Genomic DNA, 72,089 nt, shown 5'->3' with positions numbered 1-72,089 from the left:
GAAATCCCTATATACAAGAATATAACTACTATAATACTGCTCCCTATAATACTGCCCTCTATATACAAGAATATAACTACTATAATACTGCCCCTATATACAAGAATATAACTACTATAAGGGCATGACCACACGTGGCGGATTTCCTCCGCAACTGTCCGCATCAATGCCGCACAGAATCTGCGTTGCAGATTCTGCTGCGGATCTGCACAAAATGTGCAGTACATTGATGCGGACTAGCTGCTGCGGACTGCGGGAAAAGTGCTTCCCTTCTCCCTATCAGTGCAGGATAGAGAGAAGGGACAGCACTTTCCCTAGTGAAAGTAAACGATTTTCATACTTACCGGCCGTTGTCTTGGTGACGCGTCCCTCTTTCGGCATCCAGCCCGACCTCCCTGGATGACGCGCCAGTCCATGTGACCGCTGCAGCCTGTGCTTGGCCTGTGATTGGCTGCAGCCGTCACTTAGACTCAAACGTCATCCTGGGAGGCCGGACTGGAGAATAACGCAGGGAGTTCTCGGTAAGTATGAACTTATATATTTTTGTACAGATACATGTATATTGAGATCGGTAGTCACTGTCCCGGGTGCAGAAACAGTTACTGCCGATCGCTTAACTCTTCCAGCACCCTGGACAGTGACTATTTACAGACGTCTCCTAGCAACGCTCCCGTCATTACGGGAGCCCCATTGACTTCCTCAGTCTGGCTGTAGACCTAGAAATACATAGGTCCAGCCAGAATGAAGAAATGTCAAGTTACGCTCCGCACCACACATAACATCTGCGGACTTCATTGCGGAATTTCGATTCTCCATTGAAGTGAATGGAGAACTTCCGCAATGAGTCCGCAACCAGTCCGCCACTGCTCCGCAACAGACAGAGCATGCTGCGGACACCACATTCCGCTCCGCAGCCTATGCTCCGCAGCGGAATTGTACGCATCGTGTAAACGAACACTGCTAAATTAAAGTGAAAGTCAATGGAGAAACGGCTCCGCTGCGGATTAACGCTGCGGAGTGTCCGCAGCGGAATTTAAGTGAAATTCCGCCACGTGTGAACGTGCCCTAATACTGCCCCCATATACAAGAATATAACTACTATAATACTGCTCCTATATGCAAGAATATAACTACTATAATACTGCCCCTATATACAAGAATATAACTACTATAATACTTCCCCTATATACAAGAATATAACTACTATAATACTGCCCCTATATAAAAGAATATAACTACTATAATACTGCCCCTATATACAAGAATATAACTACTATAATACTGCCAGCTATATACAAGAATATAACTACTATAATACTGCTCCTATATACAAGAATATAACTACTATAATACTGCCCCTATATACAAGAATATAACTACTATAATACTGCTCCTATATACAAGAATATAACTACTATAATACTGCCCCCTGTATACAAGAATATAACTACTATAATACTGCTCCCTATATACAAGAATATATCTACTATAATACTGCCCCTATATACAAGAATATTACTACTATAATACTGCTCCTATATACAAGAATATAACTACTATAATACTTCCCCCTATATACAAGAATATAACTACTATAATACTGCCCCTATATACAAGAATATAACTACTATAATAATGCTCCTATATACAAGAATATAACTACTATAATACTGCCCCTATATACAAGAATATAACTACTATAATACTACCCCTATATACAAGAATATAACTACTATAATACGGCCCCCTATATACAAGACTATAACTACTATAATACTGCCCCCTATATACAAGAATATAACTACTATAATACTGCCGCCTATGTACAAGAATATAACTGCTATAATACTGCCCCTATATACAAGAATATAATTACTATAATACTGCCAGCTATATACAAGAATATAACTACTATAATACTGCTCCTATATACAAGAATATAACTACTATAATACTACCCCTATATTCAAGAATATAACTACTATAATACTGCTCCTATATACAAGAATATAACTACTATAATACTGCTCCTATATGCAAGAATATAACTACTATAATACTGCCCCTATATACAAGAATATAACTACTATAATACGGCTCCTATATGCAAGAATATAACTACTATAATACTGCCCCTATATACAAGAATATAACTACTATAATACTGCTCCCTATATACAAGAATATAACTACTATAATACTGCCCCCTATGTACAAGAATATAACTACTATAATACTGCCCCCTATATACAAGAATATAATTACTATAATACTGCTCCTATATACAAGAATATAACTACTATTATACTGCCCCTATATACAAGAATATAACTACTATAATACTGCTCCTATATACAAGAATATAACTATAATACTGCCCCCTATATACAAGAATATAACTACTATAATACTGCTCCATATACAAGAATATAACTACTATAATACCGCTCCTATATACAAGAATATAACTACTATAATACGGCCAGCTATATACAAGAATATAACTACTATAATACTGCCCCCTATATACAAGAATATAACTACTATAATACTGCCCCCTATATACAAGAATATAACTACTATAATACCGCTCCAATATACAGGAATATAACTACTATAATACTGCCCCCTATATACAAGAATATAACTACTATAATACTGTCCCCTATATACAAGAATATAACTACTATAATGCGGCCCCCTATATACAAGAATATAACTACTATAATACTGCTCCTATATTCAAGAATATAACTACTATAATACTGTCCCCTATATACAAGAATATAACTACTATAATACTGCCCCCTATATACAAGAATATAACGACTATAACACTGCCCTCTATATACAAGAATATAACTACTATAATACTGCTCCTATATACAAGAATATAACGACTATAACACTGCCCTCTATATACAAGAATATAACTACTATAATACTGCCCCTATATACAAGAATATAACTACTATAATACTGCCCCTATATACAAGAATATAACTACTATAATACTGCTCCTACATACAAGAATATAACTACTATAATACTGCCCCTATATACAAGAATATAACTACTATAATACTGCCTCCTATATACAAGAATATAACTACTATAATACTGCTCCCTATATACAAGAATATAACTACTATAATACTGCCCCCTATGTACAAGAATATAACTACTATAATACTGCCCCCTATATACAAGAATATAATTACTATAATACTGCTCCTATATACAAGAATATAACTACTATTATACTGCCCCTATATACAAGAATATAACTACTATAATACTGCTCCTATATACAAGAATATAACTATAATACTGCCCCCTATATACAAGAATATAACTACTATAATACTGCTCCATATACAAGAATATAACTACTATAATACCGCTCCTATATACAAGAATATAACTACTATAATACGGCCAGCTATATACAAGAATATAACTACTATAATACTGCCCCCTATATACAAGAATATAACTACTATAATACTGCCCCCTATATACAAGAATATAACTACTATAATACCGCTCCAATATACAGGAATATAACTACTATAATACTGCCCCCTATATACAAGAATATAACTACTATAATACTGTCCCCTATATACAAGAATATAACTACTATAATGCGGCCCCCTATATACAAGAATATAACTACTATAATACTGCTCCTATATTCAAGAATATAACTACTATAATACTGTCCCCTATATACAAGAATATAACTACTATAATACTGCCCCCTATATACAAGAATATAACGACTATAACACTGCCCTCTATATACAAGAATATAACTACTATAATACTGCTCCTATATACAAGAATATAACGACTATAACACTGCCCTCTATATACAAGAATATAACTACTATAATACTGCCCCTATATACAAGAATATAACTACTATAATACTGCCCCTATATACAAGAATATAACTACTATAATACTGCTCCTACATACAAGAATATAACTACTATAATACTGCCCCTATATACAAGAATATAACTACTATAATACTGCCTCCTATATACAAGAATGACACTGTAGACCACAAACTCCTACTTAACATGCTCCACTCTATTGGCCTCCAGGACGCGGCTCTCTCTTGGTTTTCCTCCTATCTCTCTGACCGCTCATTCAGTGTGTCATTTGCTGGTTCCACTTCTTCTCCTCTTCCCCTTGATATCGGGGTTCCTCAGGGATCAGTCCTAGGTCCACTCCTCTTTTCTCTCTACACAGCTCCTATTGGACAAACCATCAGCAGATTTGGCTTCCAGTACCATCTCTACGCTGATGACACCCAATTATATACCTCTTCCCGTGACATCACCCCTGCTCTAATACAGAACACCAGTGATTGTCTGTCCGCTGTCTCTAACATCATGTCCTCTCTCTATCTGAAACTGAATCTTTCTAAAACTGAGCTCCTTGTGTTCCCACCATCTACTAACCTCCCTAAACCTGATGTCTCTATCTCTGTGTGTGGCACTATCATAACTCCTAAGCAGCACGCCCGCTGTCTCGGGGTTATTTTTGACTCAGATCTTTCCTTTACTCCTCACATACAATCACTTTCACGCTCCTGTCATTTTCACCTCAAAAACATCTCCAGAATCCGCTCTTTTCTTACGGAGGAAACTGCCAAAACTCTCATTGTTGCTCTGATTCACTCTCGTCTTGACTACTGTAACTCATTACTAGTCGGTCTTCCCCTCACTAAACTCTCCCCTCTCCAATCTATCCTCAATGCAGCAGCCAGGCTCATCTTTATGACCAACCGCTACACCAACGCCTCTAATCTGTGCCAGTCACTGCACTGGTTGCCCATCCCCTTCCGAATAAAATTCAAACTTATTACTCTCACCCACAAAGCTCTCCACAGTGCTGCACCTCCTTACATCTCCTCCCTCATCTCTGTCTACCACCCTACTCGGGCTCTACGTTCTGCCAACGACCTTAGATTAAAATCCTCCATAATCCGAACCTCCCACTCCCGTCTCCAGGATTTCTCTCGTGCTGCACCCGTCCTCTGGAATGCGCTACCCCAGACAATCCGATTAATTCCCAATATCCACAGTTTTAAACGTGCCCTGAAAACACATCTATTTAGACAGGCCTATAAAATTCCCTAATCTGACTCCTTTTCATGGCCCTCCATTTAGATTAGTCATCAGAATAAGATTCCCTCACACTCCTTCTCTTCATGTCCGTCATACACGGATACTGGCTGGTGATCGGCTCATGCAGCTTTATGTCACCACCGCATGTGTATAAAAATGGCCGGACCATTGTACAGAACAAACACTATTACACTTTGTGTCTCCCTTATGTCCTCATAGATTGTAAGCTCTTGCGAGCAGGGTCCTCACTCCCCAGGTTTGAATTGTAAATGAACTTTGTCACTATGTAATGTCTGATATTGTTTTCATGTTCCCTCTAATTTGTAAAGTGCTGCGTAATATGTTGGCGCTATATAAATAAAGATTATTATTATTATTATTAATACTGCCCCTATATACAAGAATATAACTACTATAATACTGCCCCTATATACAAGAATATAACTACTATAATACTGCCCCTATATACAAGAATATAACCACTATAATACTGCCCCCTATATACAAGAATATAAATACTATAATACTGCCCCCTATATACAAGAATATAACTACTATAATACTGCTCCTATATACAAGAATATAACTACTATAATACTGCCCCTATATACAAGAATATAACTACTATAATACTGCCCCTATATATACAAGAATATAACTACTATAATACTGCCCCCTATATACAAGAATATAACTACTATAATACTGCCCGCTATATACCAGAATATAACTACTATAATACTGCCCCTATATACTAGAATATAACTACTATAATACTGCTCCTATATACAAGAATATAACTACTATAATACTGCCCCTATATACAAGAATATAACTACTATAATACTGCCCTATATACAAGAATATAACTACTATAATACTGCCCCTATATACAAGAATATAACTACTATAATACTGCCCCTATATACAAGAATATAACTACTGTAATACTGCTCCCTATATACAAGAATATAACTACTATAATACTGCTTCTATATACAAGAATATAACTACCATAATACTGCTCCCTATATACAAGACTATAACTACTATAATACTGCTCCTATATACAAGAATATAACTACTATAATACTGCCCCTATATACAAGAATATAACTACTGTAATACTGCTCCCTATATACAAGAATATAACTACTATAATACTGCCTCTATATACAAGAATATAACTACTATAATACTGCTCCCTATATACAAGAATATAACTACTATAATATTGCCCCTATATACAAGAATATAACTACTATAATACTGCCCCTATATACAAGAATATAACTACTATAATACTGCTCCTATATACAAGAATATAACTACTATAATACTGCCCCTATATACAAGAATATAACTACTATAATACTGCCCCTATATACAAGAATATAACTACTATAATACTGCTCCTATATACAAGAATATAACTACTATAATACTGCCTCCTATATATAAGAATATAACTACTATAATACTGCTCCTATATACAAGAATATAACTACTATAATACTGCCCCTATATACAAGAATATAACTACTATAATACTGCTCCTATATACAAGAACATAACTACTATAATACTGCCCCTATATACAAGAATATAACTACTATAATACTGCTCCTATATACAAGAATATAACTACTATAATACTGCCTCCTATATATAAGAATATAACTACTATAATACTGCTCCTATATACAAGAATATAACTACTATAATACTGCTCCTATATACAAGAATATAACTACTATAATACTGCTCCCTATATACAAGAATATAACTACTATAATACTGCCCCTATATACAAGAATATAACTACTATAATACTGCTCCTATATACAAGAATATCACTACTATAACACTGCCCCTATATACAAGAATATAACTACTATAATACTGCCCCTATATACAAGAATATAACTACTATAATACTGCCTCTATATACAAGAATATAACTACTATAATACTGCCCCCTATATACAAGAATATAACTACTATAATACTGCCCCTATATACAAGAATATAACTACTATAATACTGCCCCCTATATACAAGAATATAACTACTATAATACTGCCCCTATATACAAGAATATAACTACTATAATACTGCCCCTATATACAAGAATATAACTACTATAATACTGCCTCTATATACAAGAATATAACTACTATAATACTGCCCCCTATATACAAGAATATAACTACTATAATACTGCCCCTATATACAAGAATATAACTACTATAATACTGCCCCCTATATACAAGAATATAACTACTATAATACTGTCCCTATATACAATAATATAACTACTATAATACTGCCTCCTATATACAAGAATATAACTACTATAATACTGCCCCCTATGCATAATAATATGTATTTGAATGGGTAGGAAATATTTCCTATGTGACTGGATTCTAATAATACATATAGCCATAGTTTCTAGTGCTCCTGAGATAATAAGTTATAATATTATTAGTATTATGTATTAGTAGAAGAATATTTTTATTTTTCTAGTACTTCAGGTATTTCCGCACATGGACGCTGATATTACTGTAGGACTGTGCAGTTTTCTGTACGTGCTGATATATATGTGGGCACAGCTGTGGCAGATGGCCGGGTGCTGACCAGATTAATGTTGCTCCAGTTAGTGGTAAAACTGCTGGAGGAAGAGTGGATGGGGAGGAGGGGGGGGAGACGAGGATTACACAGTACAAGTAAATTCATACATTAGGAAACAGATTAGAATGATAAGATTATTACAAGTCTTATGTTCATATCTTTACCCAGATTCGAAAAATAAAGTTCCATCTTTTGAGCAATATTCTGTATATGTGAATTGCGTAAGAAGAAAATTCCCTATTGTAATATTATTGCTGGAATCTGCCCCATAAACGTAATGCCCGTCATTGAACATCATTAATATGTCCATATTGGATAGGTGCGGAGGCGTAGCTAGGGGTTTATCACAGGGGGCAAAACACATCTGAGTGGGCCCAAACCCATTGAGCGGTTGTGTGGCGCTCTCTACAGGGGGCTGTATGGCGCTCTCTAAGGGGGGATGTGTGTGGTGCTAGCTATAGGGGGGATGTGTAATATCTACAGGGGGGCTGTGTGTGGCACTATGTACAGGGGGCTGTGTGTGGCACTATGTACAGGGAGCTGTGTATATGTGGTGTTTTACAGTGTATGGTATTATTATATTCAGGGGCGCAGTGTTTGGTGCTATTATTTTTAGGGGTACAGTATGTGGTACCATGATAATTTTATTTTTGTTTATAGGTGTGGAAATGTTGGAAAAGTGAGGAGCCGAAGACATCTGAGAGGCAAATTCTGCAGAAATCAGTCATGGCCGAGAGAAATTAACTCTGGACCGGATGGAGAAGAAAAGAGGAAAAAAAACTACTAGAATCTGAGACGTCGTCACCTGTGAGTCACAAGATTTATAGAGAATCTGTCACCTGTCCTGACATGTTTATTATAGGAAATCCTATAATAAGAATATAACCTATAAGACAAAAAGTCTTTCTGCAGTCCAGGGGGAATCGTAACACCCATTTGTTAATGCTTGCCTTAAAAGGTAGTGTTAAAAATAGTTACGGCGCAGCAGGGCAGCGGTGCGGAAGGGGGCCTAAGTTTGGGTAACAGCCCAGGGCCTAATGGTCTACTTAATCCACCACTGGTCATAGCTGCCCCATACATTATAATGCCTCCATAGCTGCTCTCATACAGTATAATGCCCCCATAGCTGCTCCATACAGTATAATGCCCCCAAAGCTGCCCCATACAGTATACTTCCCTATTGCGGCCCCATGCCCAGTATAATTCCCCCTTAGCTGCCACCACACAGAATAATAACCCATAGTGCCTAAAAGAAAAGATATTTACCTATCCCCATTCCCACGACGAGTGGAGGAGAGCCCTCTGCTCCTCCTCTCTGTGCAGTCTGTGGCTTTGCGCAGACAGGCACGATTACGTCACTACATTGCGCCTGTCTGCGTCGAGCCGCTCACAGCTGGAGCTGGAATTACACAGTGAATGCTGGAGCAAGGAGCCGTCATCTCCCTTCTCCAGCATTGGATTAAACTGTATCTGCGTCCTGAGGATGCAGATACAGTTGAAACCGGGACACACCACCATTTCAGTAGGCCCGGGGTCACGGCCCCCCTGAGTCCCCTGCTAGCTACGGTACTGGATAGGTGATAGTTTTCTGATCACTGGGACCACCCACCTCTACTCCTCCTTACTGCTCTGCCACGGTGAGGAGGACATTGAATGGAGAAGTGGTCTATGGGATTCTGGGGGTTTGGGACTTTCTTGCGATCGGTGGGGCCCCCAGCGAACAGAAAATTATCTCCTATCCTGTGAATAGCCGACACCCTGAAGTAAAGAAAAGCATGGATTGAGGAGCATTAAGTATGTAGAGGTTTTTGGTTTGGGGTCTAAATAAAAATTTTTAGGTCTGGTCTGGGGTCTGTAATAATAATTTTTTTGGGGGTCTGGTCTCGGGAGACTGTATTCATTTTTAGGGATCTGGTCTGGGGTCTGAAATAATTTAGGGGTCTGGTCTGGGGTTTGATGCCCCCCATGTCCATGGTACCATTATTCCAGCATATTCTTGTGGCACTTAAAAGTTTCCTATAGGGGCCCAGCTCCTTCTAGTTGTGCCCCCAGGGTTCCCTGAAATGGTCTTTAAAGGGGTTTTACACTAGTTTTCCAATAATTGATATTACTACGTGGATTGCCGCAGTCCCTCCATTCTGGAAAGTAGAGGTGGTCCATGCTCCCCCATGTCTTTCACATCAGAAAATCACAGCTTGTCCCTTTAAGGCCCGGGCTACACTTTTTGTAGGGCTACTGATTGTTTTTAACTCTTGAGCTACAGCTGCCGTCCACATGAATACATTGAGTTGCATGTAATCTTGTGGACTGCAGCTGTCACTCAAGAGTTAAAATCAATCAGTAGCCCTACAAAAAGTTGAGGTGTAGCCCGGGCCCAAGGGCTTTTTGTCTTAATATCTCCCCCCCACCCTCAGTCTATGGGCAGCCGTAACCTGATATTCTTCTCTTCTCACTGGTTCTCACTGGTTTGGTTCCTTCTACCATTAGACAGATTATTGCTATGGGAATACGCTGGACCATTTGGTTTATGTCTCTGGAGCAGGTCGACCCCCGACAGAGCAAAATAATTACATCCGGCTCCTAAAAATCGACATGAACTCTTATCATTTGTGTTGAGGACGATAATGGACTTTTTTGAAAATTTTTGAAGCACAAAGTGGAGCCTCCTGCAATTGCCTGGTAAAGAGATATGAGGATTATTGGACTGGGACACCTTTGGTCCCGTCCCCCCCAAGAGGAAATTATGCTAAGAGTCTACACTCCGGATGTACACAACAAGGTCATGTCTACTGGTAACTTCAGATGGAGTTGTCCACTGCCGGCCCTCACGGGGCCCTGTTTTACGTTGGCCCTTTTATCACATCACACCGGGCCCATCGGAGGATCCTGTGGTGGGTTAATTCAACCTTGGACATCATTATGGGTTAGAAGTATGGAGTGTCTAGTGTCCAATGTAGTTATCAATCTTTATGTTCCTGATCTGCATCTTTAATACCCCATGACCGAGGGTGGAGTGGACTCCTGGATCCTTACCATGTATCTCCATTGAAATGAATATAGAGCCCACACGGTCTTATTCTGTCAGCACTGATTGGACAGTGTCAGTCTGTGTAGGGACACCCCCCCCCCCCAACTGTTGTGAATTTATTCATTAATTTCTCGGAGGAATAACAGAGGAACGCCACATTGTAGCGTTCTAAGAAAAGATGATCCAGAACGGTTATTTTATGGGGAATAAAAGTATTTACTAAATCAGACATGTCAGGAGAGGTGACTGGTCCTCTTTAAGGGATACAATTCTGTCTGTCCAGCACTAGGGGGAGCTCACTGCATACACAGCTAAACTGCTTCCATTGAGCTCAATGGTAAATTTGTCATTAGTGAGCTCCTAAGCTCCCCCTAGTGGTGGCTGTAGGCAGCTATAATGTTATCATTTGCATGCAATTAAAGGGGACATGCACTTGTATAACCGCAGAGTATGCCCTTAATGATTTTTTTCAGTATCCCAGTCCTAAGCTGGCGGCTAGTATGGGCAACCAGCTTAATGCCCTTACTTTGGTCTATAGTTGGCGTTCCTTTAAGAAACAGGAAAGAGGCGCAACAGATCTTTCTTTCACCTACTGGGTGGCAAATTTTTATTATACATAGTTATACATGTACCCCATGACTCTTGGGGTGATTGGACTATATTCATGCCTTTATTTTTGGGGATAGATGGAGGAGGTGATAGTAAAGGGTTAATTAGAGAAGTGCCTGCAGTGCACACAGGACGAGGGGCTCGCACATAGCAACGGAAACCTCTGAGGTTGTCATGCAGCAGAGACATCACGCCATAATCAATAACGATGTCATGTCAGCGGGGGTCAATGGCTGTCTTATAATTAGTTTGTGGAATCGGAAGTAGAAGGAGCGACCCACAAGCATCAGTCCTGACGCTCGCAAGACGAAACCAAAGATCAATATCTTATTGTATTCCATACGTCACTATGGAGAGATCCTACTATTACTTATCACAGGGGTGGGTTGCTTTACTGCTATGTTGTAAAAAGAGGGCCCGGTGCCCACCCACGCCTCTCCGATTCCCAAGGCTGTCATTGGCACTGGGGGAGGGGTGTTCCAGCTTTTGCCTCTTCTCCCTGTTTCCAGACCTGCTGTTCTTGGGAGGTCAGAGCATTTATGGGGTGGTCGGCTCTAGGGTAGGAATAGAGGTAAATGGAGGGGCCACATTTTAATTTTTCTGGGGAGCCCTTTCTCAGCCCTTGTTATGATGCATTCAGTTGTGACAGGCAAATACTACAAATAGACCCATACTGGCCATACACGCCCCGTCCTGTGGCCCGCAAATGGTTTGAACCATATATTGGAGAGATTATAAACACTTTATAATGGAACCCCCATTATTCTGGTCATTGCCTCGGTGGATAGGAGTTGTAGTTTACATCACAAATTATTTGTCAGGAGATTTCTGTCAAATCCATTAATAACGTCAGCTGCCGGGATTCTGCACTTTCTGCACGACTCCGACTCTCCATGGAAGTCCAGCAGATGGCGCCATAATCTGAACTAACCTCAAGGAGGATCAGAGGCCGGAAGGAACTCGACGTTACAAACTAGCGATATAGAGGAAGAGAAATAATAATCGTTATAATAAAAATAATGATAAAAATAATAATAGTAATAATAATACGGAACATAATCATAATAGTAAAAATAATAATGATAATAATAATAATAATAATAATAATAATAGTAATAAGAACGATAATAATAATAATGATAGTAATAATAAATACATGACTCCATGCACACACCTAATAACTGTTGTATAATGAAAAGTTCTGCACCTTTCTAATCGACTTGGCCGCATTTATCAACATATTTGTGCCTTTTACTCCAATATTTTATTTCATCTGGTGTGCAACATATTTATTAACCATTTGCCCCAGAATTAAGAGTTATTTGCGCCATGGACATCAGTTTGTAAAAGTGGAGTTAAAATCGTTCATGGAGTGTCATGCGCCAATCTGAAATAGAAGTCTGCTGGTATGTGTCACTTAAATTTATTAAGTGACGAATACCTCTTAGGGTATGTTCACACGGCCTATTTACGGACGTAAATCGGGCGTTTTTGCCCCGAATTACGCCCGAAAATAGCGCCTCAATAGCGCTGACAAACATCTGCCCATTGAAAGCAATGGGCAGACGTTTGTCTGTTCACACGAGGCGTATATTTACGCGCCGCTGTCAAATGACGGCGCGTAAATAGACGCTCGCGTCAAAGAAGTGACCTGTCACTTCTTTGGCCGTAATTGGAGCCGTTATTCATTGACTCCAATGAATAGCAGCGCCAATTACGGCCGTAATGGACGCGGCGTTCAAGCGCCTGCACATGCCGGTACGGCTGAAATTACGGGGATGTTTTCAGGCTGAAACATCCCCGTAATTTCAGCCGTAACGGACGCCCTCGTGTGAACATACCCTTAAGGGCTAGTTCACACAGTGTTTTTTTACATGTTTTTTGACGCGGAATCCGCATTGGAAAACGTGCCAAAAAAGAAGGGACATGCCCAATCTTCGAGCGTTCACACCTCTGACCTCCCATTGACATCAATGGGAGGCAGAGAAAGCGTATTTTGCGGCATTTTATGCCCGCAGCGCTCAATGGCCAAACTGAATTTTGAGGCAGATTTTCCTCCTGCAAAAAACTCAGTGTGAACCCAGCCTAATAAATTTGGGGCGTCCGTGCGCCACAAATTGAAATCTATGCCATCTCCGCTATAATTTATGCCAATCTCTGTAAATTTGTCGGTCTGTGCGTAAACCCCTTCGCCTCCCAATAAGCTCCACCCACTTTTACAAAAGTGGGAGGAGTGGCATAAAATCAGAAAAAGGTGCAAATATTTGCACAAAACAGAAATTCCAAAAATTTGTGAATTTGTCTCAAATGACATAATAAATTTCCCCCTTTGTGTTCTAATTTCTCACCATTTTCAAGATCTCTGCTTGCTGTTAGTGAATGAGAACATCTAAAGGCTGAAAGCCCATTCTAACCTAAGTCTTCTCACAGCTAAGGGGTTGTTACAATTGTATCCAATCTAGACAATCCTCTGTGAGCTAAACAGCCTGGACTCCAGACTGATACATTTTACCTGCACTGATACATTGTAACAAACTATCAGAACGGAAAGGTTTGTGCTGCTAATGTGACAGCAAGCAGAGATGTTCATAATGGTGAGGAAGTGAAATACAAAGTATATTAGAAAGTTACAGAACTTTATTAGCACACATAACACCGGACAGCTCCTTTATAGGGAATCTCCTTGTGGGTTTTCGTCCTTCAGACTCCTATAGGAATAATCTCTGTAATCCGGAGCAGGAAATGATTATGATTGATTATTGACTTTGGTGTGAGGAGATCTTGTTTGCTGTGTGTATATTTCATGCCGTATAATTTATTTCAGGACCACCGATGCTGGATAGCGGCACAGAAAAAAGTTACGACTGACTCGTGTAATGACGGGGTAGGGAGACAGACAGCTGAGCCCTAATCTACCCGCCACTCAGTCCCTGCCTACTTGCAACGGCCCGTCCTAGGCAACGGCGTACAACTGGGCGACGGTCCCTACACTCAATAAGTGCACGAGAGACAAGGGTACACAGAAGCTAGGGGAAATGGGGCAGTTGCCCACGGCAACACAGTGAGCAACAAGAGTAGTGAACGAGCCGAGTCAAACCAGGAGTGTACGAGGTACCAAACGCAGAGCAGGAGAGTAGTCAGTAAAGCCAGGGTCAAAAATGAAGCAAGGTCAATAATCATAGCAGGAGCAGCAGAGCCAGGAAATAGAAAAGAATCACAGGCAAAGGAGGAGCAGGAAATGCAGGTATAAATAGACAGAGGGCGGGAGCTAGCTCCGTCTGGCCAGGCTGTGATAGGCTCTCCCACTCCTCAGCCTCCCAGCCTGACTGGTAGAAGATCGTGTCACTCTCTCAGACTTAGGAGCAGGTGCAGACTGATTACCCAAGGGCATTCTGACACAGAAGCTGTGTCTGGCAGATCCTTTACAACTCGCCATTCTGATTCACAACTTAGACCATCATTGGAGGATAGAGTCATATAAACGTTGCTTATCTTTACTAAGAAGAGATATGACCGGGCAGGTGAAAATTAAATAATTTTATATTGGGCCTAACAGTGGCATGGGGTCGCCCACTAGTCCCGGTTAAAATTGCACCAAGTCCCACAAGTGACTTCAATGTTTCCCTATTGACCGGAAAAGTTACAGGCAACTTAAAACTATTGCACAAATTCTCCATGTTAGAATTCGTGCAACTTTTTTCCCCGTATGGAAACATTGAGGACGCGGTAGAGCCGCCAAACTAATTCTGTTTAAAGGAGAAGTGTGAGTCCACCCTATACCTTATGTGATAATTTATGTAATCCTCCTTCCTCTAAACCAGTGATCCCAAACCTTTTATTTTAACCAAGGGGGGGGGGGGGAACCCATTATGTTACCCCATAGAAGAATACTGTGATAACTTCCTTCCCTTCTCCCGTACCAAGCGACTTTGATCAGGCTGAGTCCATTTTTCCATCCCTATCGGTAAACAGAAACATTGCTGACGCGCCGTGAAGACGCATACAAGTCACGTGAGAAGAACCGGTGTGCGACTAGTCTACGACTTCATGTCACGTTGAAATCCCACAACTATATTAGGGTGCAATTTGGTTGTTAGTCGCATGCGATTTAGGATTTTCTACATGAATTGAAAAAAAACAAAAAACGCTGACATGTCGCAAATAAGATGAGTGTAGTACCGCAACCACATTCAAAAGCATTACTTGTGATGTCGCGATGTCAACTCCTTATCACGCGACCGAACCCCAATAAAAAATCACAGCTGAAATCGGAATATTTTGCTTTTGGAAAACTCCTCTACTTTTCTCTTGCTGAAATTTTGATAAATCTCCCCCAATATGTATACTTTATTATGCATAAAAATGTAAAAAAAATTCTTTGTCTACAAAAATTCCAGTAAATTTTCCTCCCAAAAATATCCACAAATGAACTGTGCAAAAACAAACACTTTGTATCATTTGGACATATTTGTAGCAAATTTCAATTGAATGGCTACAATTTGTTTTTGAATAAAAAATGTCAAAAGTAAAAACAAAATAACAACTAACGGTTCTAGAAAATCCTATTTGCCTGATAAATGTAAATTCTCGACTTCACGGTCAAGTGCCGATGATGAAAATAAATATTTGATATCCTCATTTGAATAAAATTGACTTTGAAGTGTCGCTTCCATCGGACACGGCGAACGTTAAACCATAAATAATTCACGTTACGGCTCCGTCATCCGAGTGGAACCGGTCACAAAGCTTCAGCTAAGTGGAAAGTGACAATGGTGTAATTAAATCCATCTGCTCCCTGCCTGACTGCCATCCAGACGATGAACGGTTAACAAGCTGCAGTAACAAGCGGCCTCCTCTCCATTCATTTCAGACGTTGCCTTGCGTGGTGACGGAGGAGCCATCTCTCTCCCAGCATCTCTCCTCCTCCGACCCCCACCCCATCATCATCATCAGCAGCAGTATTTGGGATGCAGATACCAGGGTGGGTGGGACCACTTCCTGCAGAGATCTTGCCTTCTGATTGTGGCAGGGTCTTACTACCAGGATTGCGAAGGAAACACCACACACGCTCCGGTGGTGGGTGTGGAAGGATGTCCACCAGGATTGACTTGAGCTTCTGCATCATCATGCCATAGAGACACTTGCAGAAAGTGTTCCATGACCGAGCAGAGAGGAGGAGGTCCTGGATCTTCATAATCCAGTGCTCGTTTGGCAGAGGGGTCCTTGCAGGGACAATAGTACGAGGGAAAGGCGGTGAAAGGGCAAGAAGAGGTTTTATCTGCACCATGCCTTAGGGGAAAAAAAAATCCAAAAACATATCTCTGGGAGTTGTCACATCTCGTGAGAATCATACTCTCCACCCTCGGCTGTGCAATCTTCTGGAAGTAGATCATCAGGATTGCAGGTTGCACCTGAGTAAACGGTTACTATTTCTGCGTCTAAGGTGGGTGGAGGGGAGAACCGAGTGTCCTCATTGTAGCAACACCTTTTTCTAGTTTGCGAAAGGCTCCCTACGACTTTCAGGGTGGAGACTATGGCATGGCCCTGTATTACCAGGGCGTGCTGCATAGCCCGTTTCTGGAACCAATTTGATAAGGGGGATATTTCGGTCCCGTTGGTCTTCTCCAAGTATTCCGAGGTCACCGATGGAGGTCAGCAACATCATGCTCATCTTCTACAGCCTCAAGCCCGTCCTAGTTCTGCTTCCATTGAGGTTCAGCCTGCCCAAGTAGAGGCAGACCATGGAGCTGGGTCTACCAGAGACTTAAACCACCAACCTGGGACCGGTCAAAGCATGGAGTCATCAGGTTCGGTCATGCGTCAGGATTATAAACACTGGAATGTAAAGCCAGAGGTCAGCTGCAAACCCAAGAGTGACTACCAACCAACTGAATGCCGTTTTGAAAGCAAGACACAGTACCAGAAAGATTACAAAGCTTGGCCCATTCCTCGTCGTGGGGACCATCCATGGATTCCAAAGCCCTCACAAGGCCTCACTGCCCCTACAGCCTCAAGTGCTGCCAAAATGAAGAAAACACCAGTAGCCTTACCGGAGAAAACGGCAGAGGAACCACCTAAGGTGGAGCCTACAGAATTAGTGGTTCCCAAAGTCAAGACATCTGTTACCTTTAGCAGTGTGGCGGATATAGAGTCCACTCATAAAGATGGTCAAGAAAAGAAAAACAGTGAAAAATCTCCATCTACAAGATGGTCCATGGAAGGCCTTAGACCAAGAGATGCAGCGGATATACTCAACAGACAGATTAAAGAGGAAGGAGGGGGATCTTCATACAGGTCAGAAAAGTTTCTATACAATTCATGTATCATTGAACTCAACTTTTTGTATCTCAGGGGCACACAACAAAGTCCAATAGCAAGAACCAATTATAACTTCTCATACATAATATCACCAGGAAGAACCAATCAGAGAGTAGCTAGAATCAGTCAAGCCTGTAAATGTAAACATCTGGTTGGTTGGTTGGTTGGTTGGTTGGTTGGTTGGTTGGTTGGTAGTAGAGTTGCTATAGAAAGTGCTTGACTCCAGTTGAGGAAAAAAATTTGAAACATTTTTTGACTTCGATTAAATATTTTTTTTTTTTTTTACACAAAGTTTCTAAAAATATAAAATTATCTTAATAAATTGTTCTATTTTTTTGTTTTGCTATGCAAAAAATTGACGGCTATTACCCTATGTATCTACTGTGACTATTAAAAAAATTCAAGGTATCATCTAATATTTTAAGGCTCTAATTGACAGATTTTTTTTATATTTCTTTATTATTTATTGTATTGTTTTAATTTTTAATTTTGTTCATTCTTTCTTTATTATTTATTTTGTTATTTATAAAAAAAAAAAGTTATTATTATTTTAACTTATTATTTATTTGGAGTACCTACTTTTTGCAATCTACAAATTTTACTTTTGTTGTACAAAAAAAAAGTAAAAAATCAAACCATATATAAAATCCCCCAAAAATCAAAAAGAATATACGTATATTATATTTTATGATGTAATATCACAGTATTTAATTTAGATTTACTTTTTTCCAGTATTTATTTAATACTTATTTAAAAATATTATTTATTTTCTAATTTTTATTATTTATTTTATTATTTATTCCTTAGACATATATTATTTTTATTTTTTTATTTTTTATTTATTTATTTGTAGTGGCTACTTTTCAAATCTACTGCATTACTTTTTTTTTAGCTGCACAAAATAATAATGTAATATATTATAATCCCTCAAAAATGTAATAGAATTGTCAGAAAGAAAATGATTTCTTTGTGACCGGTCTACACACTAGGGAATATTTACTAACGCATCGTAAACATGTCATGAGGACTCCATGGCAACCAATCAGCCATCAGGATTGTGGAGCTACTCCTTGAAAACAATACAATCAGCTGCTCATTGTTGATGTGTCATTATTTTCCCACAAATAATTTATTTCGATTTATAAAATGTTTGTAATTCTGCAAAATTGTAATAGTTTTCTATTAAATATTAACGTGAATAAATATTACCATGAATTATATAATGAAGTGGTAAATATTAATTCAAATGGATTAACTTCATTATTTGAGTTTACAAAAATTTTGACAAATATTTTGTATCAAATTTTGGTACATTTTTTTATTTTTTTGCAAAAAATGGCAAATGCCAAAGAATGAATACAATTAATTGAATTTCTGTACAATCTAAAAATGGAATAAGATGAAAATAAGGTTAAGATCACCCGATTCTGCATGAATCAATGCTCACAATAAATGGGCGTAAAGACGATGACAGAGAATTGTGGAAATGTCAAACCCTGACAATTAAGATTTTCATTAAAAAAAAGGCAAAAATACTACTTGAGCTTGGAAAATGAGGTCTAAATGTAGCGTTGACTGTATATTCGCAATATCATAGAGATGTGATGGGCACTGTCCACAAACTATGGTGCTGAAATCAACCCTACTGGTTGTGAGGAGTATTGCAAAGAAGAGAATACCATTTCCTACACAGACAATATAATCGGTTGTTATACATAGATATGTGTAATAGATATGGTGTTGGGTATTACAATTTTTTGTAGTTTGCTGGTGGGGGTCTTTAGAGGGTTGGCATGGGCTATGCAATGGTAGCTATAATGAAAATATTGAATCGGCTTTATCATCCTCCCAACCAGATTCATGTAGACAAATGCTGCACCCTTCACACGAGAGATGCGCCTCTTGCAGTCTTCAGCCTTCCAGTGATTGGTGCATATGCCAGATGTGGTGTACCTGGCCATTGAGGGTTAAATGCATTGAACTCCCCCCTTCCTCGCTCCCACTCCCTCCTTTGATGTTACATTTTAGGTACTGCATAGTGGAGATCTTTTGCCAGCATTAAATTCTCCTCCCCCTCTCTTCTCACTCTTCTTTTCCTTGGCATCTGGGGATGCAGAGAGCGAGGTGGGTGGGGTCCTTCCTTTAAGAGATGTTTGCCGGATTTCTTCTTCTTCCGACTATGGCTGGAGGTCACTGGATGCAAAATTAAAATAATCAAAAGGGAAGAGACATGAGAGGACCCCTAGAATCATCTACTTGCAATTCGACCACAGACCTCCGTAGATCCATGGAAGCCATTTAGGAGGACGGAAAAAAAAATCTATTTGCACTTGCAAGGGATCTACAGGACCAGAATTTTTTTTCATTTTTTCCAAGACCAGGAATTTTGGCTTCCTCGTTTTTTTTAACCAGTATTAGATATATCTGCTGTTTCTTCACCTAAGGAGCAATAATTGGGAAAAATTAAAAAGACGAAGCTACTCAACTAGAAGATAGAGATCCTGAAGGTTGTCAAAAATGGCATGGCCTTGTGTTACTCGGGCATGTTGCATTGCTCGTTTTGGGAATAAACAAGACAAAGGGGACATTGCAGTCCCTTTAATGTTTTCAAAATATTCCGAAGTGACAGATGGACCTCATCTGAGCCAGCAACCACGCCCTGGGTCTGCTGCCATAGAAACCCAGCCACCGCTGGCAGATCCCTACTATGGAGGCCAGTCTAGGTCATCCAGGGACTACTCTAGAAGATTGGAGTCAACCAGGGGATCCGTCATGAGACAGGATTTCAAGCCCTGGAAGGCAAATCCCGAGCAAAGCTGCAAACCAAGGAGTGAATATCTGCCCTCTGAAGCTCCTCTAGAAAGAGAGACCCAATACAAGAAAGATTATAGGTCATGGCCAATCCCTCGCCAAAGCGATCACCCTTGGATTCCGAAACCCATCCAAGGTCCGATTTTCATCCCTCCTGTTGAGGATAGAAAGAAGAAAGATGTAATGGGTTCTATTTTACCACCTGTGGACAAGAGGATAGTTGATGCGGACATAGCGGGCAGGGTAGCAATCGCGTATAACGTGACCCCTGAGATTTTGGTATCTGTAGTGCAGGAAAGTAAAATCATCCAGCATCGGGAAAAGTTGACCATTGCCAACCCAACATCCAAGGAGACAGCAAGCCCACTTCAAAGTCAAGGAATTGAGGACATCGGAGCCAGGTCCTCATACAGGTCAGAATAAGGTTCTTCTTTTTATAGGGTGAAGGGAATGAGGGGGTCAATGCTATGAGGGGGTCAATTTTCCCATAAAAAGTTGTTCAATCACAGCAAAAATCAGAACGAAGGTTTAATTGCATTGTCCCACATAGGAAATTCTATTATTTGAGTGAGGAGGACATTTTTGCTCCATTTTAAGGCAAATCCGCCCATGCCGTATAGGGTTTAGGCTGTTTTTGGATCAATAAGGGTAAACTCCGAGGGTTACTTTTTTTTTTTTTAATGTTATGAGTAATGAAACTCATTTTAATTGGTCATAATTGGTTGTATTGACTCCATTAACGCACCAGTCGTCACTGGTCAGAGTTGGCGGCATCAGTATACTTCTCATACAGATGTCTAGGGTATCGAACATTGTGTTTTATGTCTTGTGAACAATTTTTTTTTGTGTTTCGCTACCAAAAACACCAATGTTTGTTATAATTGATGTCGAATTTGAAGTCATGGATTCATGGTGTAAGAAACTTCTAGTGAAAACTGGTTTCCCGTTGGTAATATTAATGAGGGAGTCCTACAGACGGAGTATTGGTCCGAATGCTTGACTCACAGCTTAAAAAAGGTTTTCCAAAAATGTGAGATTTTTTGATTGATATATGATTATGTTTAATGTATAAAAAAATATTCACCCATAAAAATTCTTCAACATTTTCCCCTTGCAGAAACCATAGTCATCCATCAGGACATTATCTACTATGGTCATGTGACCTTATCACATGACCACACCATCCAATAGCTCTGGCACAATGGATGACAATGATCCACATCCATTGGGTTTCTACAGGGGAGGTAAAGCAGGGGACCAGGGAACAAATTTTTAAAAAAATATATAACCGGGTGTTCCAATTTTATACATACAACGCAATTATGTATTAATCTTCGAATCCTAGGAAGCCCCTTTAAGAATGTGAAGAGCCTTCGTAATTGAATGGTATAATATTCCTTGAACCATTATACTACCCCCTCCCCCACACAGGAGTGAAGGAGAACAGAGAGCCCCTGGCCCAGGAGGAAGACACGCCCACACTAGGGGCAGATCGGAGATTCTGCCTGCTGAAAAGCATCATGATCCTGATTTTTGGGACAATAAAATAGGCATGTAGGGGCAATTTTCATTAAAATCTTCATAATGCTGCATTTATAAACCGATGCTGATGTCATCACTGCGTAATATGATGTAAGCGGAGCTGTCCCTTTAACTTCCCGGCCGATACCGTCACACCTATTATCAATACACATCTCATTAAGGACTATGGGAAAAAAAACAGACTTCATGGATTAATGGAGGTTCATCTCTGTTGTTATGTTCCTTGGAAAACTACACCAAGATAGTTACCATGGCAACAGCCAATCAGCATTTGTCTCGCCAATTATCATTCTACGCTCAATTCCTGTAACTGTTTAGGAAGAAGAATTGTGGAAAGATGGAAGATAGATAGATAGATAGATAGATAGATAGATAGATAGATAGATAGATAGATAGATAGATAGATAGATAGATAGATAGATAGATAGATAGATAGATAGATAGATAGATAGATAGATAGATAGATATGAGATAGATAGATAGATATGAGATAGATAGATAGATAGATAGATAGATAGATAGATAGATGATAGATATGAGATAGATAGATAGATAGATAGATAGATAGATAGATAGATAGATAGATAGATAGATATGAGATAGATAGATAGATAGATAGATAGATAGATAGATAGATAGATATGAGATAGATAGATAGATATGAGATAGATAGATAGATAGATAGATAGATAGATAGATAGATAGATAGATAGATAGATAGATAGATAGATAGATAGATAATAGATAGATAGATAGATAGATAGATAGATAGATAGATAGATAGATAGATAGATAGATATGAGATAGATAGATAGATAGATAGATAGATAGATAGATAGATAGATAGATAGATAGATATGAGATAGATAGATAGATAGATAGATAGATAGATAGATAGATAGATAGATAGATAGATAGATAGGAGATAGAGAGATAGATGGATAGATTAGATAGATAGATATGAGATAGATAGATAGATAGATAGATAGATAGATAGATAGATAGATAGATAGATAGATAGATAGATAGATAGATAGATAGATAGATAGATAGATAGATAGATGATAGATAGATAGGGGTCCCCATTCAGGATGCTCATCTCTTGGTCAGAGTGGAGAGCGTCCCTCTCTCTCTCTCTCTCTCTGGAGGACCTGTCCTGTATTACACAGACAACACATTGACTTGAATGAGTGTAATACTTTATCTCCCCTGTGGCGGCACTGCATGGAAACTGAACCATCAATCCCTCATAGATTACATTCAATCACTGAGGGTCCAAGATGTAGGACCAGTTGTGACCAACTTCTTGTCAGGAGTCCTCTGCTTGTATCGCTGGTTCACCAACGTATGTCACCTAATTAAAGGGGGTTTCCTACCCCTACAAATACATTTAATCTACTACTGACCTCCAAATAAACAAATTGCAATATACTGTTTAAATTTGGCGCCGTTCCCAATGCCACTGGCACCAGGGTCCCCTCCCGCGTCTTGTTTTCATTGAGGGCGACGGATGGATGCAGAGGGGATTTCACTAAGGACAAGAGGCTGAGAACTCGTCCTGATCATGTCCAGCTGATCCAGCTGCGGGGATCCTCACAAGGGTGAGGCCGCGCATATTCATATGCAGCCCACGCTGCAGACCGAAAAGTGCGCCATCTTGCAATTTTAACGCGAAACGGTCCAGACTTGAAATGCGTGTTTATGTCCATATGTTTTTTTTTTTAGTAACAAAGCTGCGGTTTTCGGCCAATGAGCTACTGTAACCTCATCTAAAAAAAAAACTGATACACTGTAACGAGCCCTGCAGCAGAAAACGATCAAAATGGGTTTTCAGCTTCTAAATGTAAACAGGAATGCTTCCACTCACTGACAGCAAGAAGAGATATTTTGAATTAAAGAGAAACAGACGCTTTAAAGAAGCCATTAGACATTACACCCAGATACACACCCTCTGAGAATGTTGCAATGAACAATGAGGGTCACAAATCGGACATTTCGAGAGACCCCCAAGGGATTGTGCCCGCTCAGGACAGCAGTCACACCGACCAAATCTATTGTCTACATATAGATTCTTGTTATCTACTGTGAAAGTCCAATAATCCAACATGCTGGGGACCACCGAGGTGCCGGACTATCAGATTTTCCGGAATATTGGAGATTAGTTACTAAGGATGATGCAGTCTTGGTCTCCGATTCTGCTTTCTATCTCCTACTGCCAATGATGTGCTGCTGATGCTACACTGATGCCAATGTTGTTGGCACAGGCAGCATGGCAGTGGCAGCAGTGTCACTGCTGGGCAGCATACGCATAGAGTCTACATCACCAGCGCCAACAAATGAGTGGTCATGGGATACAATAGGGCATGAAAAAACAGCGAAGTGACATCACCCACAACTTTTATGCAATTTTTGCCCAGTGCCGGATTACCAGGAATACCGGATTACTGGATGTCAGATTATAAAACATTAACTGTAAATACACACATAGATGAAAATATTTGGAGGCAACTGGGCAAAACATTGTAATGGGGGACATGAGTTTTTGGGGGTTTTTTTGGAACGAAGGGAGACTAAGGGCAAGTTCACACAGAGTTTTTTGGCACTGTTTTTGACACGGAAACCGCGCCAAAAACTGCCAAAATCTGAAAAAACTTGTGGGTAAAAAAAGCGACAAGCTCTTTCTTCCCACGGTTCCATCTCTGACCTCCCATTGAAATCAATGGGAGGCAGAGAAAGCATTTTACGCAGGGTTATTTGCCCACAGCGATCAATGGCCGCGGCCGAAAAACACGGCCAAAAAACACAGCAAAAAACACGGCAAAGAAAGTGCAGGCAAGTCAAAATCTGCCTCAAAATTCCTGAAGGAATTTTTCTGCCTGCAAAGAACAAACTGTGAACAGGGCCTAAAAACTCTGCAATATCAGGATACAAGGGAAAGAAGAAAATGATACAACTATAGTACTAAAACATTACAAAGAGCAGAACAAGCGCAACCGTCATTCAAAAATGACCATAAAGTGCACAAATAGCGCCCAAATAATGCCACCTTATAATGCCACTTACAATACTCAAAAACAGAGCTACAGTATATAGTGCCCAAATAATACCACCATACAGTGCCTAAAATAATTCCACTACACTACAATACCCAAATGACACATAGTGCCTAAATAATAATGCTATATAGTGCCCAAATAATACCACCATACAGTAAAGGATTTACCAGACACAGCTTCTGTGTCGACGCCCGTGATTAATCAGTCTGCATCTGCTCCTAGGTCTGATAGAGTGACTCGATCTGCTACCACTCAGGCTGGTAGGCTGAGGAGTGGGAGAACCTATCACAGCCTGGCCAGACGGAGCTAGCTCCCGCCCTCTGTCTTTTGTATACCTTAATTTCCTGCTTTTCCTTTGCCTGTGATTCTCTCTTGTTTCCTGGCTCTGCTGTTCCTGCCAGTATTATTGACCTCTGCTTCAATTTAACCCTGGCTTTACTGACTACTCTCCTGCTCTGCTTTTGGTACCTCGTACACTCCTGGTTTGACTCGGCTCGTTCACTACGCTTGTTGCTCACGGTGTTGTCGTGGGCAACTGCCCCATTTCCCTTAGCTTCTGTGTACCCTCGTCTGTTTGTCTGTCGTGCACATATTGAGCGTAGGGACCGTTGCCCAGTTGTACGCCGTCGCCTAGGACGGGCCGTGCAAGTAGGCAGGGACTGAGTGGCGGGTAGATTAGGGCTCACCTGTCTGTCTCCCTACCCCGACATTACATAATAACAGGCCCATATACTTTTCTACCCTGGTTCCCACACTACTATGGACACCCTTGAGGCCCTGGCTCAGCAAATGCAGGGTCTCTCCCTACAGGTCCAAGCCCTGGCTCAGAGGTTATGCCTCCCTCCTGAAACGCTGCTCCCCGTCCTTGGCTACCTCGAGGAAACCTCCGGTCCCTGTTCTCACCCCTGAAGGGGTAGAATTCTAGGTGGCCAAGATTGTGGATAGCAGGGTGGTCCAAGGTTCCCTCCAGTACCTGGTCCATTGGAGAGGATACGGGCCTGAGGAGAGGACTTGGGTACCCGCCCGGGATGTTGACGCTGGGGTATTGCTCAGGAGGTTCCATCTTCGGTTCCCCAATAAGCCAGGTCCACCTAGGAAGGATCCAGTGGCCCCTCATAAAATGGGGGTACTGTAAAGGATCTGCCAGACACAGCTTGTGTGTCGACGCCCGTGGTTAATCAGTCTGCATCTGCGCCTAGGTCTGATAGAGGGACTCGATCTGCTACCACTCAGGCTGGTAGGCTGAGGAGTGGGTGAACCTATCACAGCCTGGCCACACGGAGCTAGCTCCCGCCCTCGGTCTATTTATACCTTCATTTCCTGCTTTTCCTTTGCCTGTGATTCTGTCTGGTTTCCTGGCTCTGCTGTTCCTGCCAGTACTATTGACCTCTGCTTCAATTTGACCCTGGCTTTACTGACTACTCTCCTACTCTACGTTTGGTACCTCGTACACTCCTGGTTTGACTCGGCTCGTTCACTACTCTTGTAGCTCACGGTGTTGCCATGGGAAACTGCCCCATTTCCCTTAGCTTCTGTGTACCCTCGTCTATTTGTCTGTCGTGCACTTATTGAGCATAGGGACCGTCGCCCAGTTGTACCCCGTTGCCTAGGACGGGCCGTGCAAGTAGGCAGGGACTGAGTGGCGGGTAGATTAGGGCTCACCTGTCTGTCTCCCTACCCCGACATTACACATACAGTGCCTAAAATAATGCCACTACAATACCCAAATAACACATAGTGCCTAAATAATAATGCTATATAGTGCCCAAATAATACCACCATACAGTGCCTAAAATAATTTCACTACAATACCCAAATAACACAGTGCCTAAATAATAATGCTATATAGTGCCCAAATAATACCACCATACAGTGCCTAAAATAATGCCACTACAATACCCAAATAACCCATAGTGCCTAAATAATAATGCTATATAGTGCCAAAATAATACCACCATACACTGCACAAAATAATGCCACTACAATGCCCAAATAACACGTAGTGCCTAAATAATAATGCTATATAGTGCCCAACTAATACCACCATACAGTGCCTAAAATAATGCCACTACAAACCCCAAATAACAGAACTATAGTATATAGTGCCTAAATAATGCTATGTAGTGCCCAAATAATACCACCATACAGTGCCTAAAATAATGCCACTACAATAGCCAAATAACACACAGTGCCTAAATAATAATGCTATATAGTGCCCAAATAATGCCACCATATAGTGCCTAAAAAATGCCAGTACAATGCCCAAATAACAGAGCTACAGTACATATTACCTAAATGATAATTCTATAAAGTGGCCTAATAATGCCACCATACAGTGCATACAATAATGCCACTACAATAGTTGAATGACAGAGCTACAGGACAAAGTCCCTAATTAATAATGCTATATAGTGCCCAAATAATACCACCATACAGTGCATAAAATAATGCCACTACAATGCCCAAATAATAATACCATCCAGTGCCCTAATAATACCGCCATATACTGCCTAAATGACAGCACTACACACTGTCCAGGAGAAAGGTAGACACACCCTGAGGGGTAGCAGGTCCAAAATGTCAGAAGGCCTAATGGCATTTGCCCCTTTTGCCCCCTATAAGCAAACATAGACAGGGCAGGCGGTTGCACAGGCTGCTTTAGCTACCCTTGCTGAAAGGGGCGCCAAAGAAGGCCTGGCACCCGGGCCTTTGACCACCACAAATCATAAAATGAATTGTATAGCAGTGTCATTACATTACTTTATGTGTGGAGCTGTTATGTGGTCACTGGATGGTGGTATTATTTGAGCACTATGTGGCGGTATTTACCTGGGCATTGTGGGGCACTGCTGCTTATACTGTATATTATGTTTTCAGTGTACGGTGGTGGCGGCATTGTATAGCATTGTTATTAGGGCAACTGTATTCTGACACCATTGTATGACGCGGTTATTTGGGCTCCATATTGTATGGCGCTTATAATTAGACACAGTATGGTATCATTATTTGTACCCTGTATGCTTTGGGCACCATGTAACGTAAGGCCACCCCTGTACATATACAAAATACACACACTATTGACTATGGGTGTGTTTATTATATAAAGCCATCTATAGGCGACTCAATGACCACCCTAGTCAACGATCGGGCACATATTTATGCCATGATGAGGGCGTGGGCATATGAGGAAGTCAGTGAAGGAAACATAAACGTCTTATATTCACCTCGACAATTTATACTATAGCTTTATACTAAATTTATGAGCAGACTGACATTGAGCAGAAGCATTTGGAAATTTTTGGATGTCATTTTTTGTACAATTTTTGTGATTTTTTTTTTAATGTTTGCCCATGATGGCGGTGAGGGTAGCCAGTGCTGCAGACGCCGGGTCTATACCGAGAGGTGGGGCCTCAAGAACAAAGGAGCCAGAGAGAAGGGGGGGGGGATAAGATGCGGGGAGACAGAGATGGCGGAAGACGCATAGAGGGATCCGGCTGCTGCCGAGCGCTGTGACAGATATTTAGAGCGTAGCTGGAGGCTGTCACTGCTTCACTTTGGTTCATATGCCGGAGATGTCATATGGAGGGTGCGCAGACATCAGAGCCTATTAGAGGGGATTTGTAGGATTTATGGGGAAGGGATGGGATGAAGCATAATATTCTAGTAATGTTTTTCTTCAATTATAATTGGCCGGGTGTCCATCACTTACTGCAGCCATTATAGTACCCATCCAGCTTTCCCCTACCCCCTCTCTCTACTTCTTTGCTTGTGTATGTGTCAGTCTTCACTGTAGTTCTGGTATTCTATTCTTGATCCAGGAAGCGCAGAATGAACATAGCGGCTGCAGTGATGTATACACTAGAACATTGATAAAGACAAATATTATTAAGAGCATTTCCCCCTTAAATAAAACATTTTTAAGCAGTAAAAGATACTGAGTGATAACTACTAATGGCAGCTGTTGCTTTGGGTTGTCATGCAGCTTTCTAAAGACCCTGAACGGCATAGAAGTCTGCATTGTTGTGCAAAGGTACATCTTTCTCTTGCTCGATGTCCCTGCATCTGTGTATGTGTCAGTCCTTACTGCTTTGAATTATGTTCATGGATCAGGAAACTCAGGATAGACAGATCCATAAGTCCCGTCTAGATAGTGGGTGATAGTCAAACCTGTGATTGTCATAGCAAACATGTTGCCTCTGATGCTGCAATCTTATGGGACCCTTAGGCTAGCTCTCTAACAATACAGGCGCTGCAGAACATCTTTAAAAAGGGATTTGTCCATTAGCAATTAAATTGGAATCAGTAGAGTAAAAACTCTACGCACATAGCAGGAACTGGTGAGAATATGAAGGGGGAGGAGTCTGACACACATTTGCTAGCGTGGGAAAATAGGTGTCAAAGACATCACAGCTTTAGTTGCTACAATGTAGAAATCAAACTGTAACAGTAACAAACACTGTGGGATGGGAGTTCTCCTTTAAGGCTAATGATATGGACTCAATTGTAACTGCTGAGGATCATTTCTGAGCCCCCCGGGTCACCTCCCCGCATTCTGCTGATAAACAGTCGAGAAAATTGGGCCTGATAACTGCGAATCACCGCAGCAGTCATTTTACACCCCGCTGTCAGGTAAAGTGTCTACTTGCAATATTGATTTGTGGGGCGAGAGCTGCGGCAAAAGATTCATTGAGATTTCTGCACTGGATTTGTCTGCGGATGTTTTCGCTGCGGAAGGGTGACCGCCACTACAGCTGCCATGACAGCTTCCATATGGCTGTCACTCAGCTTTCCCAGACTTCTCTGTGACCAAACAACCTAGTCATTGAGTGATCTAGAAAAGGGGATGTATCATGAGTTGTCACTCAGCTTTCCTAGGCTCCTGGACGACCAATCCCTCATTTCCTTCTATAATGTGTTGCATAGAGATGTAGTGTTTACTCCATTTTCATTACAAAAACGTCATTATTCAAACATTGGAAACAGTCAGCAAGTTTGGGGATTGATGAAAGTTTTATACTAACACCCAGCATAATTGTGAATGCAGCTCTAGACTTCTTCTGCTAGTTGTTATTGGGAACAGTCAGCAAGCTTGTTGATTGATACAGTTTAGCTAAGCTCTTATTATGCAGGGGGGGGGCAGTTAGTTTTTCCTACATCAGATGATGGTACAAAGAATTGTGTAAATATCACACTTCACATGTTTGATATCATTACACAAGCTGTGATCAGACAGTGAAAATGCAAGGAATGCTGGGAGATTTCAGCTCTAAAGCAGCAGAACAGTGAGTGCAACTCTGAAGTATAATACAGGATGTAACTCCGGATCAGTAATGTAATATATGTACATAGTGACTCCCCCAGCAGAATAGAGAGTGCAGCTCTGGAGTATAATACATCCGTAACTCCAGATAAGTACAGGATAACTAATGTAATGTATGTACACAGTGACTCCTCCAGCAGAATAGAGAGTGCAGCTCTGGAGTATAATACAGGATGTAACTCAGGATCAGTACAGGATAAGTAATGTATGTACACAGTGACTCCAGCAGCAGAATAGTGAGTGCAGCTCTGGAGTATAATACAGGATGTAACTCAGGATCAGTACAATATAAGTAATGTAATGTATGTACACAGTGACTCCACCAGCAGAATAGTGAGTGCAGCTCTGGAGTATAATACAGGCTGTAACTCAGGTACAGTACAGGATAAGTAATGTAATGTATGTACACAGTGACTCCACCAGCAGAATAGTGAGTGCAGCTCTGGAGTATAATACAGGATGTAACTCGGGATCAGTACAGGATAAGTAATGTATTGTAATGTAATGCACACAGTGACTTCACCAGCAGAATAGTGAGTGCAGCTCTGGAGTATAATACAGGATGTAACTCAGGTACAGTACAGGATAAGTAATGTAATGTATGTACACAGTGACTTCACCAGAATAGTGAGTGCACCTCTGGAGTATAATACAGTATGTAACTCAGGATCGGTACAGGATAAGTAATGTATTGTAATGTAATGCACACAGTGACTTCACCAGCAGAATAGTGAGTGCAGCTCTGGAGTATAATACAGGATGTAACTCAGGATCAGTACAGGATAAGTAATGTAATATATGTACATAGTGACTCCACCAGTAGAATAGTGAGTGCAGCTCTGGAGTATAATACAGGATGTAACTCAGGATCAGTACAGGATAAGTAATGTAATGTATCTATACAGTGACTCCAAAGGCAGAATAGTGAGTGCAGCTCTGGAGTATAAAACATGATGTAACTCAGGATCAGTACAAGATAAGTAATGTAATGTATGTACACAGTGACTCCACCAGCAGAATAGTGAGTACAGCTCTGGAGTATAATACCGGATGTAACTCAGGATCAGTACAGGATAAGTAATGTAATGTATCTATACAGTGACTCCAAAGGCAGAATAGTGAGTGCAGCTCTGGAGTATAAAACATGATGTAACTCAGGATCAGTACAAGATAAGTAATGTAATGTATGTACACAGTGACTCCACCAGCAGAATAGTGAGTGCAGCTCTGGAGTATAATACAGGATATAACTCAGGATCAGTACAGGATAAGTAATGTAATGTATGTACACAGTGACTCCACCAGCAGAATAGTGAGTGCAGCTCTGGAGTATAATACAGGATGTAACTCAGGACCAGTATAGGATAAGTAATGTAATGTATGTACACACACAGTGACTCCACCAGCAGAATAGTGAGTGCAGCTCTGGAGTATAATACAGGATATAACTCAGGATCAGTACAGGATAAGTAATGTAATGTATGTACACAGTGACTCAACCAGCAGAATAGTGAGTGCAGCTCTGGAGTATATTTCAAACTGTGACTAAGTACCCATTGGTACCTGCGGAGAGGGGCAGGTAGAGGTGGGGGGAGATCTCCCCTCATAAATAGATGCGCTTTAAAAATGTTCTATCATTGTAACACACGTTGCGTATTTTGCAGCAAAAAATACGCACCAAAACCGCAGCGGTACGCAGGAAATGCGCAGGTAAAAATCTGCACCAGATCGCACGTTTTTAGATGCGTTTTTCAGTGCAGTTTTGATGTGTTTTTTGGCGCGTTTTCACGTTGCGAGTTTTGTTGCGATTTTCCTCTGCACTAAGCAGATAGAATTCACAAGGTGAAACGCAAGATAAATTGACATGCTGCCGATTTTAAAATCCGCACCACAGGTCAATTTCCATCCCGAAAAATACAGCAGCATGTACATGAGATTCCCTGGAATCTCATTGACTATACGCAATACGCATTGTGTGCATTGAGCCTAAAGGGGTTTTGACATTGACATCTATTTCCATAACTCCCATAGACTACAATGGAGAGACTCTAGCACAGGCTTTTTCCTTTCTCGACTGCCGCCGGCTCTTTTAGTTGGCACAACCGGGGTCAAGGGATCTACATTCTCCTGATAGGTGGAAGTTACAAAAATGTAACCATAAACATCGATGGTGGAAACATCCCTTATACCGGCCTATGTATCAGGCACTATAAGATAATAAGATAATATTCTGTGTATTTCTGTATAGTTGCTGAAAATCAATAAACTAGATCCCACCCTAGGTTAATGTGGGCCCTGGGGCACCAGAGTCACAGTGGGCCCCTTGTCAACGCCATCTTCTTAGATTGATTTAGTGCCCACTGTTGCATGTTGATGAGTGGATAGAAGAGCACCATTACCCTGGCGGGCAGGGGTCTCCAGAAACTGGTATCGGATTAGGTGTAAAAAGTTCAAGGGATTTTGAGAATATACAAAATGGAGCAGATTTGACCTTGGCAGAGCCTAAAAATGTCTCCTATAATCTCAGTTTTTGGTCACATTTGAGATAGTCACATCTGAAGCCCCTTTAGACACTATTGATAGAGCGTTCCTATACTCAGGGGTGTACAGTAGGGGGACTTTGGAGATAACTTACTCTTTAAGGCGATTTCGACCTTGAATCAAAGACTCACCAATAAAAATACATGAAATATAAGCCATCGTGTTGTTCTAATACCTCAATTGTCTTCAGCCGTTTCTTAGTTTGGGATACATTTTCCAAAAGTGACAACAGGAAGAACCATCTAGGTAAAGTAGGTGACAACCCCTAGATGAGGTGTCTTGGTTTCCATTTTTTAAGTTTTGGAAAACAGAGAAAGAAGAAACTATTATAACTAAAAAAAAAAAATGGCTGAACAGAATTCCGAAAAGAAAAAAACATTTTATGAGGTTCCCCAGGTTTTGACACTGCTGATCGGTCGGTGGGGATTCTTTTTGGTTGGACCACCATGTATACACATACATTGATGGCCTATCCTAATAGCTGGAAAACCCCTTTAAGACCATCAGGAATGTAACTATAGGGGGTGCAGATGTTTTGTTAAGTACCGAGGCTCTGGAGCCTAATAGGGCCCAAAGGTCTCTCTCCTCCATATGAAAATACCAGTACTATAAATGATGGACTATAGTTAGGGACTCAGATTTGGCATTGGGGCTCAGAAAATTCAAGTTAACCCATAGGTGACAAGAGCTACTTTTCATAATAGCCTTTGATGGAGTTGGACTTAATTGGGAAGAAGTGGTCACGTGATGTGTTGTCGTCACACATATGAAGCATCACAAAGACCTCGGAAGTGAGGGGGACCAGCAACGTGGGACAGTAGTTTCTTGGAGGTGTTTTCGTAACTTTTTTTTTTTATCTCTAGTTCCTTCCGCTTTTAAAAAACATTTTTCAGACCCCTTTAGGGTCCAAGAGCTCAAAGGCTAACATACTGAGCAACCAAGGTTCTGCATATTCCAGGTCCTATCATTATATGTACTGCTCTGCATAGGCTTCCCTTTGTATAATTTTCCATCTGGCATATAGAGAAACCGCTTGACCAAGATGAGGTCTATAGTGTGGTTGGTATTCAACCTGGAGTCAACATCATGACCGTCATCTGGACCAAGATGAGGTCTATATTGTGGTTGGTATTCAACCTGGAGTCAACATCATGACCGTCATCCTCATCTCGAATGGTTTACATATGCTTGAGTATGTAACCATTGAGCCAGTTCCATAATAGTTTGTGAATTTCGAGAGATGAGTGAACCTTCTCGGAATGATCCCAAAAAATCTTGACCAGGTCATTACCAATACCATACTAATACACAATTACCATGAAGACATGAAAATTATTTCTTGACTATCAAATATCAAAAGTCAAGGGATAGCTTCCGACAGCCATTATAGTCAAGTCTTCGATGCCCAGTCAATGTCAAATTTTATTAAGATTTCATTAAGTCTCGTCGCCTTACGTCTCATGAAATTTAAGGTCACTCAACCCATTAGTTAAAGTTGATTCTTTCTCCGGGATTTGAGGTCATTGATGTAATTGAGAAGTCTACACAATGTTATTTTTAGGTCAAGATCGATGAGTAACGGCTTCACGCAGATAGAATTTGGATTCAGGTGACCAATAGGCAAGAAAGTGTAAGAGACCACATATCCCCCTTTGTAGAAGATAGTAGAGAAAATGCAGAACAACAAATCGATCTACCATCCGCCCAAAATTAGAGGAAAATTTTGCTAGGTTTGTGATCCTGTTGTATTAAATATTGTTAAATTTGGTGAATGGAATCACCCATTGTACCACCTATTACCTCGATAGATCAGTGGATCGGCCGAATTCGGCGGCTTGATGAGTTGAGCACTTTTTTAGTGGTACGGTCTACTCATCAAGTTCCAAAAATATTACTCAAAGTTCAACATCATTTAGATGGGTTCAAAGCAGAACTGCACCCTATGGTTCTGGCAGCCAAACACATTTTTTGAGTGGTATATTATTCATGTCTTTAAAATTTCTTTTGGACAAGCCAAGAGTCATATTGTCTCCTAGATTGGTCTATAGGGTTTTATCCATTCCCGGTGTTCACTGGTTATCGGTTCATTGGGAAATGGGTAATGTATGGACACCTTCCAATTGGCAATGACTAAATCTATTCATTGATCTACTTTTTTGCATTGTTGTAAGGGGATTCCACCACATAGATGGAGGTCTGTGAACTTGGACGCCTCCCTGCAAATCCCACGGCATTGAGTAAAGTCCCCATACCCCTTCCGGAAGGTTGGAGATGCCCATAATTTGGAATCTACAACTGCTCTTCAAGCCGTAGAATGACAAACTTTTTTGTCAGTCATGGCTTTTATGATCCGGTTTGTATTTTTTCTACTTGACCAACCCTTCTAGCACATCATGCCAACCCTACTCCAGATATATCCAAATGGAAAGGCCAATCCATAGGGGCCATGTCTATGGATGGACTTGTATATCTTATTTTCCTAAGAGGGTACCTTCAGGGAAATCAGTCAAGAGCCATGATCAGCAAATGAGGAAGGATTCCCGAAAGGAAATCTCCAGATGACCCACTGGCCTAAGATGAGAGACAACTCATAGAATATTATTCTTAAAATGAATGTCCACCCTTGAACACCATTTTGACTTTTGATGCTTTTACGCCACCCCAGCCACCTTTAAAAATGGGTGTAGTTATCAAAGGGGGCGATGCCACCCACAGTCTGCCACATTTACTATCATTTACCTGATACTGTTCAATGTATGAACAGTATTCAGTTAGCTCCTCAGCTCCCTCTAGTGGTGACTGCAGGCAGAGAAAATTTTATCATGTAGCTCTATGACTATGCTGCGGATTTGGAGCTCTGTGTCACAAAAACGGAGCGCTGACCGATATAAAGATATAGTAGGAAATTAGTCAGCACAGAATGTTGGACATAAAAACGACAAAAGGTTTAAAGGTGAACACTCACTTTAAGGTGACCAACAGCTGAAATTAAGTACTCATAATAATAAGAATAAGGAAAATGAAATGAAAAGGGGAAATTTCAACTGAATATCAAAAACCTTGCAAAAGAAGTGCAGAATTATTCATGGAATTACTATGTAATCGGTTCAAAGCTTGCCCACAGCGCTAATCTTAAGGAAGGATAAATGTCAAGATTAGCACTTTATAAATTATTAATCCCAAAGCTTCCTTTCTGTGAGAACATAAGTATCTATTCTAGTGAAGGAGCGCGATGTGATGGATGTGCACTCCCACAAAGGTTTTATAATATCATTAAACAGGGGTTACTAACGTTCCAAGGCATTCACAAAATTAATCTCTGGGCAGTAATCCAATGTAAAGACGGCAAACGGGGTACAAAGGCAAAACCCCTATGGTGGACCCAGCACCTCCATGCTTTACATAGGGGTAGAGAAGCCAGACTCGCAAGGATCCGCTGATCTGCATTAAAAAAAAACACTTTAATAGAGGGGCGGTCCCCTTTCCAGATCTGTCATCTATTAGCCATAGCAGAAAACGGCTGCAAAGAGCGTCTCTCACTCTGGAGGACCCGGCACTGCTATGCATTACATGGACAGCGCATTGTTAAATGAGAACTGTGTAATGCTTAATTCCACCTGTGGTGATGCTGCAGAGCAATTGAACACTTTCTGCCAAGACCCTCTGCAGGTTACAGTTGATCGTGGTGGGTCCCAGCACCGAAACACCATGTGATCAACTTATCATTGAGGGACCATTCTAACAATAATCAATTACATAAAGTGCACAACCCCTTTTGTCCAGGATTAGAAAAGCATGGCTGCTATCTTCCAGAAACAGCGCCACACCTGTCCATGGGTTCTGTTTGGTATTGGAGCTACAAGGAAGTGACTCGGGCTGAGCTGCAATACCACACACAACCTGTGGACAGGAGTGGCGCTGTTTTTGAAAGACTGCAGCCATGTATCAATAATCCTGGACAACCCCTTTAAGGTCTTTGAAAAATTATTCCATTTTCCTTCCCTCAATCTGGTCCTGGTGACAACACATGTGGGTGCAGCATTGGAGGCCATATTTATTTTTCAACCAAGCTTTCCCGGTAACGGATATATGATATAATGGGTTGAATACAATATTTAACTGCTTGGTGGAGGAGGACTTGCCATACTTGTCTTTTATACATGAGTAGCATTGCACATAAGACATCAGACATGACACCTCTGAGATCCATAAACAGCTGCGCTCACTTTTGCCCATTTCCTCCATATAATAATATGAATGTTTTTTTGTCTTCTGCTTCCAGGAATGAGTTCAGACCTTGGACTGATGTGAAACCAGTGAAACCAATAAAGGCCAGACCTCAGTACAGACCTCCGGAGGAGAAAGTGGTGCATGAAACGAGCTACAATTCCACGTTCAAGGGAGAATGCAACCAACCGTCAGCCGGTGACAACAAACTGACGGAGCGTAGGAGGATACGCAGTCTCTATAGTGAACCCCATAAAGAATCCAAGGTGCGAGACGTCATCGCCTGATATCCTTATGTTTTCTTTATTTATTGTCTGTCCATCACCCTACAGTCAGATCTCTGATGGTTAATTACTACAAGGCAGGAGGTGAGGAGCCACCATTGTAACCAGCACCAGACTGGTTAATGCAAGGGCAGATTTATTGAATTCTGGGAAGTATATACCAGGCAGGCAGACATCCTGTCCTATCGAGATTACATAATAATACGACCGAATCGGCCTTAAGTTGGATTGTACCTTGTAAAGTACCTTCCGAGGGTGCCCTTTCCCATATCCCATATGGTGTACTGCCATACAGTGCCATATAAGTGCCATATAGTACGGTGGCCAAACATTAGTGCCATATGTTGGCCAAAAAAACACTTCCATACAGTGGCCTAAATAACAATGCTATACCGTGCTGCTGCCACCACCATACAGTGCAAAAATCATACACAATGCAGTGTAAATACCACCATACAGTGCTCAAATAATACCAACATACAGTGCTCAAATAATACCACCATGCAGTACACAAATAATACCCCCATACAGTGCTCAAATAATACCACCATACAGTGCTCAAATAATACCACCATACAGAGCTCAAGTAATACCGCCATACAGTGCTCAAATAATACCACCATACAGAGCTCAAATAATACCACCATACAGTGCTAAAATACCGCCATACAGTGCTCAATACTGCCATACAGTGCTCAAATAATATCACCATACAGTGCTCAAATACCACCATACAGTGCACAAATAATACCAACATTCAGTGCTCAAATAATACCACCATACAGTGCTCAAATAATACCACCATACAGTGCTCAAATAATACCAACATACAGTGCTCAATACTGCCATACAGTGCTCAAATAATATCACCATACAGTGCTCAAATACCACCATACAGTGCACAAATAATACCAACATACAGTGCTCAAATAATACCAACATACAGTGCTCAAATACCACCATACAGTGCTCAAATAATACCAACATACAGTGCTCAAATAATACCAACATACAGTGCTCAAATAATACCAACATACAGTGCTCAAATAATACCAACATACAGTGCACAAATAATACCACCATACACTGCTCAAATAATATCAACATACAGTGCTCAAATAATACCACCATACAGTGCTCAAATAATACCACCATACAGTGCTCAAATAATACCCCCATATAGTGTACAAATAATACCACCATACTATGATCAAACAAAACCACAATACAGTGCACAAATAATACCACCATACAGTGCACAAATAATACCACCATATAGTGCTCAAATAATACCGCCATACAGTGTTCAAATAATACCACCATACAGTGCACAAATACCACCATACAGTGCTCAAATACCACCATACAGTGCACAAATACCACCATACAGTGCTCAAATACCAACATACAGTGCACAAATAATACCACCATACAGTGCACAAATAATACCACCATACAGTGCACAAATAATACCACCATACAGTGCACAAATAATACCACCATACAGTGCACAAATAATACCACCATACAGTGCTCAAATAATACCAACATACAGTGCACAAATAATACCACCATACAGTGCTCAAATAATACCACCATACAGTGCTCAAATAATACCACCATACAGTGCTCAAATAATACCACCATACAGTGCTCAAATAATACCACCATACAGTGCTCAAATAATACCACCATACAGTGCTCAAATAATACCACCATACAGTGCTCAAATAATACCACCATACAGTGCTCAAATAATACCACCATACAGTGCACAAATAATACCAGCATACAGTGCTAAAATAATACCACCATACAGTGCTCAAATAATACCAACATACAGTGCACAAATAATACCACCATACAGTGCTCATATAATACCAACATACAGTGCTCAAATAATACCACCATACAGTGCTCAAATAATATCACCATACAGTGCTCAAATAATACCACCATACAGTGCTCAAATAATATCACCATTCAGTGCTCAAATAATATCACCATACAGTGCACAAATAATACCACCATACAGTGCTCAAATAATACCACCATACAGTGCTCATATAATACTGACATACAGTGCTCAAATAATACCAACATACAGTGCTAAAATAATACCATCATACAGTGCTCCTATAATACCGCCATACACTGCTCAAATAATATCGCCATACAGTGCACAAATAATACCAACATACAGTGCTCAAATAATACCACCATACAGTGCTCAAATAATACCACCATACAGTGCTCATATAATACCACCATACAGTGCTCATATAATACAGCCATACAGTGCTCATATAATACTGACATACAGTGCTCATATAATACAGCCATACAGTGCTCATATAATACCACCATACAGTGCTCATATAATACCACCATACAGTGCTCATATAATACCACCATACAGTGCTCATATAATACCACCATACAGTGCTCATATAATACCACCATACAGTGCTCATATAATACCACCATACAGAGCTCATATAATACCACCATACAGTGCTCATATAATACCACCATACTGTGCTCATATAATACCACCATACAGTGCTCAAATAATACCATCATACAGAGCTCAAATAATACCAACATACAGTGCTCATATAATACCACCATACAGTGCTCATATAATACCACCATACAGTGCTCATATAATACCACCATACTGTGCTCATATAATACCACCATACAGTGCTCAAATAATACCATCATACAGAGCTCAAATAATACCACCATACAGTGCTCATATAATACCACCATACAGTGCTCATATAATACCACCATACAGTGCTCATATAATACCACCATACAGAGCTCATATAATACCACCATACTGTGCTCATATAATACCACCATACAGTGCTCAAATAATACCATCATACAGTGCTCCTATAATACCACCATACAGTGCTCATATAATACCAACATATTCACGAGATCGGTCTGACTAATATTCATGATATGGGACTAGAAGTCAAGAGGCATGGCTAAGATTCATGAGATCCGGCTAGAATTCGTAAAAACCTAAATAATAGTCAGCGGATAGGGTCAGATTTATTTATTTTTGCCGAGGATTACCTGATGTCTTTGCCCAATTTAAGTTATGGAATCTCCAACTACCCAAAAAGGTGTGAAGACTTTTGCAACCATGTGTGTTATTGCTCCAATAAATCTAAAATTAAAATGTAGCAACTCTACAAATAATCTGGATTAAAAATCTCTTCCCGTTTTGTGTATACAGTTCCTTTGCAGACCTGTGTGTCTCCGTGGTTACAGACTACAAACAAATCCTATGTAGTCTGATCTTGCAGTCATGTGGAGGCAGAGGTGATGGAGTAACACGTGACTGCAGGATCAGACTACACAGGGATTGTGAAATTAGGGCATCATTGTACTTGTAGTTCATATCCTCAGCAGATATTTCTGAAACATTCGGACATGGCGGAAAAAGCGGTGCAGGGGCTTCTTAAATATGGCGTTTGGCTCCAAAATTGGCGCAAATACATCAATAAAAATTTTATGTTACATCCAAAAATACTATTCAATCTTTTATATCTCACTGTATTAACAATTGACAATCATGTACAGAAAAAAAAGAGTTTGTCAGATGTAACAGAACTACCTTTATTAGTTGTAGTAGTGCTGGGTATGTCTGATGTAACACGGCTGTTTTTTTTTGTTTGTAAGATGTAGCAGAGCTGAGTTTATTAGATGTAACTGGGCCACCTTTATCAGGTATAGCAGTGCCGAGTTTGTCAGATGTAGCAAAGCTGAGTTTAGCAGATGTTGGAGTGCTGAGTTTACGAATACACCAATGCGGAGTTTATCAATGTAGTAGCGCTGAGTTTATCAACGTAGTAGCACTGAGTTTGTCATTTTGTACAACTGACGGTGATATCCCAATGTGTTATCAGGGATTTTACATAGGACTGCAGGTAAACGTAGTGCATTATCTTAACTTGTTGCACTAAATAAGCAATGTACACTGTATTACAACGCCTAGTCCATGGTCGGAGGGGGCAGGGTCATATCTTAAAAAAAAAAAATAATCCCTGTGTCATGCTCCGCCCCCCCCCTCAGGTCGTGCACTAGGCATAAAACGGTGTATATGGTTTGTCCGGAGTGTTCCTTTAGATAATAAATTCAGCTCTGCTACATCTGTATATCATCATTATGCCATGCAATACAAACAAAGGAAAAATTATGAGTAAAGTCTGCAGTAAGATGTAATTAAATGTAATCTGGCTAAGTGCGGCTTGTCAGTGGGAGCGGCCGCGCCACTATTATTACTGTAATGTCACATGATAGGAAGAAGCCGCAGAGCATCACCGCAGCGCACGACCTTCTCACTGCTCAACATATACAATGACCTTGTCTGTGCAGCCCGAGAAACAATCATTATGTAATATCCCATATATTTTTAACCCAATAATAACCAGATCTTTTGATTCTTAAAGGAATATTACACCTGCAGTAAGTGTTCAATTTCCCTGCAGCACTCCCGCAGGGGAAATGAAGTATTACACAGTGTCCATTCATATCAATGAGTTGTCTGTGTAACGCAGGACAGGACGGGTCCTCCAGAGAGAGAGAGGGGCGCTCTTTGTAACCACTCTACAATCTCCCCCAGGGATGAGGATCCTGAACAGACGACTCCCTCTATTAACCCCGAATTACTAATAGGGTTTTCTGAACTAGACAACCCCTAAGGTGTAGTAGCAGACATTGTTGCATATCATGTCATGACAGTCTGCAGCTGCCCATTTACAGTATTACAGGGAGCAAAAGGGTTAATATGGGAGCCATTGGGTAAGCAGACTCTACTGATGTGTCAGCTATCAGAGTTATATCCTAGAACCATCCATTCACTTTAGATTGATGCTGCAGGAGAAGTCCATCAAGGTGTGTAATTCGGGGGTAAATATTTGATTATCGTCTTTTTCTTACTGGTGCTTGAGTTTATAATCATTCTGTACTTACTGTAATGGAAATTATCCGATTCCTGCTGAATTTATTCTCATACACAGCAGCCAATCTGAACAAGCAAAGCAGCAGTGTAAAGCATGGAGGAAGGACAAAGCAGCTGGGTTCCCTAAGGGGGCGGTTCCCTAAGGGGGCAAAATTAAGAAGTAGCTGAAAGTAAGAAAATAAATAGCAGCTATTCAATACTCAGACACAGCGACTTATATCTAAGAGCCGCAAAATAATTTCAGTTGTCGGGGAGTCGGGGCCCCTGTAGAAAATAACGAAGCTACATGAAGGTTCTGGTTACCGAGAGCGAATTTAACAATATTACACTACACAAAAAGTGTACCGCACCTTTAAACATTAATGTACGTAAAAAGTTGAGTCACTGAATATACATGATGTAACCACCAGCGGGTGGAGGACCCACTGTGCGACTCCACCAGCGAGAGTAGCGGCTGGCAGCAGATAACAGGCAGGTAGCTGGACACTGATGGACAGCAGGTAACTGGATACAGGCAGGTAGCGGATTATTAAATGCAGGGTGGTAGCTGATAACAATAGCAGACAGGATACAGACTGGTAATGGACAACTGGAGACAGGCTGATAACTGGTAGCAATAGCAGACAAGATCAGGTGCCTAGCGGAAACTTTGCTGGATAACTCTAGGTTGTTCCAGTATTGCTCAGGCCGGGTGTGTCCAGTGAAGCGGACTCTTATACCTGGTGATTGACAGGGATAAGCTGGGGAAGGATTTGGTTGCGCACGCTGGCCCTATAAGATGAAGAAAGTGAGCGCGCCCGCCCTATAGTCAGTGCATGGCAATGTGGAGATCCAGGAATCATTCAACATATACCAAAGGTAACCTGGCAGCTGTGCTTGCTGGGACAGTTAATACGTCAATAAGCACAGAGTGTCGGTGTTACACATGACTATTTCCAATAACAACCAGCAGAATAGTGAGTGCAGCTCTGGAGTATAATACAGGTTGTAACTCAGGATCAGTATAGGATAAGTAATGTAATGTATGTACACAGTGATTCCACCAGCAGAATAGTGAGTGCAGCTCTGGAGTATAATACAGGATGTAACTCAGGATCAGTACAGGATAAGTAATGTAATGTATGTACACAGTGACTCCACCAGCTGAATAGTGAGTGCAGCTCTGGAGTATAATACAGGATGTAACTCAGGATCAGTACAGGATAAGTAATGTAATGTATGTACACAGTGACTCCACCAGCAGAATAGTGAGTGCAGCTCTGGAATATAATACAGGATATAACTCAGGATCAGTACAGGATAAGTAATGTAATGTATGTACACAGTGATTCCACCAGCAGAATAGTGAGTGCAGCTCTGGAGTATAATACAGGATATAACTCAGGATCAGTACAGGATAAGTAATGTAATGTATGTACACAGTGACTCCACCAGCAGAATAGTGAGTGCAGCTCTGGAGTATAATACAGGATATAACTCAGGATCAGTACAGGATAAGTAATGTATGTACACAGTGACTCCACCAGCAGAATAGTGAGTGCAGCTCTGGAGTATAATACAGGATGTAACTCAGGATCAGTACAGGATAAGTAATGTAATGTATGTACACAGTGACTCCACCAGCAGAATAGTGAGTGCAGCTCTGGAGTATAATACAGGATATAACTCAGGATCAGTACAGGATAAATAATGTAATGTATGTACACAGTGACTCCACCAGCAGAATAGTGAAATAAAATTCTCCCTCAAAATTCCGTCTGGAGTTTTGATGCAGATTTTGATCTGCCTGCACGTCGTTTTCCGCGCTTGTCGCTGCGTTTTTCGCCCACGGCCGCTGAGCACCGTGGGCAATAAAAACCCACAAAATACGCTTTCTCTGCCTCCCATTGATGTCAATGGGAGGTCAGAGACGTAAACGCCCGAAGATAGGGCATGTCACTTCCTTTTGCCGCGAGACGGTTTTCCCGCGGGAAAAAAAACCTCGGCCTCCCATTGAAATCATTTCTTGGCGCGTTTTCCGACGTGGTTTCCGCGTCAAAAAGCGCATAAAAAAACTCAGTGTGAACTGGCCCTTATACAGTTGCTCAGATTACAGACTGCTCAAACTCCTGCCGCTTTTCCCATTTTCGCATTCAAAACATACTTGTCATCCATTGATAATCGAGATTCCGAAAAAGTTTGTTTGAAGCGGCACGCCGTGCAAAGTTTTTAAGCTTATGCCCCTTCCATTAATATAGGACACAGCTCCACTGTACAACATTAGAATCAGAAGTAGTGACCCCCTTCGTTACACCCTAAAATTAATACTGACCTAAGCCAAACTACCTAAACAAGTAAAGACCCCAGACCAAACCCCTTAATCAAAAACAGGGCAGATACCCTTAAAACAGACCCCAGACCCTGAATAAACATAGATCTGAGACAGACCCCCTAAAGAGAACCCAGACCCACTAAATAAATACAGACCCCAGACTCCCTAGTTAAATATAGGCATTAGATCAGACTCTCTAAATATAGACCCCGGACCCCTTAAATAAATACAGACTCCAGACCAGACATGGAGATATTCACCTCTCCCCTTCCTGTGGTCCTCTTCATTCCCGGGTGCTGCGGCAGACAAAGTCCTGACATCGGGAATAAAGAGTACTGCAGAAACGGGCAGAGGTAAGTATATTTTAGAGAGGAGTCGGGACACCCGGGACTTGTGCCTGTACTTCTGGGAGTCCGGGAGGTCTCAGTTTTTTCCGGGACTTGGCGAGTATGATTTTAATTTAACGTGGGAGCGCGACCAAGTAACATCACTGGCGTGTTCGCGTCTCCGTGCTGCATATGGAGGTTCTATAGACTGAGCTGAATGTGCCGGGCCGGTCACCGCCATTATTAGTCATGAGCTGCCTCACACCTGTATCCTGTTGTTGGCTCGTGGTATTAGTCTTGGCAGGGTGTGTGCTCCAGTTTCACATTGTTACCGCACAGTGTTTATCACAGTGATATAATAGTCCTGTGGAGAGCTGCACAGGAGCTGGACGAGAGCTGCACAGGAGCTGGACGAGAGCTGCACAGGAGCTGGACGAGAGCTGCACAGGAGCTGGACGAGAGCTGCACAGGAGCTGGACGAGAGCTGCACAGGAGCTGGAAGAGAGCTGCACAGGAGCTGGACGAGAGCTGCACAGGAGCTGGACGAGAGCTGCACAGGAGCTGGACGAGAGCTGCACAGGAGCTGGACGAGAGCTGCACAGGAGCTGGACGAGAGCTGCACAGGAGCTGGACGAGAGCTGGACGAGAGCTGCACAGGAGCTGGACGAGAGCTGCACAGGAGCTGGACGAGAGCTGCACAGGAGCTGGACGCATTGTCTATTAGAGTCTTAGGTAGTCTGAAACCCACCTCCAGTCTCATCAGAGGCTCTGGCTGCTGCTTAGTCGACCACTATGCTGTACACTGCAGTTCTCCTCCATTAGGGCACATCTACGATCAGTGACGACAGCTTTGCTACATTGTATATTGGAGTGTTAGGTAGTCTGAAATCCACCTCCTGTTTTATCATAAGCTCCGGCTGATACTCAGTCCACCCTTATGCTGTACACTGCAGCTGTTGTCCGTTAGAGCACATCTATAATTAGTGACTCCAGCTGAACTGCTTTACCTATTGGAGTCCAAGGTAGTCTGAAAATTAACCTCCTGCCACATCAGAAACTCAGGCTGCTGCTCTGTCCTCTATGCTGTACACTGCAGCTCTACTTCATTAGAGCACATCTATAATCAGCGGCTCTCCCTTGTATATAATGCCACACAGCTCGCCCTTGTGTATAGTGCCACACAGCCCCCCTTGTGTAAAGTGCCACACAGCTCCCCCTTGTGTATAGTGCCACACTGCCCACCCTTGTATATAGTGCCATAAGGCAATGGTGTATCCGAGAAAGTTGTATCAGCCAGGGGGATGTCAATCAAACATGGAAAGGTGGTTTTGGAGGAAGCACTATGTGTCTCTTCAGGACAGCAGCACCGACCCATGACCCTCTAATGAGTAATTAGCATATAGTGTGCGCCAGTTTAAAAGTGTATTTTAAAGATTTTGCTGCATCTGAAAAGACCATATATTTGGAAATATTGTCAGGTCATGTATTACCGCATGGTGGCGGTTCAAGGGGTTAAAACTACCAGACAGATTCCCAGGAAATATACAACTAATTGAGAACAATTCCATCTGCCCCGCAATTTTGTTATTATAAATATATCCTATATAACTACAGCACCAAGCTCTGACATATATACAGTACCACAACCAAGCTCAATACATAAATACAGAACAAGAACAAAGCTCCATACATAAATACAGCAACATAACCAAGCTCAGTACATATATGCAGCACCAGAACAAAGCTTGGTACATAAATACAGCATCAGAACCAAGATCAGTACATATATACAGTACCAGAACATAGCTCAGTACATATATACATCCCCAGAACCAAGATCAGTACATATATACATCACCAGAACAAATACAGCTCAATTTAGTGCAACCCCTGCCGTATAGGTGTGTACGGCGTAAAACTACAGCTCCCAGCATGGCCCAAACAATGGTGAGGATATGCTGGGAGATGCTGTTTCACAAAAAAAAAATCATAACACCCATCATCTCGCTGCAGATCATACAGTGACTACAGTGCTGATTAGAGGCAGAATAAACATTTACATTAAGTGACTCACCGGTGACATCTCAGATTCTAGTTCTTTTCTTCTCCCTCCGGTCCAGACAGATATGATGGATTTCTACCGGCCATGACCCATTTCTGCAGTTTTCCGCTCAGATGTCTTCACTTCTCACTTTTAAAACATTTCTGCACCTATAAACGAAGTTCAAATTCTCCACACCTCTAAATATAATAAAGTGCCATACACTGCACCTCTAACTATAATAGCGCCATACACTGTGTCCCTGATTATAATAGTACCATACACTGTGTCCCATACACACACCGTGCCCCCTGTAGATAGTGTCCCCATGCACCCTTCTGAGCTGGAGCTTAACGACGCAAGCGGTGCGTCGTTGAAAGGCGCTGTTTGGCGAGGCAAGTCCTTTTGCCCTGCTAATCAGCGTCATTGTAAGGCGCTGAATGGTCGGGCACAGAACGTGCCTGGCTATCCAGCGCTGATACATATATTTGTACCAGCGTGCTATAGACACAGGTGCAATTACTGCAAGAGGGGGTGACTGTCGCTAGCACCTAGGGCCTCCTCCGGTGCTAGCGACGCCCCCGGGCATGAGAGGGACTGTGTCGCCCGGCCCATACATGTTAGGGGCTCGGTGGCGCGGGCCCCGTAGTAGTGTCGCTACCGCTGTAGCAGCCATAACGGCTGCTAGTGGCGCCACCGCGCATATGGGGGGGGGGCGTGTCGGCTGGCAGTATGAGCCCCCTCAAGCCGCCTGCCCCGTAGCGGCCGCCACGGCTGCTACCGCGGTAGTTACGCCACTGTCTTTAATCCAAATCCTGTCTCTTTAGAGGTTCAGGCTGCTTCTCTATTTCTCCCTCATGTTTTACACTGCAGCTCTGCTCTATTACGACAATACTATGATCAGTGACTTCAGCTTAGCTACATTGCCTATTGGAGTCAGAGGTAGTCTGAAATCCAACTTCTGTCCAGTCAGAAGCTCAGGCTGCTGCTCTGTCCCATGCTTTACACTGCAGCTTTACTTGTTTTATTAGAGTACTGTGTATTATCCCAATGATACATTGTAATAAAACCATTAGCTGTGTGGGCAGGAGTCAGATATTAGCCTTTAAATGGCTGCAAGCAGAGCTGTTGAAATGTTGATCTACATAGAAAGCTGTAGCGGACGCCATGTAAAAGTAACATAATAGAAATGACTTTATCTAAAATGATCTTTTTGTAGAACAAAATGTATCAGTCTTGATTTTACATTCTTCTAAAACTCTACTTCCCGCCTCTTCGTGTGTGTGTGTGTGTTGTCCCCCCGTCTTTTTTTGTGCGTATGTCTCCGTCCAGGTGGAGAAGCCCAGCGTCCAGCCTTCCAAACCAAAAAAGACGACCACCCCAAGCCATAAACCGGTGAAAAAGGCCAAAGACAAGCAGATCACACCTGGCCGAGCCTCCAAAAAGAAGACCCCCGAGACCACGTCCTCCACCACCGCCAAACCCGAAGACCAGGAGAAGAGCCAAGAGATGAACAATAAACTGGCCGAAGCAAAAGAGTAATTTCAAAAACAAAAATGAAAAAGCACTTAATATTATTATTATTATTATTATTACTGTCTGATTTTTACCTCCGAGGCCGCCATGTTAGTGACTATGAACATGCTTATGCTTTCTGATTGTATCCTAGAATTCGCGTCCTCTCACTGCCGCCACGCCGAACCCATGGTTTTTTATTTTTGTTTTTTGATTTGTGTATGGTCAAAAATTTCTATGTGAGAATGATCCAAATCTATTCGTGTTCACGGTGCTATCAAGAGAATGTACTGCTCCACGTGATCGCCTGGCCCCCTGTGATGCCCCTATACTCTTATATGTGGTGTAACGTGACCAGTGGTTGAAAGTTCATAGTTAGCGTCAATGTGGTAGGACCAAGGGTGGACAAGTAAGCTCGTATATATCGGGGGTGGGGGAGGGGCGAAGGGGGTTCAAGAAAACGTATGTACAGGGAAGGAAATTCCCATTAATCACATCCCATAGTTGCTTAGTAGACTGGCGCCCCCAAAATGGCCCATGAACAAAAACATTAAGTGCGGAATCAGAGTGCAAGCTCTTAGGGCCATAGGTCTGATCCTCCTATAAATCAAGAACATATATAATATTAATATAACCATAGAAATCGCATCGACATCCAGATCTCATGTATATTTTGATACCGTCGTCAAAATCTATCAATTTTTTTTTTTTCATTTCCGAGATTTTCGCTAGATTTATTCCATAGAATCGAACGCCTCGGCGCACCGGATAAATATATAACATATAATAAAGTATTACTTGATGGATAGGCCGTTATATCTGTTCAGGTTGCCTGAAAAAAATCATTTATCTTCCTGTCTGGGTGCACAGGAAGTTCTATCTGCTATACAATAGACTTCCTCTCTGCTGCACAGACTTGTTTTAGGCCCCTCCCACTCAGATAACAGGAAGTAGAAGAAGATAGAAGAAGAAACCTTGCAGTTTTAGGGTATGGAACAAGCAAGACATAAAGGAAAAAGGGCAGGAACGGGGAACATTTTGAGCTATTAGCTTTAAATACGATCTAAATGTGATACATTGTCATTATGCATTCTGTGTTCTTCAGCCAAAACTTTCTATCAATCGACCTGAAGCTCAATAGAGTTAAAATATAAAATTCTAGCTCCCTACAGCCACCACTAGAGGGAGCTCACTGCTTTCTGTAATACATTGAACTTAATTATAACAAAGTTTGCAGTAAGCTCCCTCTAGTGGTGGCTACAGGTAGTGTGAATTTTATACTTTAACTCTGCTTCTGCAGGGGACTTGGAGCTTTGTATTAGAAAAACAGAGGTCCGACCGCTATCAAGACATATTATAAAATGAATCAGCGCAGAATTTGGGAACTATTTAGCAGAAATTACATTCACTTTAAGACTCCCACATAATCGGATTTGTCCAGCCTTGATATGGACTGATACATATATGGTTATTGCCCTTGGATACATTATATCTGCTCTATGGAGATGTTCCCTGCCATGTCCAAGGCCATAAAAGTATAAGTAAAACAGTCAGTGTGATTGGACAATATAGCTTCCAGAGGGCACAAACCCGTTACCAGTAGGTATCGCATTAAAGTATCCAACCTGTCCAGATGATATGAAGTCTTGGCTGAAAAGCACAGGAAGAATCCATAACTAAGTTTTAGGATGAGGGAATAATTTAGGGCTCCGCACAGGGACCCTGAGATTTGCCAATATCCTGCCCGACGTGGCATCGTACCCATGGATTGAACATGCCCCCTCTTTCTGCCATGTTCATTCAAGACCTGTCGAGAATCTGTAAGAGAATAATTGGCGCTGTGTCGTTGCGGGTATGAAGCTTGTTCTCGCTCCTCGCCATCCGTCACGTTTCAATGGTTTCCTACCTGTACAATGTAATGCTTGCTGAGAAATGACTGCAAATCAATAAAAAAAGAGAAATTCAGTCTTCATGATTGGTTGTAGTTCCATCACTAATATTCATCTCCTTGTGTCTGACTGTGAAGCTGATGGAGAACTACAAGTCCCAGCATGTCCCTTTCTCTGTGGATTGCTCAGACTTGTAGTTTTACACCAATCAGGCATTCAATGGTTGGAAGACTCGCTGTCTGGTGTGTCCGGCTATCAGGATGCTGAGACTTGTAGTTCTACACAGTCATATGTTTCTAATAGCAGAAACGAAACGTCCAGTCTGAGATATATCTATCTATCTATCTATCTATCTATCTATCTATCTATCTATCTATCTATCTATCTATCTATCTATCTATCTATCTATCTATCTATCTCCTATCTATCTATCATCATCTATCTATCTCATATCTATCTATCTATCTACCTATCTATCTCCTATCTATCTATCTATCTATCTATCTATCTATCTATCTATCTATCTATCTATCTATCTATCTATCTATCTATCTCATATCTATCTATCTATCTATCTATCTATCTATCTATCTATCTATCTATCTATCTATCTATCTAATATCTATCTATCTATCTATCTATCTATCTATCTATCTATCTATCTATCTATCTATCTATCTATCTATCTATCTATCTCATATCTATCTATCTATCTATCTATCTATCTATCTATCTATCTATCTATCTATCTATCTATCTATCTATCATCTATCTATCTCATATCTATCTATCTATCTATCTATCTATCTATCTATCTATCTATCTATCTATCTATCTATCTATCTATCTATCTATCTATCTATCTATCTATCTGTCTATCTATCTCATATCTATCTATCTGTCTGTCTATCTATCTATCTATCTATCTATCTATCTATCTATCTAATATCTATCTATCTATCTATCTATCTATCTATCTATCTATCTATCTATCTATCTATCTATCTATCTATCTATGTCATATCTATCTATCTCATTATCTATCTATCTATCTATCTATCTATCTATCTATCTATCTATCTATGTCATATCTATCTATCTATCTATCTATCTATCTATCTGTCTGTCTGTCTGTCTGTCTGTCTGTCTATCTATCTATCTATCTATCTATCTATCTATCTATCTATCTATCTATCTATCTATCTATCTATCTATCTATCTCATATCTATCTATCTATCTATCTATCTATCTATCTATCTATCTATCTATCTATCTATCTATCTATCTATCTATCTATCTCATATCTATCTATCTATCTATCTATCTATCTATCTATCTATCTATCTATCTATCTATCTATCTATCTATCTATCATCTATCTATGTTGCTTATATAGCGCTAACATATTCTGCTGCGCTGAACAGAAGTCATCACTCACTATACTCATTGGGGTCACAATCTACATTCCCTTCCTGTATATATTTTTGGCGTGTAGAAATAAACCGCAGTATCTGGAGAAAACCCGCGCAAACACAAGGAGAATATTTAAGCTCCATACAGCTGTTGCTCTTGGATTTGGACCCAGGTCCTGTCCTGTATAAACCTCCAAATGAAAACAAACACATGAACAGTCTTTTGCTATTTTTACGGAGCGCTGGATATAATTTTTGCTCTTGACGACGCTGAGGCCATTTATCAGAAGTGGTTGGCATAGCAACCGCAGCGCACAGAGAGCAGAGATCAGCGGGGAATTCTCTTCATTGCGTCGCGCTGTATTGTTCTGTATGTGATGGTTGTTGCTGGCTGAGGACAATGAGCTGGGGGTGATGGGCACCAGACAGGTTTATCTTCATGAAAATATGAGAATTATTGTACAGGGGATGGCGGCCGCACTATGTATTCCAGCAGGTCTGGTCCTTATTCCAAAGACATTGCATTCCAAACTTTAGAAGGGGGCGCTGTTTCATCTGTGTCTAAGGAATTTACCTTATGCAAGTGGTGACATGTGGTACTGCAAGTGACCGATACTGTACATTGGATAAAACTTAAAGGGGTTCTCCCTTTAGAGACATTTATGACATATCCACAGGATGCCCTATATGTCAGATAGATGCAGGTCCCACCTCTGGGATCCGCACCTATCTCTCGAACTGTGCCCCCTAAACCCTGTTCTACTGCTCTGTGTTGTGGCTGAATCATGTGACTTCAAAACCATGAATTACGGAAACAGAGTAAATCGCTGAGCTACGCCGTTTCCGTAAGTCCCATCGAACTGAATGGTAGTTACACAAAGAGCGTAGCTCGCATTCTACATTCACTACTATGGGAGTTACGGAAACCGCGTAGCTCAACGAGACCAGTGGAGAGAGGGTGCGTGCGCATCGCTCTCCATACTGTTGAATGGGATTTACGGAAACAGCCAAGCAACAGCTGCTCAGTTGTTTCCATAACAACCATAAAAAAGAATAGGAAGAGCTGCGCGCATGCGCGACCCCCTCTCCACTGGTCTCACCTGGATTCTGCGGTCAGTTCTTTATATAGGGGCTGGTCCCAGAGCAGGAACCCACATCTATCAGACATTTTTGGTATTTCCTATGGATATGCCATAAATGTCTATGATGGGAAAACTCCTTTATTACAATAGAGTGAAATCCAGTGACTCACCGGTGACATCTTCTCAGATTGGTGTCGCTCACTTTTCCTTTTCTCCTTCATCCGGCCCAGATATCCCTGATGCCTTCTCCTAACTACGAATCGCCTCTGCAGAATTTGCAACACAAACATCTTTGGCTTTTCACTTTTCTAGCACCTCCGCATCCACTACAAAAACCTTAATATTTATAGTGCCCCAGATTGAAATAATACCCCCTTCAGGCCACACAATAATAATAGTGCCTCACACAGCCATCTGTATATAGTGCCACACAGCCCTCCCCTGTATAGCGCCATACAGCTCTACTAGTAGATAGCGCCAAACAGCCCATCCAGATAGCGCCACACAGATCCCTCAGGAGATAGCACCACACAGCCCCCCTCGATTAGATATCACCACACAGCCCTCCCAGTAGATAGCCAGCCCCCCTAAAAAATTAATTGACTTACCTAGCCTCGTTCCTGCGACGGAAGGAGCGCTCCAGCGTGATGCAATGACATCATCATGCCGGCCTGCACAGGGACTCTGTCCCAGCGTCTTATAGGCTGCAGGCCTAATGTGGCCTACAGCCTATACTATTCAAATGTATCTGTGTCCTGAGGATGCAGATACAATTGAATGTGGCAATCACTAGCACTGGGGCCCCCTCCGGTACTTGCGATGCCACAGGGCATAAGGGGGCCTGTGCCGCCCGGCCCATAAATGTTATGTGCCAGGTGGCGTGTGCCCCCTCATGCCGTGAGCCCCATAGCAGCTGCAATGGCTGCTGTAGCCGGCAGGAGGCTCTGAGAGGATGGGGTACCTGGGCTATTGCCACGTTTGCCTCCCCAACGCCGTCCCTTCCTACAAGAGGAAGCAGCAGGGCAGGGAGACAATGCCTCTCTGCTCCGCTTCCAGATAAAAGATGCTCACTGACTGGGTCTACCAGAGGATCCTCTAGTCCTCCGGTAAGCCAGTCTGCCGCTGACTCCACCAGTAGAATAGGGAGTGCAGCTCTGAAGTATAATACAGGATATAACTCAGGATCAATACAGGATAATTAATGTATGTATGTACACAGTGACTCCACCAGCAGAATAGTGAGTACAGCTCTGGAGTATAATACAGGATGTAACTCAGGATCAGTACAGGATAAGTAATGTAATGTATGTACACAGTGACTCTACCAGCAGAATAGTGAGTGCAGCTCTGGAGTATAATACAGGATATAACTCAGGATCACTACAGGATAAGTAATGTAATGTATGTACACAGTGACTCCACCAGCAGAATAGTGAGTACAGCTCTGGAGTATAATACAGGATATAACTCAGGATCAGTACAGGATAAGTAATGTAATGTGTGTACACAGTGACTCCACCAGCAGAATAGTGAGTGCAGCTCTGGAGTATAATACAGGATGTAACTCAGGATCAGTACAGGATAAGTAATGTATGTACACAGTGACTCCACCAGCAGAATAGTGAGTGCAGCTCTGGAGTATAATACAGGATATAACTCAGGATCAGTACAGGATAAATAATGTAATGTATGTACACAGTGACTCCACCAGCAGAATAGTAAGTGCAGCTCTGGAGTATAATACAGGATATAACTCAGGATCAGTACAGGATAAATAATGTAATGTATGTACACAGTGACTCCACCAGCAGAATAGTGAGTGCAGCTCTGGAGTATAATACAGGATGTAACTCAGGATCAGTACAGGATAAGTAATGTAATGTATGTACACAGTGACTCCACCAGCAGAATAGTGAGAGCAGCTCTGGAATATAATACAGGATGTAACTCAGGATCAGTACAGGATAAGTAATGTATGTACACAGTGACTCCACCAGCAGAATAGTGAGTGCAGCTCTGTAGTATAATACAGGATGTAACTCAGGATCAGTACAGGATAAATAATGTAATGTATGTACACAGTGACTCCACCAGCAGAATAGTGAGTGCAGCTCTGGAGTATAATACAGGATGTAACTCAGGATCAGTACAGGATAAGTAATGTAATGTATGTACACAGTGACTCCACCAGCAGAATAGTGAGTACAGCTCTGGAGTATAATACAGGATATAACTCAGGATCAGTACAGGATAAGTAATGTAATGTGTGTACACAGTGACTCCACCAGCAGAATAGTGAGTGCAGCTCTGGAGTATAATACAGGATGTAACTCAGGATCAGTACAGGATAAGTAATGTGTGTACACAGTGACTCCACCAGCAGAATAGTGAGTGCAGCTCTGGAGTATAATACAGGATATAACTCAGGATCAGTACAGGATAAATAATGTAATGTATGTACACAGTGACTCCACCAGCAGAATAGTGAGTGCAGCTCTGGAGTATAATACAGGATGTAACTCAGGATCAGTACAGGATAAGTAATGTAATGTATGTACACAGTGATTCCACCAGCAGAATAGTGAGTGCAGCTCTGTAGTATAATACAGGATGTAACTCTGGATCAGTACAGGATAAGTAATGTAATGTATGTACACAGTGACTCCACCAGCAGAATAGTGAGTGCAGCTCTGTAGTATAATACAGGATGTAACTCTGGATCAGTACAGGATAAGTAATGTAATGTATGTACACAGTGACTCCACCAACAGAATAGTGAGTGCAGCTCTGGAGTATAATACAGGATGTAACTCAGGATCAGTACAGGATAAGTAATGTAATGTATGTACACAGTGACTCCACCAGCAGAATAGTGAGTGCAGCTCTGGAGTATAATACAGGATGTAACTCAGGATCAGTACAGGATAAGTAATGTAATGTATGTACACAGTGACTCTACCAGCAGAATAGTGAATACAGCTCTGGAGTATAATACAGAATCAGTAGAGGATAAGTAATACGGGGGAAAATTTTAGAAAAAAAATCCATGTAAAAATTACAATGTGCGGCATACTGTGGAAAACCCGAGCTTGCTGTCTGCCGGGAGCCAAGGGGACGATTTTTGTCTGTTGAGAAGTGTGTGGGCAGAGCAAATTAAATAAATTTACAAGGAAAACCAGGAATTATTTTCACTAACAGACTTCTGCTAAATTCCCATTGGTGAGAGTGACAAAGTAATACACAGAAAAAAAGGATTAATTTATAACAAACACAATGTAACTAATCCTGACTCTAATTATCACATATCCAGTGCCTGACTCAAAATTCATAATAAACTATGAAAATTAAACTTGATTCCCCCTATTGTGATGTATGATACGGGATAGCTGATTTGTTTTTGTTGTTGTATACTACTACAAAACTACCTAATATGTACTAGTATATACCTACAATAATACTGCCTCCTATATACAAGAATATAACTACTATAATACTGCCCCTATATACAAGAATATAATTACTATAATACTGCCCCCTATATACAAGAATATAACTACTATAATACTGCCCCTATATACAAGAATATAACTACTATATTACTGCCCCTATATACAAGAATATAACTACTATAATACTGCTCCTATATACAAGAATATAACTACTATAATACTGCCCCTATATACAAGAATATAACTACTATAATACTGCCTCCTATATACAAGAATATAACTACTATAATACTGCCCCCTATATACAAGAATATAACTACTATAATACTGCCCCCTATATACAAGAATATAACTACTATAATACTGCCCCCTATATACAAGAATATAACTACTATAATACTGCCCCTATATACAAGAATATAACTACTATAATACTGCCCCTATATAGAAGAATATAACTACTATAATACTGCTCCTATATACAAGAATATAACTACTATACTACTGCTCCTATATACAAGAATATAACTATTATAATACTGCTCCTATATACAAGAATATAACTACTATAATACTGCCCCTATATACAAGAATATAACTACTATAATACTGCCTCCTATATACAAGAATATAACTACTATAATACTGCCCCTATATACAAGAATATAACTACTATAATACTGCCCCCTATATACAAGAATATAACTACTATAATACTGCTCCTATATACAATATAACTACTATAATACTGCCCCCTATATGCAAGAATATAACTACTATAATACTGCTCCTATATACAATATAACTACTATAATACTGCCCCCTATATGCAAGAATATAACTACTATAATACTGCCCCTATATACAAGAATATAACGACTATAATACTGCTCCCTATATACAAGAATATAACTACTATAATACTGCCCCTATATACAAGAATATAACTACTATAATACTGCTCCTATATACAAGAATATAACTACTATAATACTTCCCCCTATATACAAGAATATAACTAATATAATACTGCCCCCTACATACAAGAATATAACTACTACAATACTGCCTCCATATACAAGAATATAACTACTATAATACTGCCCCTATATACAAGAATATAACTACTATAATACTGCTCCTATATACAAGAATATAACTACTATAATACTGCCCCTATCTACAAGAATATAACTACTATAATACTGCCCCCTATATACAAGAATATAACTACTATAATACTGCCCCCTATATACAAGAATATAACTACTATAATACTGCCCCCTATATACAAGAATATAACTACTATAATACTGCCCCTATATACAAGAATATAACTACAATAATACTGCTCCTATATACAAGAATATAACTACTATTATACTGCTCCTATATACAAGAATATAACTACTATAATACTGCCCCCTATATACAAGAATATAACTACTATAATACTGCCCCCTATATACAAGAATATAACTACTATAATACTGCTCCTATATACAAGAATATAACTACTATAATACTACCCCCTATGTACAAGAATATAACTACTATAATACTGCCCCCTATATACAAGAATATAACTACTATAATACTGCCTCCTATATACAAGAATATAACTACTATAATACTGGTCCCTATATACAAGAATATAACTACTATAATACTGACCCTATATACAGGAATATAACTACTATAATACTACCCCCTATATACAAGAATATAACTACTATAATACTGCCACCTATATACAAGAATATAACTACTATAATACTGCCCCTATATACAAGAATATAACTACTATAATACTGCCCCTATATACAAGAATATAACTACTATAATACTGCTCCTATATACAAGAATATAACTACTATAATACTGCTCCTATATACAAGAATATAACTACTATAATACTGCCCCTATATACAAGAATATAACTACTATAATACTGCCTCCTATATACAAGAATATAACTACTATAATACTGCCCCCTATATACAAGAATATAACTACTATAATACTGCCTCCTATATACAAGAATATAACTACTATAATACTGCTCCTATATACAAGAATAGAACTACTATAATACTGCCTCCTATATACAAGAATGTAACTACTATAATACTGCCCCCTATATACAAGAATATAACTACTATAATACTGCCCCTATATACAAGAATATAACTACTATAATACTGCTCCCTATATACAAGAATATAACTACTATAATACTGCTCCTATATACAAGAATATAACTACTATAAGGGCGGGTTCACACATGGCGGAATTCCACTTAAATTCCGCTGCGGACACTCCGCAGCGTTAATCCGCAGCGGAGCCGTTTCTCCATTGACTTTCACTTTAATTTAGCAGTGTTCGTTTACACGATGCGTACAATTCCGCTGCGGAGCATAGGCTGCGGAGCGGAATTTGGTGTCCGCAGCATGCTCTGTCTGTTGCGGAGCAGTGGCGGACTCATGGCGGAATTTCTCCATTGACTTCAATGGAGATTCTAAGTTCCGCAATGAAGTCCGCAGCTGTCATGCACATGTTATGTGCGCTGCGGATGCGTCTTGCTTTTTTAACTTGACATTTCTTCATTCTGGCTGGACCTAGGTATTTCTAGGTCTACAGCCAGACTGAGGAAGTCAATGGGGCTCCCGTAATGACGGGAGCGTTGCTAGGAGACGTCTGTAAATAGTCACTGTCCAGGGTGCTGAAAGAGTTAAGCGATCGGCAGTAACTGTTTCTGCACCCGGGACAGTGACTACCGATCCCAATATACATGTATCTGTAAAAAAACATATAAGTTCATACTTACCGAGAACTCCCTTCGTCTGTCTCCAGTCCGGCCTCCCAGGATGACGTTTCAGTGTAAGTGACGGCTGCAGCCAATCACAGGCCAAGCACAGGCTGCAGCGGTCACATGGACTGGCGCGTCATCCAGGGAGGTCGGGCTGGATGCCGAAAGAGGGACGCGTCACCAAGACAACGGCCGGTAAGTATGAAAATCGTTTACTTTCACTAGGGAAAGTGCTGTCCCTTCTCTCTATCCTGCACTGATAGGGAGAAGGGAAGCACTTTTCCCGCAGTCTGCAGCAGCTAGTCCGCATCAATGTACTGCACATTTTGTGCAGATCCGCTGCAGAATCTGCAACGCAGATTCTGTGCGGCATCGATGCGGACAGTTGCGGAGGAATTCCGCCATGTGTGGTCATGCCCTTATACTGCTCCTATATACAAGAATATAACTACTATAATACTGCCTCCTATATACAAGACTATACCTACTATAAGGGCATGACCACACATGGCGGAATTCCTCCGCAACTGTCCGCATCGATGCCGCACAGAATCTGCGTTGCAGATTCTGCAGCGGATCTGCACAAAATGTGCAGTACATTGATGCGGACTAGCTGCTGCAGACTGCGGGAAAAGTGCTTCCCTTCTCCCTATCAGTGCAGGATAGAGAGAAGGGACAGCACTTTCCCTAGTGAAAGTAAACGATTTTCATACTTACCGGCCGTTGTCTTGGTGACGCGTCCCTCCTTCGGCATCCAGCCCGACCTCCCTGGATGACGCGGCAGTCCATGTGACCGCTGCAGCCTGTGCTTGGCCTGTGATTGGCTGCAGCCGTCACTTACACTGAAACGTCATCCTGGGAGGCCGGACTGGAGACAGAAACAGGGAGTTCTCGGTAAGTACGAACTTCATTTTTTTTTACAGATACATGTATATTGGGATCGGTAGTCACTGTCCCGGGTGCAGAAACAGTTACTGCCGATCGCTTAACTCTTTCAGCACCCTGGACAGTGACTATTTACTGACGTCTCCTAGCAACGCTCCCGTCATTACGGGAGCCCCATTGACTTCCTCAGTCTGGCTGTAGACCTAGAAATACATAGGTCCAGCCAGAATGAAGAAATGTCAAGTAAAAAAAGCAAGACGCATCCGCAGCACACATGACATGTGCATGACAGCTGCGGACTTCATTGCGGAACTTTGAATCTCCATTGAAGTCAATGGAGAAATTCCGCCATGAGTCCGCCACTGCTCCGCAACAGACAGAGCATGCTGCGGACACCAAATTCCGCTCCGCAGCCTATGCTCCGCAGCGGAATTGTACGCATCGTGTAAACGAACACTGCTAAATTAAAGTGAAAGTCAATGTAGAAACGGCTCCGCTGCGGATTAACGCTGCGGAGTGTCCGCAGCGGAATTTAAGTGCAATTCCGCCATGTGTGAACCCGCCCTAATACTGCCCCTATATACAGGTATATAACTACTATAAGGGCGGGTTCACACATGGCGGATTTTCACTTAAATTCCGCTGCGGACACTCCGCAGCGTTAATCCGCAGCGGAGCCGTTTCTCCATTGACTTTCACTTTAATTTCGCAGTGTTCGTTTACACGATGCGTACAATTCCGCTGCGGAGCATAGGCTGCGGAGCGGAATGTGGTGTCCGCAGCATGCTCTGTCTGTTGCGGAGCAGTGGCGGACTGGTTGCGGACTCATGGCGGAATTTCTCCATTGACTTCAATGGAGATTCTAAGTTCCGCAATGAAGTCCGCAGCTGTCATGCACATGTTATGTGTGGTGCGGAGCGTATTGGTTTTTTAACATGACATTTCTTCATTCTGGCTGGACCTATGTATTTCTAGGTCTACAGCCAGACTGAGGAAGTCAATGGGGCTCCCGTAATGACGGGAGCGTTGCTAGGAGACGTCAGTAAATAGTCACTGTCCAGGGTGCTGAAAGAGTTAAGCGATCGGCAGTAACTGTTTCTGCACCCGGGACAGTGACTACCGATCCCAATATACATGTATCTGTAAAAAAACATATAAGTTCATACTTACCGAGAACTCCCTGTTTCTGTCTCCAGTCCGGCCTCCCAGGATGACGTTTCAGTGGAAGTGACGGCTGCAGCCAATCACAGGCCAAGCACAGGCTGCAGCGGTCACATGGACTGGCGCGTCATCCAGGGAGGTCGGGCTGGATGCCGAAGGAGGGACGCGTCATCAAGACAACGGGCGGTAAGTATGAATTTCTTTGACTTTCACTAGGGAAAGTGCTGTCCCTTCTCTCTATCCTGCACTGATAGGGAGAAGGGAAGCACTTTTCCTGCAGTCCGCAGCGGCCAGTCCGCATCAATTTTCTGCACATTTTGTGCAGATCCGCAGCCGTAATCCGCAACCCGGATTAGGTGCGGCATTGATGCGGACAGTTGCGGAGGAATTCCGCCATGTGTGGTCATGCCCTAATACTGCTCCTATATACAAGAATATAACTACTATAATACTACCCCCTATATACAAGAATATAACTACTATAATACTGCCCCCTATATACAAGAATATAACTACTATAATACTGCCTCCTATATACAAGAATATAACTACTATAATACTGGTCCCTATATACAAGAATATAACTACTATAATACTGCCCCTATATATAAGAATATAACTACTATAATACTGCCTCCTATATACAAGAATATAACTACTATAATACTGCTTCTATATACAAGAATATAACTACTATAATACTGCCCCTATATACAAGAATATAATTACTGTAATACTGCTCCTATATACAAGAATATAACTACTATAATACTGCCCCTATATACAAGAATATAACTACTATAATACTGCTCACTATATACAAGAATATAACTACTATAATACTGCCCCTATATACAAGAATATAACTGCTATAATACTGCCCCTATATACAAGAATATAACTACTATAATCCTGCCCCTATATACAAGAATATAACTACTATATTACTGCCCCTATATACAAGAATATAACTACTATAATACTGACCCTATATACAGGAATATAACTACTATAATACTACCCCCTATATACAAGAATATAACTACTATAATACTGCCACCTATATACAAGAATATAACTACTATAATACTGCCCCTATATACAAGAATATAACTACTATAATACTGCCCCCTATATACAAGAATAGTAAAGTTCATAAGTTGCCCCCTTTATTATTTATTACATGACTACAATCTTTTTTCTACAGTAGTAGGACGATGTGTTCGCCACTCTCCATTTAAAAGCCCAGAAAGATCAATGTGGGAGACAAAAAATCAGGTAAGATTCATTTTCATTGTATGATTACAAGAGTGAGACTTGTTCATTATACTGGATTTTTACAAAGAAGCGACACCCCTCCTCCCCACCACCTCCCCTTACCTCCAATACAGTACGTTTCTAATCTCACCCTAGTTATAGCTTCATGTAGACGTCATTTTTATCACATAACTATTTTGTAAAGATGGGCGAGTCAACTCTACACAAATCTAGTTGGCTGATAGTTGCTCAAAAGATTTGGATTTCGACCAATCCGAAACTTTTGGCATTCATCCCGCCGAATCGTTTAAAATGGCGGCCGCAATTATAATGATCAGAAGAAGACAAGAAGACAGATAAGAATTATCAAATGACCTTGAGCGGAGGCCTGGCTGACGTCCCCCAAAATGCCTTGCAGGCACTCATTCCTCTAGCACAGCCAATCATGAGGGAAATAGGGTGTGAGTCACTAATGACTTCATATGAGTTATAGCCACTATAAACAGCCCAACCAGGAAATGCTGCTGCTTCGTGCGGAGAGAGGAGAGAGAGGACGTCAGACAGAGAGTGAGAGATAGTAATATACAGAATGCAGATAGAGAGTGGATTAGTGTCAGTGAGTGTGTTTCATAGGGAGGAGAAGAGAATTAATTGTCAGATTTGCAATAATTTGATAGAGAGAGGTATTTTAGGGACAGGTAGTAGTCAGTCAGTGTGTTAGTTAGGCAGACACCCTCACGGAAACCTGATAGAAACCCGATAGAACCCATTATAGTCACTTCAGGTTTTTTTTGTTCCTCTGTTCCTCTCTTTGTACAGAAGAACAAAAAAACTTAGCACAGATCTGAACAAAGCCTCAGGGTATGTTCCCACGCTTAATAAAAAAAACGTCTGACAATACGGAGCTGTTTTCAAGGGAAAAGAGCTCCTGATTTTCAGCTGTTTTTTTAGCAACTCACGTTTTTCGCTGCGTTTTTATGCCTGTTTTTTTAGCTGTTTTTCTATGGAGTCAATGAAAAACGGCTCCAAAAATGGCCCAAAAAGTGACATGCACTTCTTTATCGTGGGCGTTTTTTTACGCGGCCGTTTTGAAAAATGGCCGTGTAAAAAACCGCCCCGTCGGAACAGAACGCCGTTTTTCCCGTTGACATCAATGGGCAGATGTTTGGGGGCGTCTTGCTTCCGATTTTTCGGCCATTTTTAGAGATACAATTTTACCCCTTAAGGCCCCATGCACACGACCGTAATCTGCAAAAACGGATCCATAATTGCGGATCAAAATACAGATTCTTTCATTTCCATGACGCACGGACACCTTCCCGTATAATTATGGAAAAGTGTCCAGGCCGTAGAAATGACCCGCAAAAAAACAGTGCATGTCCTATTTTTTTTAATCTGTGGACCATGCTCCTATAATTTATAATGGGACTAATAAAAAAAAGTTAAATACTGTTAAATAAAGTTTTTGTTTATATATATCAAACTATTACAATATAACATTATTTAACCAGCATGGTGAAAAACGGGGAAAAAAATTAAAAAGGCCGAATCGCTGCTTTTTGGTAACCACATATCAAACAAAAAAATTGAATGAGGCCGGGTTTACACGAGCGTGTGCGTTTTGCGTGCGCAAAAGGCACTTAACAGCTCCGTGTGTCAGCCCCGTATGATGCGCGGCCGTGTGATTTTCACGCAGCCGCCATCATTATGACACTCCGTTTGGATGTTTATAAACAGAAAAGCACGTGGTGCTTTTCTGTTTACATTCATAGTTTGACAGCTGTTGCGTGAATCACACGCGTCTCACGGAAGTGCTTCCGTGCGGCATGCGTGATTTCCACGCACCCATTGACTTCAACGGGTGCGTGATGCGTGAACAACGCACAAATATAGGACATGTCGTGAGTTTTTCGCAGCGGACTCACGCTGCGCAAAAATCACGGCCTGTCTGCACTGCCCCATAGACTAACATAGGTCCGTACGACACGCGTGAAAATCACGCGCGTTGCACAGACGTATATCACGCTCGTGTAAACGAGCCCTAAAAGTGATCATGCAGCCCAATATGGCACCAATAAAAACTAGAGCTTGTCCCACCAAAAATTATGGCTCTCAGAATATGGCGACAGAAAATACGTTTTATTTTTAACAATTAGTTTTTTCATTGTAAGAGTAGTAAAACATAAAAAAACAACATTTATCTGGTATGGTCGTAATAGTACTGGCCCGTGGAATAAAGTTAACACGTAGTTTTTACTGCACAGTGAATGCCATACAAAGGAAACCCATATGAAACCCATGGAACATCATATCTTCTCCTTAGTTCATACACAGATATTTTCCATACATTTATAAGGTCCACACATAAGAGCAGAGCGGACTAGGGAAGTGAAAAACAAAAATTTGGGGCCAGGAAGAATTTTTGCACATTTGGGATACCCAGGGCCGGCGTCAACACCCGGCGAACCCGGGCAAGTCGTCACGGCATCACTGTCCATATACGGTCTGTGATGTCAGGGGGAGAGAAGGAGTACCAGGGCAGAGCGCTAGTGGCTCTACTCCGGGACCCCGTCTCTGGGGAAGCCCCTGACAGTGATGTCAGAAGCTTCCCCAGAGACGGAGTCCCGAAGCAGAGCCGCTTGTAGCGCTCTGCCTGGGAATCCTTCTCTCCCTCTGACATCACTGTCCATACATGGACAGTGATGTCAGGAGGCTTCCCCAGAGATGGAGTCAGTGTTGTCAGGAGCAGAGCAGTGTCCCAGGCAGAGTGCTAGTAGCGCTTTTCCCGGGACTTTGGCACTGGGGTTGCCCATGACATCACTAGCTGTATATGGACAGTGATGTCAGTGGCTTCCCCAGAGCTGGAGTACCAGAGCAGAGCCTTTTCTAGCGCTCTGCCCGGGACTTCAGCTCTGCCTTGGATATCACTTTCCATATATGGACAGTGATCTCAGGAGCAGAGCAGGAGTCCCAGGCATAATGCTAGTAGTGCTCTGCCTGGGACTATGGCTCTGGGTTTGCCCCTGACAACACTGTCCATATATGGACAGTTATGTCAGGGGTTTCTCCTGAAGTGGAATCCCAAGCCAAAGGGGCTACCTACAGGGAGGAGGGGGCTGTGTGGCACTACCAGGGAGGAGGGGGCTGTGTGGCACTACCAGTGAGGAGGGGGCTGTGTGGCACTACCTGAGAGGTGGGGCTGTGAGGCACTACCTGAGAAGTGGGGCTGTGTGGCACTACCTGGGAGGTGGGGGCTGTGTGGCACTACTTGGGAGGGGCGGCTGTGTGACACTACCTGGGGGGGCTGTGTGGCACTATCTACAGAGGGCACTAAATTTATGGGGGTATAATCTAGGGGCGTAACTTCTATATGGGGGCATTAATAGGGCCTAACGTCTATATGAGGGCACAAAGTAATGCTTTCTGCCATTTTACTGCCGCTGTGTGTTCCCCCACAAAGGGGCCTACTAAGTCTGTGTCGCCCAAGGGCCCACATAAACCTGGAACTGGCCCTGTGGATACCCATCATTCCACTGGAGCAGGGCTAGTCAGAAGAGACAAAGCCTGCATTGCTGGAGGACCGCGTGGGAATGGGGACAGGTGAGTGTAAAACTATCTACATCTGTGGCATTATCCACAGGGGAACTGTAACACTACAGTGTGTGGCACTATCTACATGGACTTAGGGGGACCATCTACATGGGTACAGTGGCACTATCTACATGGACACTGTGTGGCAATATTTACATGGGTACTGTGGCACTATCTGCGAGGGGAACTGTGGCACTATCTAAGGGGACAATGTGTGGCACTATGGTACTATCCACAAGGGACACTGTGGTGCTATCTACATGGGAAGTATGTGGCCCTAACCACAAGGGGCACTGTGGCACTATCTACATTGGAAGTGTGTGGCACTATCTACAAGGGGTACTATGGCATTATCTACATGGGTAGTCTGTAGCACTATCTACATGGGCAATGTGTGGCACTATCTACAAGGGGCACTGTAGCACTATCTACAGGGTGCAATGTGGTACTATTTAGATAGGCACTGTGGCATTATCTACATGTGGCAGTGTGTAGCACTATAAGGGGCACTGTGGTACAATCTACATGGGCAGTGTGTGGCACTATCTAAGGAGAGCAGTGTGTGACACTTTGGTACTATCTATATTGGCAGTGTGTGGCACTATCTACATGGACAGTATGTGGCACTATCTAAATGGGCTGTGTAGCGCTACATATTTACAGGGGGCAGTGTGTGGCATTATCTACAGGTGGCACAGTTTCTCTACCTACAGGGGGCAGTGTGTGGCACTATCTACATGGGGCAGAGTGTGGAACTATCTTCAGAAGGCACTGTGGCAATATCTAGATGTGGCAGTGTGTAGCACTATAAGGGGCACTGTGGTACAATCTACATGGGCAGTGTGTGGCACTATCTAAGGGGAGCAGTGTGTGACACTTTGGTACTATCTATATTGGCAGTGTGTGGCACTATCTAAATGGGCTGTGTAGTGCTACATATTTGCAGGGGGCAATGTGTGGCATTATCTACAGGTGGCACAGTTTCTCTACCTACAGGGGGCAGTGTGTGGCACTATCTACATGGTGCAGAGTGTGGAACTATCTTCAGAAGGCACTGTGGCACTATCTACATGGGGCAGTGTGTGGCACTATCTCCAGGAACAGTGTGTGGCACTACCTTCAGAAGGCACTGTGGCACTATCTACATGGGGCAGTGTGTGGCACTATCTCCAGGAACAGTGTGTGGCACTACCTTCAGAAGGCACTGTGGCACTATCTACATGGGGCAGTGTGTGGCACAGTCTACAGGAACAGTGTGTGGCACCATCTTCAGAAGGCATTGTGGCACTATCTACAGAGGCCACTATCTAAAAGGGAGTGCGGCACTATCAACCCTGTTTTTTATGCTACGAGTAGTAGTGGTCAGCACATACCCGCTAGCCTAGGTCTTTATATTACAGCTTGTAATATAAAGGGCTAGGCTGTTGGATACGTGCAGACCAATACTTGTAGTGTAAAAAGCAGAGGGTAGCGGGAGCGTGACAAAAAAAATTGTTTAAAAAGTATGTATTTGGAAACCTGCCACTTAATGAATGTGTCACTTCTTTTGGCTGTATTTGGCAAAGCGCCACCAATGTGGCGTAACGACCGTGGCGTGAGCATTCTTTCCACGTCGGTCATAAAATAAAACACTGTACCGCTCCTCTTCTCCCCCTCCAGGTCCCTTCATCATTCTGGCGTGGCTCATACAGGTCCTTCTGCGACTTTTCTACGCCAGAAAACTGGCATAGGAAGGTTGATGAATTACCCCCCTAGAAATATTTATCACCTTTCGTTACACAGTGATTAAACTTTATCCGTATCATGTGACGAACCCGGTAATAGCCTTTGAAAAATATAGTGGAGAGGAGGGGGGTGCAGAGCATGCAAATGCTAATTATTTCTATATACTTGTAGATTGGTGAATGAATATCAACTGTGACAAGACAAACGATAGTAAATGTACAGATTCTATATTACATTGTATAGGCCTCATGCACACGACCGTAAAAACACCCGTTATTGCGGGTCGTTATTACGACCCGCAATAACGGGCTCCTAGGCTTCTGTTAGCCACGGGTACCTTCCCGTTTGCTCACGGGAAGGTACCCGTGCCGTTAAAAAAGATAGAACATGCCCTATTTCATGCCGTAATAACGGCACGGGCATCCCATAGAAGTCTATGGGGCTCCCGTAATCATGGGTGGCTGCGTGTGTTCACCCGTGATTACGGGAGCGTTGCGAGGTGAGGCGAGGTCAGGGGACTACCCGGTCTGCAGGCCACAGCCCAGTGGCGTAACTACCGCCGGTACTACAATGAAAACTATGGCAGAGCGGGGAGGTATCTCCCCGCTCTGCCATAAACAAGACATGTATCCCCTATCCTGTAAAAAATAAAAATAAAAGACGTTCATACTTACCGACAACTTCCTGCTTCCTCCAGTCCGGTCTCCCGCCCGTTGCCTTGGTGACGCGTCCCTCTCGACATCCGGGCCGACGTCCTGGATGACGTTTCAGGCCATGTGACCGCTGCAGCCAATCACAGGTCAATCACAGGCTGCAGCGGTCACATGGACTGCCGCGTCATCCAGGGATGTCGGGCTGGATGTGAAGAGAGGGACGCGTCACCAAGACAACGGCCGGGTAAGTATGAATTTCTTTAACTTTTATTACAGAAAAGGCTGTCCCTTCTCTCTATCCTGCACTGATAGAGAGAAGGGGCTGCCGATTAGTGCAGTGCTATTTTGCTGCCAAAAACGTGCTCGTAAATACGGGTGGAATACGTGTGACACCGGACCCATATTTACGAGCACGGGTTCGTAAATACTGGTGCAAAACGGGTGGAATACGTGTGACACCGGACCCGTATTTACGCCAGTATTTACGGGTGTGAAAAAATACGGTCGTGTGCATGAGGCTCAGCCTGGGAGGAAACTCATTTACTCTGCTGCCTAGTAATTCACTGCAAGTCACTGACTCAGGGTCAACCCAGGCGAACAGCGAGACAGCGAGAAATCTCAGAGAATCTGGGTCACTGCTGAAATGCTCAATGCATATGAAATAGGGAAAACCAACTCACTACTTTATTATGTGCAGCCAGAATACAAGAGGAAACATCTATATACTGACAGAAGAAAATATACATTAGATGTGTATGAAAACAGAACTATTATAGTAGTTATATTCTTGTATATAGGAGCAGTATTATAGTGTTATATTATTGTATATAGGGGGCAGTATTATAGTAGTTATATTCTTGTATATAGGAGGCAGTATTATAGTAGTTATATTCTTGTACATAGGGGGCAGTATTATAGTAGTTATATTCTTGTATATAGGGGCAGTATTATAGTAGTTATATTCTTGTACATAGGGGGCAGTATTATAGTAGTTATATTCTTGTATATAGGTGCAGTATTATAGTAGTCATATTCTTATATATAGGGGGCAGTATTATAGTAGTTATATTCTTGTATATAGGGTGCAGTATTATAGTAGTTATATTCTTGTATATAGGAGCAGTATTATAGTAGTTATATTCTTGTATATAGGAGCAGTATTATAGTAGTTATATTCTTGTATATAGGGGGCAGTATTATAGTAGTTATATTCTTGTATATAGGAGCAGTATTATAGTAGTTATATTCTTGTATATAGGAGCAGTATTATAGTAGTTATATTCTTGTATATAGGGAGCGGTATTATAGTAGTTATATTCTTGTATATAGGAGCAGTATTATAGTAGTTATATTCTTGTATATAGGGAGCGGTATTATAGTAGTTATATTCTTGTATATAAAGCAGTATTATAGTAGTTATATTCTTGTATATAGGGGCAGTATTATAGTAGTTATATTCTTGTATATAGGGGCAGTATTATAGTAGTTATATTCCTGTATATAGGGGCAGTATTATAGTAGTTATATTCTTGTATATAGGAGCAGTATTATAGTAGTTATATTCTTGTATATAGGGGGCAGTATTATAGTAGTTATATTCTTGTATATAGGGGCAATATTATAGTAGTTATATTCTTGTATATAGGGGCAGTATTATAGTAGTTATATTCTTGTATATAGGGGCAGTATTACAGTAGTTATATTCTTGTATATAGGAGGCAGTATTATAGTAGTTATATTCTTGTATATAGGGGGCAGTATTATAGTGGTTATATTCTTGTATATAGGAGCAGTATTATAGTTGTTATATTCTTGTGTATAGGAGCAGTATTATAGTAGTTATATTCTTGTATATAGGGCAGTATTATAGTAGTTATATTCTTGTATATAGGAGCAGTATTATAGTAGTTATATTCTTGTATATAGGAGCAGTATTATAGTGTTATATTATTGTATATAGGGGGCAGTATTATAGTAGTTATATTCCTGTATATAGGGTGCAGTATTATAGTAGTTATATTCTTGTATATAGGAGGCAGTATTATAGTAGTTATATTCTTGTATATAGGGGCAGTATTGTAGTAGTTATATTCTTGTCCATAGCGGGGCAGTATTATAGTAGTTATATTCTTGTATATAGGAGCAGTATTATAGTCGTTATATTCTTGTATATAGGAGCAGTATTATAGTAGTTATATTCTTGTATATAGAGGCAGTATTATAGTAGTTATATTCTTGTATATAGGGGCAGTATTATAGTCGTTATATTCTTGTATATAGGAGCAGTATTATAGTAGTTATATTCTTGTATATAGGAGCAGTATTATAGTAGTTATATTCCTGTATATAGGGGGAAGTATTATAGTAATTATATTCTTTTATACAGGAGGCAGTATTATAGTAGTTAAGTCTTGTGTATAGGGGCAGTATTATAGTAGTTATATTCTTGTACATGGAACAGTACTATAGTAGTTATATTCTTGTATATAGGGGACAGTATTATAGTAGTTATATTCTTGTATATATTGGCAGTATTATCATAGTTATATTCTTGTATATAGGGGGCAGTATTATAGTAGTTATATTCTTGTATAAATGGGGCAGTATTATAGTAGTTCTATTCTTGTATATAGGAGCAGTATTATAGTAGTTCTATTCTTGTATATAGGAGCAGTATTATAGTAGTTATATTCTTGTATATAGGAGCAGTATTATAGTAGTTCTATTCTTGTATGCAGGAGCAGTATTATAGTAGTTCTATTCTTGTATATAGGGTGCAGTATTATAGTAGTTATATTCTTGTATATAGGGAGCAGTATTATAGTAGTTATATTCTTGTATATAGGGGGCAGTATTATAGTAGTTATATTCTTGTATATAGGAGTAGTATTATAGTAGTTATATTCTTGTATATAGGGAGCAGTATTATAGTAGTTATATTCTTGTATATAGGAGGCAGTATTATAGTAGTTATATTCTTGTATATAGGAGCAGTATTATAGTAGTTATATTCTTGTATATAGAGGCAGTATTATAGTCGTTATATTCTTGTATATAGGAGCAGTATTATAGTAGTTATATTCTTGTATATAGGAGCAGTATTATAGTAGTTATATTCCTGTATATAGGGGGAAGTATTATAGTAATTATATTCTTTTATACAGGAGGCAGTATTATAGTAGTTAAGTCTTGTGTATAGGGGCAGTATTATAGTAGTTATATTCTTGTACATGGGACAGTATTATAGTAGTTATATTCTTGTATATAGGGGACAGTATTATAGTAGTTATATTCTTGTATATATTGGCAGTATTATCATAGTTATATTCTTGTATATAGGGGGCAGTATTATAGTAGTTATATTCTTGTATAAATGGGGCAGTATTATAGTAGTTCTATTCTTGTATATAGGAGCAGTATTATAGTAGTTCTATTCTTGTATATAGGAGCAGTATTATAGTAGTTCTATTCTTGTATGCAGGAGCAG

General features: G+C 41.2%; 1 protein-coding gene across 2 annotated transcripts; it reads left to right on the top strand.

Moving 5' to 3' along the window:
- The first annotated feature begins 16,327 nt into the window (after window positions 1-16,327).
- MAP6 (microtubule associated protein 6) lies at window positions 16,328-50,660 on the top strand. Of its 2 annotated transcripts, none has more exons than XM_075851334.1 (3): window positions 16,328-17,706; window positions 37,283-37,493; window positions 48,506-50,660. In XM_075851334.1, exons 1-3 carry the CDS (start codon window positions 16,946-16,948, stop codon window positions 48,713-48,715), a joined length of 1,182 nt encoding a protein of 393 aa, XP_075707449.1. In that variant the 5' UTR covers window positions 16,328-16,945; the 3' UTR covers window positions 48,716-50,660. The 2 variants fall into 2 exon arrangements, with proteins under 2 accessions (XP_075707449.1, XP_075707450.1); XM_075851335.1 differs by lacking the exon at window positions 16,328-17,706 and adding an exon at window positions 19,636-20,954.
- The last annotated feature ends 21,429 nt before the right edge of the window (window positions 50,661-72,089 follow it).

Source organism: Rhinoderma darwinii, chromosome 2, assembly GCF_050947455.1.
Source record: "Rhinoderma darwinii isolate aRhiDar2 chromosome 2, aRhiDar2.hap1, whole genome shotgun sequence".
NCBI classification, from domain to species: domain Eukaryota; kingdom Metazoa; phylum Chordata; class Amphibia; order Anura; family Rhinodermatidae; genus Rhinoderma; species Rhinoderma darwinii.
The sequence above is the reverse complement of the archived record's forward strand: the minus strand, read 5'-3'. Positions and strand labels throughout refer to the sequence as shown.

Coding starts and splice junctions, on each gene's coding strand:
- MAP6 (XM_075851334.1), top strand. CDS start 16,946: ATGGCATGGCCCTGTATTACCAGGGCGTGCTGCATAGCCCGTTTCTGG. Junction 17,707..37,282: donor GGAGGGGGATCTTCATACAG/GTCAGAAAAGTT, acceptor TTCTGCTTCCAG/GAATGAGTTCAGACCTTGGA. Junction 37,494..48,505: donor AACCCCATAAAGAATCCAAG/GTGCGAGACGTC, acceptor GTCTCCGTCCAG/GTGGAGAAGCCCAGCGTCCA.